This window comes from Talpa occidentalis, unplaced genomic scaffold, assembly GCF_014898055.3.
Source record: "Talpa occidentalis isolate TD23 unplaced genomic scaffold, MPIMG_talOcc4v2.1 talOcc4.5, whole genome shotgun sequence".
Lineage (NCBI taxonomy): Eukaryota > Metazoa > Chordata > Mammalia > Eulipotyphla > Talpidae > Talpa > Talpa occidentalis.
The window spans coordinates 30,840,792-30,912,880 of NW_023604861.1; positions in this window are offsets into that span (position 1 = coordinate 30,840,792).

Below are 72,089 nucleotides of genomic sequence, written 5' to 3' on the forward strand. Positions count from 1 at the left end.
TGCATGTGTTTATCTTTTTTGAATGCTGAGTAATATTCCATGGTGTATATGTACCACATCTTCTTGATCCAGTCATCTATTTTTGGGCATTTGGGCTATTTCCAAAGCTTAGCTATTGTAAACAGTGCTGCTATAAACATAGGGTGCAGGTGTTCCTTGGAATTGATGTTTCTGTGTCCTTTGGGTAAATACCTAGGAGTGGAATTGCTGGATCATATGGAAGCTCTATGTTTAGTAGGTCCAGAATCTCCACACAGCTCTCCATAGTGGTTGGACCAGTTTGCACTCCCACCAACAGTGCAGGAGAGTTCCTTTTTCTCCACACTCTCACCAACATTTGTTGTTGCTAGTTTTTTTAATATGTGCCATTCTCACTGGTGTAAGATGGTATCTCATGGTAGTTTTGATTTGCATTTCCCTGATTACAAGTGATGTTGAACATTTTTTCATATGCCTGTTGGCCATTTGCATTTCCTCTTCAGAGAAGTTTCTTTTTAGCTCTTCTGCCCATTTTTTGACTGGATTATTTTCTTTGTTGTTGTTGAGTCTCATCAGCTCTTTGCAGATTTTTGTGATCAGTCCTTTATCCTTAGTGTTGGGTGCAAAAAATGTTCTCGCAGTTGGTGGGGTTTCTCTTTGTTTTTGTTACTGTCTCTTTTGCTGTGCAGAAGCTCTTTAATTTTATGTAGTCCCAGCTGTTTATCTTTGCCTTCACTATCACTGCTTTGGGTGATGTGTCAAGATGATATTTAAACATTTGTAGGGCATTTGATATAGAAGGACATTAAGGCCCTGTCCAATCACCCTATTAAATATATTATTAATTATAACATGAACACAGTTTCACAGTTTCAACAAACAATAAGGGGAAAATAATATGGCATACATAAAAATAGAAACAAAAAACATGAGTTTTATAAAATATCTACTGAAATTGCATTGGAAGTATTGTGAAGAAAAAACTTGCCTTAAATTATAAATTTAAAATCTGTTTTAATGGATCTAGTAAATCATATATTCACATTTTATTTTAATACTTCAATGATAAAACTGATTACTTGCACAGTTTCACTTTTAGTAAATATTTACTACAATTCAAACATATATTTTCCTTTCTTAACAAATCTATAATAAAATTCATATTATATAACACATTTCTGTGCTACAGCAATTCAATAGCAAACCATGGCACTTTATATTTTCTCTACCATCTGATTATTTATGAACTTCTTTTGCAGTTATATACTTTCTGTATATTTATGAAAAAAGACTGATATGTGTCATAATTTTATGTTCAAGAAGGTATCTTCAAATAATATTTCATAATAATATTTTATATTCATTTTTAAAAATTACATTTCACATATTATTTAAGGAGATGTATATTCTATATAATAAAGAAATTATTCTATGAAATTATTTGTATAAAATTCATGTACATAAATGCACAGATTACATCTAGCTTCAGGAAACTTCTTTTTTGTTGCTTTTTCATACCACATTCTTCTTGAAGACAGCTTATAGAAACTTTACTCTGCCATCTGTCTACTTCAGTATCCTACACTTTATGTCATTTTTGCCTCAGTGATGATAAATTTTATCTCATAGTTCACTGGGTAAAATTTTCATAAAAATTCATATGAGCAGTCACATCTTGGGCCTGTTTCACAGAGCTTAGAGGTGACTACTGAAATCTATTCAAAGTTCAAAGTAAGATGTATACTAAATAGCAACCCACAAAGTTGAGAAGTAAAATCAATGAATTTTTCAAAAAGGTAATTGTAGAAAAATTTGGATTTATAAATATTTGCATTTGTACTTATATTTTTTTCTATAAATGTCATTACCTCAATTAATATTTTTGTAAATTTCATCTAAAAAATGAAATGTACATAAGTGCATAAAATTAAAATGAAATACCTGTTATAAAGAATCTGCAACCTAATCAACATACTTGATAGACTTTAAATTATGTATCTTAATTAGCAGAAAAGGATTTATAGTCTTCATCAAATTACTAAAGAAATGTATTATTAAGAATAAAATTTGTTCAATAATGTTAGTAATATGCTAATAAAATAAAAAGGCTAATAAAGGGGAAGAAGTAAAACATTTTAAGACCTATTTTTTTAAATGAGAAAACAGTGAATCTTGTAGTGAAGCAGATAACTAACATTAAACTGAAAGGATTTGTTTAAAATGAATTTGTTCATAGTCGTTTAAAAATGAAAGTAAAAAGTTTGGCTTTTTATAGCTGCAGGTAGGCAGAAGCAATCATTAGTATTGTAGAAGGAATCATTATGGAAGAACAAAAGAAGTCAATAACATCAACCTAAACTAACTATCTTTTTAAAATTTAAATATGAATTAACATCAACTATACCAGTTAGAAGAAAAAAATTGGAAGACTAAAAGATAAAAATTAATGTTCAATAACAACCTATTGGAACAAAACTAAGTAGATGGGAAAGGAGAATAAGATATCTTAGGGAGAGAAGTTTTGAAAGTAACTGCTGAGATGTAAACAGGAAAAGAAGAAAAGTAAGGGGAAGAGGTAGGAAGGAGTAGGATTCGAATATGGGGAGAGGTAGAGGAAAAGAAAGGAGAAACATTTAATGAAAATAAAATTGTAATTTCTACAATGAGAAATTCAATGGAAGGGCTAGAATGTAACCTACATAAATTTCTCAGAAAATAAAGCAGAATGACACATATTTGGAAGAAAAAAATCAAATAAGCAAATGAAATATAATATTCAAATAGAGACCCTAGGATTGAAAAAAATATATTGAAGGTATGAAGAGGAAGTAAATTGCCATGGAAATAAAAGTGAAAAAAATATGAGGACTTTGGAATGAAAAGAACTATGCTGTACTGACAATGGTGTGCTAACCTACACTGCCGATGAATCACTTCGAAGAAAAAATAAACAGCAGTGGATCTAGGAGGGAAGTGGAATCTGTTTGGCATCAGCTTTCTGATGAGAAATCCTGGATGCCATAGGAGACCACAGAAAAATCTTTATATTATACAGAGAAAATTATTCTAAAGTTGCACATCATTACTTGAACAAATTATGAGCTAAATGAAGATCACTGTCAGCTATGAATGAACTACCAAAGATCAAATCTATCTTTACTCAGGAAATCTGTGCATGTTCAGAAAAAAAAAAAAAAAGTTGGAAATATTAAAGAAAGAATGGAGATTTAAGGTTGTTCTGGGTGGATTTATGCATAATGTATAATGTGATAGATTATAATGGTGAGGAAACTATGGTGACTGTACCTGAGGGGAAATATACTAAATTGTGAAAAAGTAAACAAGGGGATTATTTTAAATAATGGGAATGAAAAGATTCTGTGATAGCATTTGTAAGCAAGCATTTTCTTCTAGGATAAATAGAGTAAAATGATAGCTAGAATCTATGACAGGGTGCACTACATAGGCAAATCATTACTTGACAGAATAAAGGAAGGCAATTAATTCACCAGAAATATCAGCTGTTTTGTGATCTATGCGATTTAAATCTGAAACAGATTCAAATATTGCACATATTTTAATTTATTAATAGAACAAAGAAAAAGTTCATTACTCTTTGACACTATATTCTCATACACACAGCACAGGTAATTTTATATTTGCTCTGCCTTGACAAGTACTACATAATCAATATACTGTAAAGATTATTTTATTTTCATTTCAATATATAGGATCCACCCATAGACAGTATAAATACATGTTTACATAAGATTATACTGCAAAGTATATAAATATATTGCATTTTCTGGGGTTGTGGGGTGGGGGGAGCTATGTTGGTGAAAAGGTATAGACGTTCTTCTCTTTTCTAGTAATTGATGTATATTGACGAACACTGCTAGGAATTCAAATAAAGGCTGATAATAATGTGAGAATAGAATGGAACTAGTCAGTAAAAAATGTTATTTGCTTTAAAATAGTGGAAAATGTGTGAGAAGAAACGTTCTAAAAAAGATTACATAATTTTTGATAATAAATTTAAACTCTATACCTCTCTATCTATACAAAATTCTCAATAGTTTTATTGTCCATTGCTTAACTTTCCTGAGTTGAGCTCTAAATTATTTTTCCTTTTAAGGAAAAATGAAAATGCAACTTTTTTTGTTGTTGTTAATTTTACTAAGGAACTTCAGCCAGGGTCTACACTTTCCATACTTCTCAGTTAAGAGCTTGGTCTATACTTATTGTTCACAATCATGTAGGAGTTAACCAACCATATTCATTATGAACTTATGGTTTCAGGTTTAACTAGTGCTTATTCCATGAAGAGGAGACATTTTTATGTCTTTTTTCTCAGCCACCATCTGTTTCTCCTCTCTTCTAAATGCCACTTGCTTTACTGCCAGGAAGAGACACTTTCACCCTCCTCTGAGGCACTTTTTCGCACCAAGTAATCCTGATACTCTCTTTTCTATGACATTTCCTTCCATGCAATTGGCATGCAAGTGCTTGCAATTTCAAGTCCAGGAATGGAAGGGGTAAATTACAAAATGAGCACCACTTATCACTGTACTGAAAAATGGGAAAGAAAAATAAGTATAATGGAGAAAGTTTGAAGATAAAATGTTATGATCATTCTTTATGGTCATAATCTTCTCCACAAATTAAGTGGAAAGGAGAGAAGAAGACTTAGAATTATGGGAATGAAAAACTATACTTCGGAATACCTTAGAGGTTTAGAGAAAAAAAAATAGGTAGGTAATAGAGTGACACCTGCATTTAGAGATGAGAAAATAAAAATTTAGTGGTCTACTTGTAAAGGGATTAAATAAAACATATTGGGTGACAAGTAAAACAGATGTGGTGGGTTCTAATAATGAAAAGGTAACATTATATTGATAATTTACAGTTATAGCAAAGATAACATTTAAATTCTCTAGGGCCTCCCTGGTGGCACAGACAGTTGAGCGCAGCACTGTGAAGCTGTCTTCAGCCTCTCCAGTGGTGGTTCGATCCCCGCTGGCCACGGAGCAACCCACATGGTGGGGCAGACCTCTCCTGTCTTGCCCGCTGCTCCCCTCAGCAGTGTATTTAAGTCAGTCTGCCTGTTCTGCTCCCCACGCTGTCTCTAGTGAATCCTCTCACATTCCCACACCTCTTGCCTGTACCCCGGTTCTTGTAGAAATAAATAAATCTAAAAAAAAATTTAATTCTCTGATGATCTAAGTACACATGATATACAAGATAACAGAAAATGTACAATGATGAAAACATAAAAATTATAATCTAACTGTGGTCACTGATTTTGTTAAAGCCATACAATTGCATATATATATATATATTTAAATAAATGTATATACATATGTGTGTATTTGTATTTCATGTATTTCAACAGTTATTCAGGAAAATTTTAACAGTATTTTTTAAACTGTTTTAATAGTAGTCCCTGACTGACATTTTTAGGTTTGAACAATCAAAGTGCACCATGACATGGTTTTGACAGAGCAAGTCTGCTAAGGGATGATTACAATTTCAAAATAAGAAATATGAAACGCAGATATGTGAAAGCATATCCTATAAATGTATGTAACTTGCATTTTGCATTCAACTCAAAAAGCATTGCTTATTTACTATTTTAAGCTTACTCAAAGTATTATTGAAAAATCTGAGGAAAAGTTAAATCCATATAGATCCTAAATGGACAGTTACAAAGTGACAGTCAGTTTTGTTATTCTCACATGTGATTATATATTCCCTCTATTTTCCTAATAGGTTAGAACTGAAATACCTTTACTCAAAAAAATATAACCATATTTTAAATACACATCTAGTTCAGTACTCTTTAGGAAAAATTCACTACTGCTTTTCAACAAAAGCAACAAAAAAATATTTTAATCCTCTAGCTTTACATAATCACTGAGACACCTTAAGGTATTGCTGATAAAGGAAGGTCCAAGAGCAACTTATTTATGGTTTGACAACATAAAGGGTGCATCACCAAGTCCCTGAAAAGATCAACTGAGATGTCTGAAATTTAAAATTTGACAGATGTGCTTTCTTGTGCTGAAAGATTTGTCTTTTGAAAAATCAGATTGAATGAACACTATTTTTTTGAAAGTCAAGGGGCATGATAAACACATGAAAATAAACAACACACACACACACACCAAATTAACCGAACATGTGCCAAGAAGGAAATCTGTCACTATTAGCTGCAAAAATTCCTTTATCTTTCCAACAGTAAGTGCAGCATCACATATGCATACTAAAGATATTATTACATAGCTGTTTCTTTAAAAAAGTTTGTTGCTGCTTATAATAACCAGATTTCTGAGATTTCAGGGCATTATTACACTGCTGGTGGGAATTTAAATTGGTGTAGCTATTTTGGAAAGCTATTTGGATTTTCCTTTAAAAACTGAAAATGAAAGTAATATATGATGCAGCAATCAAACTTTTGGGCATAGAGACATTAACCCAAAAATTTATATGCTCCACAATGTTTAATTCAGCGTTATTTATAGGACATGAAAGCAACCTAAATGCCCACTGATAGAGGACTGGATCAAGAAGATGTTGTAAGCCTACTCAACTGAGTTCTATTCAATTATTAGAAAGGACAAAAAAAAAATAATAACCACTACAGCAAAATGAAAGGAGTTTGAAGGAATTATCTATTGTAAAGCAGGACAGAATGACAAAGACAGATAATGGAAGTTTGCATAATGGATGATTAGACAAAGCAAAATACTTAAACATCTTGAGGACACTAATTAAAGACATTTCTGAGGTTAAGAGGGAAAGAAGAGGGAAAAATGGTTCAAGTGTATTTTTTTTAAATATTTATTCTGAAATAATTTACATGTTTACAAGATACATTGTTTTGACCCTCTTATTTGATGCTTGAAGTTCATCTTGTATGTTTTCTGTGCAATCCCAGAATAAGCCCTGTTGCCCATTACTTTGATGGAGAATATTATTAGAAACAACTAGGGGGTTATTAGAAACAACTAGGGGTGTTTACTGCTACTAGGATGCCACTGCTTCCAGCACTTTGTGAATAAATGAGTAAAAATATATATATATATTAATTTTCTTAAAGATTTATTTATTTATTTATTTATTTGTTTGTTTGTTTGTTTATTTATTTATTTATTTATTTATACAAGCACTGGGTACAGTCAGAAGCACGGGAGGGTGACAGAATTTACCAGAGCCAGAGTGGAAAGCAGAACAGGCAGACTGACAAAATACAGTGCTGAGGGGAGCAGCGGGCGGCAGGAGAGGTCTATGCGCCATGTGGGACCCTCGCCAGGCCACCGGGGATCGAACAGGCGCTTCAGAGGCTGCGGGCAGGTTCGCAGCCCAATGCTCAACTGCTGCGCCACCGGGGAGGCCCTCAAGTAATTTTTTTTTTTAAATATTTACCTGGACACATGACTGAGCAGAATAATGCCAACATGTTCCAGTTTCATTTGTAAAGTAGTGGTCAAGTGACAGTATTACTTAGGGTTCTACAGCACAACAAAATCTCTCAGCTACACACACACACACACACACACACACACACACACACAAACTGAAATAGAAACTGGTGATTTAAGCTTATAGAAGTTATCACTGAAATCATTTATCATTATATTTATATCTAAAGAGGCATGATTTAAAATATGAATTTCAGGTTGCGAGAAACTATATTTCATATATTTAACTGTCTTTTACTTGTTTTTCTTAATTTCCATTTTTTCTTTCTCCTGTCTCCCATCCTGTTATTCTAAATATTGCTTATACTTGAAACCACAAATTATTTACTCGATTCTATCAGTTCTACTTTTAATTATTTTAAGTTATATTTGCATTTTTAACTTTTTTTAAATATTTATTCATTTATATAAGCACTGGGTACAGTCAGAAGTGTGGGAGAGTCAGAGAGTTCACCAGAGCCAGAGTGGGAAACAGAACAGTCAGACTGACGAAATAACCACTGAGGGGAGCTGCGGACGAGGCAGGAGAGGTCTGCCTGCCATTGTGGGACCCTCACTCGGCGGCAGGGTATCGAACCGGTGCTGCAGAGGCTGCGGGCAGCTTCGCAGCCCAGCGCTCAACCTCTGTGCCACCAGGGTTGGCCCTGCATTTTTAACTTTCTGATGGTAAAATTATACATAAATTGCATTTTCTGAAATAAGCATTTTACTTTTTTGCAGAAATAGTAAGAAGAAATGGTAACAGCATGTGTTAGTTGAACAAAAAATAAGCTTTGAAGTAATACCTATTGCCAAGCAATGATTTACCAATGTCACTTGCCTTAATCTTCAAACTTTATTGGATATAATTTATAAAGCAAAGGACCTTTTCATTATGATAGAGGACTGATGATATTAAATACAAAGCATATATAATATCGTGCCTGTGCTAAACAGAGTCAATATGCTAAAATTAATTGTATCCTATCACACATTAAAACAAGCTTAGGGCCTGGTGGCACAGTGGTTGAGCGCTGGGCTATGAAGCGGTCTGCAGCCTCTGTAGCACGGGTTCGATGCCCGGCCACCCATGAGGGTCCCACATGGCGCGTAGACCCCTCCTGCTGCGCGCGCTGCTCCCCTCAGCAGTGTATTTTGTCAGTCTGCTTGCTCTGCTCCCTGCTCTGGCTTTGGTGAATTCTCTCACCCTCCAGCACTTCTGACTGAACCCAGTGTTTGTATAAATGAATAAACAAATCTTTAAAAAAATAAAAATAAAATAAAAGAAGCTTAGCACAGAATAATAATTTCAAAAGTATTAGAATACATCAAAACTAGTAAGTGATCTTAATATACAACTAAGCAGTGAGATAGTAAATGAAATGTGTTATAGTTACTCATGTGAGAATTCCTTTTCAAAACCTAATTTTAAGGGAATAAATTGTTATTTCAGACTTTCAGTATGTTTGTTAAATACTCAGCAAAATGGGCTCAACAACATATAAATTTATTTGACTGTAATTTGATTCCAAACTATTAAATAGCTTTTAATTTAATTTTAGCCTATTATACTGACCATGTACTGTAAAATAACTCGAAGGGCATTCTAGTTATCTATTGTATTACGTTTGGGACAAAGGGATATCATTTGGCAGAGCTGAATAGCATCCTTTGGTTCATTTAATAAAATTTTTACTCAAATGAAAAAAATATAAACTAATTTCCAGGAAGTATATGCTATATTGTGTTAGTAATTTGCAAAACCAATTTCTGCTTTCAAAACAGGAAACATTTTTTAAACAAGAAACACCATATTAAAATTGTGTACCTTCTCAAAGAAATAAAATAATTGACAGCAATACACAAACATCTGGCATTAAGCCCATGTGTCACACATTTTTTCCTTAGGCTGCACATCAGGTGTAATTATAAGGTGTGAGTAAAATGTATATGCTGGGACTTGAAATCACTGTGGCACTTAATAATTAATTGGTGTTGACAAAATATTGTCAGAAAAACAAAAAACAGAACAAATATCTTTTGTTCAAATCCCAGTCCCATTAAATCTTTCAGACAGAACTTCCTTTGTGAAAAATTTATAAATCCCATGTTTCCCTTTAAAACAGTAGGTGTCCCTTATAAGAGCTATAAGTCTTACATAATTGGGTGTTCTAGGATTCTTTCCAAATTTTCTACAACAGACATAATTTTTCAAGTACACATCTGCCATAAGTGAAAAAAACTCCCAGAACAATTATCCACGAGGACTAAATCATGTGATTTATGCAGTGAAAATAATTTCTCTCCAGAATCCTTGCCTCATGTGTGTGTATGTATGTACAAGAAGTATATAATTTTGCAGTTTTCATCCTTCTTTGAAAATAACAATGTAGGGCAATTTCTATGAGTTTTTACTCATTTATTCACCCCAAATTATTGTGACGGTATACTGAGTTCTGAATTTGAATTCTAAACATTATAAAGTATGTTCTTTAGATAGTTTAAAACAATAATTCTCTAAAATCACAATTTTACATAAAGCATTAATGTAAACTCCAGTTTCAATGACAAGTAACACTGAAGATAATTACATAGTTCACTTTTCCATTACACTCCATCATTATTATGTTGTTATAATCATTTTCTATGGATCTGATTTATCCAACAAAAGTGTGGTTACAAGAAAGAAAAAATAATTTTATTGCAAGATACTGTTTGGAAATTAAGCAACGTATACATCAAATATCAAATGTTTGAAAGAAACAGACATTAATTCATTTATATCCTCATTCATTCACACATTATATTGTATTAAACTGCTGCTAGAGAACATTTATAGAAGAGTCAGATATAGTCACTATGTTTTAAATAATGAGATGATTACAGAATAAGTGTCAGAGGGTTTTGACTGCAAAATCCCATTAGCTATGTTAAGAACAGTATGGGCAATATCATTTCATATTACTCAAAGGACTTTGTTTATTACATATTTCACGCAAAGGTGTGTTTCTCTAACATAATAGTATTGAAGGATTTTTCAAATTGAGAATGACAAATTAATAATTCTTCTTTACAAGAGAAAACACTAAGTAGATTTTAACAAAGAAATTTCCAAATAACCAGAAGAGTTAAAACCTTTCACTAAAATATATGTAAGACTTGTGACTTAAATATTTAAATGAAGTATTAAAATGAGTATTTACATGAGTTACATGGAAGTTCTAATTTTATCTCATTATTTTCGCAGTTAGTATACTTTAGAGATAACTGGTAATATAATGATTTTAAATCTGATTTAGAACTTGGTGGCATAAGGGGTTAAGACACAACCTATGAAGCAATCCAAAGCCTCTGCAGCATGAGTCCGATCCCCAGCCAGGGAGCTACCCACATGGCACAGCAGACCTCTCCTGACTCACCCGCTGCTCCCCTTAGCAGTGTATTGCGGTCAGTCTGCTTGTTCAGTTCCCCACTCTGCCTCTGGTGAATCCTCTTACTCCCCACAACTCTGACTTGTAACCCAGTTCTTGTATGCATAAATAAATAAATCTTTAAAAACATAGAACCTAAAGATGTCAAAAACAGCTACTGACAATACTAATTTTCTCACATTTTAAAATAAAGTCAGTAATCAGAAAAATGTAATTTACTAAAATAGAGACTATTTTAATAATTCTGAGAAATCTTATATCTGCTAAAGTACTTACAAAAGAATGAAGTCAAAAGGCTTGTTTGCAATGAAGGCATCAATTCTGCCAATTACCAAGTGTCAAAGTTACTTCTTTTACATTTTCTGAGATACATTATTATAACCATTAGCATGTATTTAAATTTTCACATTCTGAATTCCGACATTCTGAAAAGAATTATAAAGGACTAATTTCCATACTATGGTTAAATTTGAAGATTTTTTTTAAATATACCATTTAGACTTGAAAATTCTCAAACTTATGATATAGATATGCATATGTGCATATATATGTAATATGCTTTTTAATTACCAGTGGATGTGTCAAATGAGCACATTTACATACTAAAATCAATAAAGGCTTATTCACATGTTGAGCTAATATATGCATCAGCATAATTTCCCCTTTTATTTGGTATCAAATGCAACAACAAAGAATCAAACACAATAAAAACTTTCCTGGAGAGAATATTCCCTCTCCTTATTGCTTAGTATAAAGGAGAAGGTAGGACTGCTTCACATTTCCAAATTTAAGTTTACTTTTCCCATGAATATTTTAAACTTTGGTAAGGTTAGAACTAAAGGATTAGTGTTTATTTTTCAAAATCATAAAAAAACACAAGCATAATTTATGTTCACCAAAAGTGGTTACTATAAAATTCCTCCATAGAAATAATTCTCAAAAAGAAAATCTATACATTTTAATGTAATCACATTTTTTATTTATTTTCCTGGGTATGTGATTGCGTAATCTTACTCCCTTAGTCAATTTTTACTATTTCATAATCCTATCATGTGTATTATGTGTTTTAACTGTTTTAACTGTTAAGAGCTACTTTATATTGTCACTTCTTTAAATATTTAATCATTTATGAATACAAACCAAGAAAATCTCTAAGAAAAGCAATAAAACTTAAACTATTTGACTATTTAAATAATTTTCCAAGCCATTCACTTCCATATTTTCCAAATCAGTGAATGAATCTGGATTTAAAATTATTATTCCTTCCTGAACAATTAGAAGACATACACTAAAATAAATAAATAAATAAACACAAATTCAGGAGTATAAGATTGAATGCTATTTTTTTTATTTAAACTTGTCATGCATTATTTGTGTGTGTGTGTGTGTGTGTGTTTGTGTGTGTGTTTCAAAATGTACTGAATCTTTTGGGACCAAATAAGTTAACTGAATGCATAAGATGTCTCCCCAAGTTGTAAGTATACTCCAAATCAACTTTTCTCAAGCCTAGAATTGCATAACAAACTTGAGTAGATATCTGATATCTGTAATCTGTCAATAAATACAGCAGGAATAAATCTTGTACTTAGTGAAAGAACTTAATGGTTACCAGAGAAAAGAGGGAGAGGGAAGAGAATATTGGGGAAGGAGAAAGTGGGGTTTTGGCACTGGTGGTTTGGTGGAGGTTGAGTGGAACATGTGCACATAAGGAAGAGCAAAAATGTAAATAAATAATAATAATAAAGTAGCAACTGTAACTGACACAAGCCCAAACACAATTTAACCTGATAGGGTTACATACCTTGATACTTTTAAGCTATGTGAATTCTGCAAATAACCTAGCATTTCTATATCTCAGTTTTTCATCTGTAAAACAAGGATTAAATAAATAGCACCTGCTTCATTAGTGATTACAAAGATAAAACAAGTGTTCATATGTAAAATGTTAAGCAAGGGTTTAGTTTTGTCATTTCTATTCATGAATAATATTAAAATGATAAAATATAGAGTGAAAACATGAATGAAATTATATTTCTTAAATTTTACAAACACTAATATTTTATGAATCATATATTATTGTAAACATCTGAAACTATTTCCATTTTCTCTTCTTTGTCAGTATTAAATGATAGCACAGACATTCTAAAAACCATGGTTATTTTCATGAAATACATATACTTTTATATATATCTCATATTGAGTAGATGTATAATATAAAAACCTTTAATTATGATGCTATTGTAGAAAACAATGGAAAACTACAGTTTGAATTTACTGTTTCAAATATTCTCATGTTTCAAATTTTCCTATCTCAAAACAATTTTTTTATTTTTAATTTTTATATTTATTTTCTTGCACTATTTTTCATTGTGCACAGTATCTCATTGGTCCTCTATACTACAGGTGTAGTCCCTGTAGTTCCACCACCACCACAGCATCCCTGATTCATCACCATATTCCCTTGTGCTCTTCACTCCCCATTTTGAACCTTATCCCTGCCCCTATTTTAAGAGAAAACAATTTTAATAAACAATTTCTTAAAATATTTTAAGAAATGAATTGTAAAGTTAATGTGCATGTCAATCAAAGTAGCATTTGCAATTTTGCAAATCTTACTCTTGCCATCTCAATGATATCCTGAAATAAAACAAATGATCACACTAATCTTTGAAGTTTATTGTCACAAAAACAAGAAGGATAATTTATGCACTTAGCAGTATTTAAACATAAGTCATCTATAAAAAGTTAGCTTTGAGATCACATACTAATATATCAAGATTACTGTATATTATTTTCTAAATTGATTTGATGTATCTTTTTCCTGTAATATTTAAACATTATCTTCCTCCCAAGCAAATACCAAATTCTGTAGTGAAATCAGATAAAATTGGTACATTATTCTTTCACCATAGCATCTTTCCAGATAAAATCTATAAATCTAAATGAATTGATACTTCTAACTATCTTTATACAGATTTTTACATGATTTTCACAGTCAAGAAAAACAGTATTATTTAACATTGATATATATAGTGTAATTATTAAGAGGAAACAATTAAAATAATAAGAAACAGTGTAAGACAACCAATTGAGTTCCACAAGGTATTAAATATGTTTGAAATTCTTTTTGATTTTGTCAGTCACTGAGGCTCTGGTTTCTGATCCTCTCTTTGTTGAAGTCATATTTATAAGCTCTTTTCCACTATCAACTACTAAACTAAAATCTTCTGAAACAAGGAGGTATGATAATTTATCTACCTACCTATATAATTTTATAATTATAATTACAAATGTACTTTCACAATTCATTTCCTTTATTACTTGTTTTTTCCATCGTCCATTTTCTAATAAAACTTGTGTTATCATTTTCTTTTTCCTGAAAACCTCTAAAATTATTAATCAGACTCAGGTCAAATAATACTTGCTGACTACAACTTCCCCTATTTATCAAAGAAAAATAATCTTATCATCTATGATCCTGAAACACCCAAATGATATCTTTTTGCTTACTATGCTATACTATAATATCTCTCTGCAGCTATCCTCTCTAATAGTTCCTTCTTTTCCTAGTTCCTTATCAGTGTTGTAAAATACAAGTTCTTTTAAGTTGGGTCATCATAGCATTTTAGTTTTTATTACCAGGATTCAGAAGTGTTTATGATAACTATAAGACATTGAACAAACCCAGGTAAAATGAAATACTAAGAAATCCTGAGAAGTTTTCATTTCATTTTTCATTCAATAGGAGTTAACTATTCCACAAAAGGAGACTATACTAATCAATTAACCTTACTTGCATACTTCTTATTTATCATTATCTCAAAAATTAGTGAATTGCATTACCTGTAATTACCCAGAGAGAAAATAATCCTGCTTAGAGGTGCCCTGTTGATTATGAATTCTGTATTCTAAAGAATCATTATTCACATGTGGTATTTTTAGAAAATGCAAAAATATTCTGAAATTTTCATATTACCTCACATCACAGGATTTTTTTTTTCCTACTCACTTCATCAATAGCTTTACCAGAAGAAACAATTCCCTTCTGTTTAGTACTTTCAGTTAATTAAGTTCTGAATGTGTGTAAAGAATAAAATTCCAAACACTATCAATGACTTTCAAACATTTTTTCCCATTAAATACATAATATGCTTATTCATCTTGCACATTTAGGCAGTCCCAGGCATTTGCAGAAACAGATGTTCCTGGAGTATATGAGCAGACAGACAACAATGTTATGCTTATTTCATATATGGAGCCCTACTTCCTAAGCTAGTACTTAAATCAGCATCACAGAATGTTTCAGTGATTTATATAGTCCTTCATGTCACTAAACCAGGAATTGCTTCTCAAAAGCAGCCAGCCATATAACAGACCTAGAGGTTCAGAAAAGCTACCAATGGATTTGCCAAAGAACCAGATGCTGTCTTTGGAAGAAAATCTCCCAGCTTGGCATCAGGAGCTCAGAATGTCATCCAAATAATTCCTCCACACTTTGGAAGACAATATTTTCAAACAACCTAAGCACACAAAACCCCAATTTAATAGCACTAAAACTAAAGTATAATTAGTCTCTGGGGACTAGATTAAGGTGAACATAGTACACCTTAAAAATTGCCTTTTTTAAATTTAAATTTGAAAAATAGCAAGAATGTTTTACAAGGAGTATAAAGGAGATTACAATAGGGGTATGTGTTCAGTAAAATGAAATATGTGTTAATAACAACCTTCACATCATGTTTAGTTACTTTACAAGATTGTTACAATTGTAGGGAAAAACAAAATCTACTCAAAAGTAGATTTACTGGGTTACTCTGAACAAACCTGGGATGTGTGTTTTTTTTTTATGTTTTGTATTATTTGTTTTATGATTATTATTTTAAAAATCTAATAAGAGTAAAACCAGTTTACTAAAGAAATTGGAACTGTAAAAAGAATGACTGGCACAAAAGAATATGCGGGACTGAGTTGAGTGAGGTTTATATTTACTTTGAATACAAATTATTTTGGTAGCAGTTAAATATTTCCAGGCAAAATATTTTTCCTGAACTTAGACAATCAGTAATATTGACATGATATTTCTCATCCTGTTCAGTGTTGAGAACGTCTGATAAATATTTTAACATTGCACACTCAAGAAATATTTATTAATTTGTATTCATTAAAATACTAACTGGAACACATACTCATGAAATATGAACATAACATCTGTATTTATCTGTATATGTAAATGTATTTAAACACACATTTTACTTTAATGATAATAAGCTGGATTTCATATCATCGCATCAAAAGAATTGCATCAGTGTTCAGGGTTTGTTGCAAATTTTGGAATGCATTTCCTGTCTCCAAAAGTTATATGGTTTTTCAAATAATGGTGACATAAATCCTTTCAAATATAGTCGCCTGGCACTTGGCTATTCAATTAATAGTTTATGAATTAATTAATCTCCTAGTACTGAAAAAATTGATTTCTAGTCATTTGTTTTTGAAGCAATGTGAAAAGGATCATCTAGAGACACAGATAATTGATTAGAGATGATCTTTGTGAAGGTAATTTCTTACTTCTGCAAGGATATTTTAGAAGATTTTGTTTAGGGAAACTTTCATTAAGTGGGGGCAAATATCTGTGGACAGTTCACTCTAGGGAACAAAAATAAAAGTTTCACAGTATCAGGACTTTTCACTAGTTTATGAGAAGTAGATTTCCTCAGCAGATCACCATATCCCAATACACAGATATGATCACATCAAACAGTAAAGTCAACAGACCTAACAGACGCTTCCAAACATCAAACTAAGAAAGTAGCCAAGAACTTTGTACACAATGTTAATGTTAATGCTAAAAAATGTATTTCATACCTTGGCATCTATGTTTTTTATCTGTCAAATATTGCCTTTGTGTGGCTCAGCTGCTAGCTCTGTAAAGGGACAGAAAGTGAGGTGAATGTGGGAAAACACTGAGTTGTACTGATTCTTTTCTGTAAAAATCTGCCAGAGTTTGTTAATTTTATAATCTATCTTGTTAAATAAAGGGGAACAGAGGTATTTCATAATTTATATTGCATATAAATTAGAGGATTTTGGTATTGAAGGCAAATTCTGATTTTTGCAGAATATATAAACAAATCAATTCAAAGATGAACATTTCTGATATCATTAAAATACACTCAGAAATACTAATTACAACCAGCTTTCAAAGAGCAATAAATGGGGAAAAAGAACATCACATTTAAACACTTGAAACTTGTTCTTCAAAAATAATTATAAACATGTTTCTAAAAATTCTTATAAAGTATGTATGATTTATATACTTAGAGCAAAAAATTATTTAATGTAATTTAAGTAGCTTACTTTTTTTTACTAATATAATGATATTTACTTCATTTTCAATTATTTTTCAAATCCCACTACTTCTAATGTCACCTTTCTTGGATTTAATGCTCCTTACTCATTGCCAGAGCCATCATGTCATCCCTCTTCTTAATAAAAAAACAATAAACAATGAATAAACACTCTTTCAGAAGTAATAATTTTACATTAATATAACACAGAAGCAACTCATTCTTAATTATGGTAATTTATAACCGGAGGGTTATAAAGTGGACAAAACTATTAACAGGAATCAAAATGAACCAGACATATTCTTCCTCCTCTAAGCAATGATCATCTGCACAGAAGTAAATTGTCATCATGGTTGATATAAAAATGACATTTTAGAAGTTAACACATGTGAATATTAGCCATCATATATAGTGTCCTATTCTTTTAACTTCTTCACTTTGTTTACATTTTGTCTTCATGCATTACTAGAATAGAAAATCAAAATAAGGCAGCCAGACTGAGCATGAGAAGAAGAGGATACATGAGTAAAATAATTATATTTGATTTAGCACTTTGCAGCAGACACTAACCTAAGTGTTTTATAGATATTAATGACTGACTCTTTGGAAGAGCCTAGTGAGTTTAGTATTTTATTCACTTTTCTTTATGGTAAAATTAAATATTTTTTTGAAAAGAAAAAAAAATAGAAATGTTGAGGCAAAAAGTCTTAAAAGGAGTGAACTGTTAGACATGAGCAAACATTCTGCTGTGATTTCTTCCCCCTTCTGGAGATGTTTTGTTTGTGAGGAAAAAAAAAAATGTTAAGAAATTAGGTAAAGTGTCATACAGAGAGAGGAACAATCCCAAAATGTAGACAAAAGAGAAGCTATTGATAGGCTTACAGAACTAACATGATAAACAAATAGTAGAGAAGAGACAATTGCATAGATGGATAGAGACACAGATGGATAAACAGATGGAGACAGATGATAGATATAAAAATGATGATGATAAATAGATAAACATGAATACAAAAATCTTGATGAGAAAAAGGAGTCAGATAAAGGGCAGAGAAAGTTAATGCTGTTATATCTCCAATGACAAGTTTTCCAAATTCTGAGGCTTTTAGGATAGAAGTCTAAAAATTAACGCTTAAGGTATATGCTTGATTGTCAAATAATAAAAAAAGACACGAAAGTTCTCAACAGACTCTTAGTTGTAACCCTTAAAGACATAGCACTGAAAGAAGTGATAGACTAGAATCAAAAATCACTGCAGTGATCAACTTTGATTATCATTATGTCACCATTTATCTGATGTTTCCAATGAGGTCTGCTATAATGATTAGTAGAAACTAAACTGCATATTGAATAAGATAAAAAGTTGGCTATATATGTGTTGGCAAACACATATTCTATTGCCTTTATTTGAATGGACTTTCAAATGCCTTCATGTTACTTTATTGCCATAATTTGATAAGAATTCCAAATGTTTCACTTTTTAGACAATTTTAAGCTAATGTTTTAATAAACACTGAATTGAAAGCCATTTCATTAACATGAGTTCAGCTCAAAATTTAGAATTTACCTTATTAAAGAATTACCTTTTATTTACTTAATCCTAGGAAATATTTTAGAATACTTAGCCATGGGAATATAACACATTTAAACTGTTTTATTTATAATTTTCAGTGATTTTAAATTTATGAATGCTATCATATTAAATAGTTGTTATATAATTTAGCCATTTGATAAATCTACTTTAAAGGATACTGGTGACCTGCTCCCACATATACTAAAGATACCATATTCTAACACTGCACAATGAAACATGATGGACCTCTATACTTTCAAAGGTACTTTATCACATATGTTGACAATGATGTGCAATAAAATAGTATGGCAAACAATGACTTGGAATTCATAGATGCTTATCACTCTAAGCAGCTTTTATGACAATAGACCCCTTAGAAGTCAGTGAAAGTCATTTGAACTTCAGAACATATTTAAACAATTTACATATTTGCAATCACTTCATGAGATAGTAATCATGAGGAAAATAATTCATAAGGCAACTCTTATAAGGAATGACACTGCTTCTGCTGATGTATATATATTTTAGAAGACATAATTTTATCAGGAATGAGTGTGATAGACAAAATTCTCCATTACTTCTACATTGCATGACCAAAACTTCTCCTAACCTCTAAGACGTATCAAAATAAAGCATACATTTTCCACAGACTGCATAACCTTCTGGATATACCAGCAATTTTTCTTGTTTCTGAACATCCTATTTTTTAATTATGTTTTTAAAACTAAATTCAGTTATTCTTGATCAACTGCTGCTTCCCCAGAGGTGAGCTGGTACCATTCTATTGTATAGAAATGAATTTTCACCTCAGTGAGGACTCACACCTGGTTAGGTAGTCAGGCTAGGTTAGATAGATTTTTGCCCCAGGGAAGAGAAGAGAGTTATACCCTGCTGAATCTGTTCCCACTGTTTGAATCTGAATCTGAATCAGGGAACTAATAAGGGACAAGTGGGAATGTCCAAGAAATAACCTACTTAAATCATTGTATATAACAACAAAATGATTTAAGCAGGTTATTCCTTGGACATTACCACTAATGTGTGTGTGTGTGTGTGTGTATGTATATGTATATGTATGTATATATATATGTGTGTGTATATATATATATATGTATATATAAATGTGAATGTGGATAATGTGAATTTGGAGGGCCTGGCTCTGGCCTTGTCTTGACTAAACAAGGGGCAGGATAGGATACATCCACCAGTTCTATATATAAAACAAGTTTATCTTTCCTTCTCTCTGTGCATTGTAAGTTAACAATGCAACAGCTTATGTGTAACTTTATAGATATAAACCCTGTTGAAGTGCAAAGGGAAGTCAACACATATCTGTCTACTGTCTTAGACATTGGCACATAATCAAACAAGCATCAGACAAACTGATAAGAAAAAAAGAAAAAAAGATGTTTAGTAATAATATGAATACATGTCAGCTAAGAAAAAAGATATTGGGAGTGGGGACAGAGAGAAAGGCAGAGGTCAGTTATGGGCAGTGAACCCAGAAAGGCACAGTAAACAAGGGTATGACTGCCATAAAGATTAAAGTTCTTCCTTTTCCACTGAAAAAGAATGAAGAAATTAGATCTTTGGTACAGTGAGGGAGATGCCCTTAAATAGGTCACTCTTCCTTTCACATACAAATTTCTTTCCCAAAAGGGCAACTCCGCCTAGCCTTCAGAGTCCTTCCTATAAAATAGACATTTTTGCCTAAAAGACATATTTAGAGAATGGCATATTTTTGCTGCCCTACACACTTGTGAGTTCTACCTGCTTTTTCTACATGAAATAAAACAAATACAGTCTAAGGTAAGGAAAAGATTTACTTGAAGTGATTCTAACTAAAATGGGAGGGAGTTTAGTCTCATAAGGAAGAAAGGCTATTGCAACAGGGAAAACCCTCCTATGATGAGATATGCAATCATCTTAAAGGTCAGGATAAAACAGAGTATTCTTTTATATGGAGCATAAACAAGACTAAAAGAACTAAGGTCAGACAATTGATTAGCAGGTATTTTTCTTTATGTCAAGAAGAGGTCAAGAAGGACAGATTGCTGCACATTCTTTTCTTGTTCCAACTGAGCAAGTTCAAGGTCAAAGTAGAAGAAACTGAAGAAATACATTCTAACAAAAATTTGGTCAAGTTATATCAGAAGATTTTTTTTTTCTGATGACTAAGTGAAGACAAACAGTTGAGATAATAATATATAAGAAAAGAATGTTAGCTTGTAAGGCCTGAGCTGGCAACATCACAGGTAAACAAATGGTAGGACAAGGGACATCCATTAGTCTTCATTAAGTACATGGAAAATGGTGCATGGAGCAATCATTTGCCTTACAACGATTTCCTCTCTCACAATACATTCCTGAGAAAAGATGCCACTTTCCAAAAACTTTCAAGGCCTTTTCTGGAGAGTTGAACAAGACTTATAGTTCTCTTCTATTCCCACATGACACTTTGATATACACTATCATTTAAACAATTATCATCTTGCATTGTGGGATTTTTAACAAATTGTAAGCAACTTAATGTCAGAAGCTCAATCCCCTTCTTTATATCTGTAGCCTAAGAGAATTGTCACTACATAACTTAAAATCAAATAGTATGTTTATTATTTTAAAAAAGATGCATATAAGCCTTTCTTCAAACAGTCAAAATTTTAGGCCATCCAATACAAATGCATGTTTTATACCAGAAAATTACCAGAAATAGATATTTTAGGCCTTCCCCAAATATAACATTTTATAATGTAAAAACCAAAATAATATTCTAATTATGTTCAACCAAATCATTTCTTCTCACTTCACCATAGTTCACTTACATGAAAATGGAGAATGGGGACAGAGAATGTCCACTTTTACAACAAAATACAACACTTTAATCTGAGGGTTTTTTGTTTTGTTTTGCTTTTTTTGTTGTTGTTGTTTTTATTCTGTGCTAACTTCTATTTTTCATCCTTCACAATTTTATTGAATGCTACTTTAACGTTAGGGTGTTCATATGCTCGAGTCATATTTGTTCTTTTATTCATTCATTTATTTTTTTATTGGGGCAACATGATGACAAATTTGATTGAGTTTCAGAGGTACTGGACTCTGCCCACTTTTGTTGGATTGGAATATTTATTTTTAGAGCTTGGGTATCAGCCCCTTGTCAGGTGTGCAAATATGTCTCCCATACAGTAGGCTGCCTTTTTGTTTTAGTGATAGTTTCTTTCATTGTGCAGAAGCATTTCATTTTGATGTAGTGCCAAGGATGGTTTCGCATCCAAAACTAATTCACAATAGAAAAATATCTTCTACATATCACATTTGTCATATATTGATGTTGGGTATGCATGGCCAATATGATATTTGAATTTCCTTCTAGGCTTTTGATAATAAATGTAAAATATGAATATAAAATTAGGCAAATTTCATAGCATAAGTATTTCCTTTATACAGTTTGGAACTGGTTTAACATATGTTCATAGTAAGACCTTAGGAATGAATAAAACAGCATTTGATATAATGGATGTTGTTACTAGGATATATTGGATCTATACATAATACACAAGTATTATTTATAGCAAATTTCTTTTTTTATAGCAAATTTTAAGTATTTTAGTAAGATTGTTATTTTATAGGGGAAACTTGAAACCAATATTTAAGCTTTAAATGATAGTAATATTAGAATAAGAAAGGTTTACTTTATCAATTTCTAATGTTCAGTATAATTTCATGTAGCACAGGTATGTACTTTTTATGGAAATGGAATTATCCTGTTTCTAACTCCATCACCTGTTAGCTATGCATCATCTCATTTTGTAAATAAAAATACACCTTAAAATATGAAAAAGATAAAATATGTGCATAATAAATAATAAGTTATTTAGGAAGATGCATTGTATTTTCAGAAACAATAACAATTTGATATTATAAAGTGATATAATCTTTATAATAGGAAAAGAAAACTTGTCAAAATTACTACAAAATTTCATACTTGCAGTGCCATTTATTTTGTAATTACTTTCAACACAGATTGGCCAGTATTATCCCATAAGATCAAATTTAAAACCACAGGTGTATTAAAATACTAGCTATAAACTTTCTTTAAAAATAGCAATGTATGTGATATATACAAAAGATAAGAATAAATCAAAAAAGTAAACTATCCATCCTATTACATATTCAGCATGCATTTATTGTGAGCTCTCCATATTCTGAGTACTATTGTGGACAGCAGGCCTAAAGTTGAATAATGCAGAGAATTATGCACAGGAGTTGTTATGGTAACATAAAATAAATATGCTATCCTACTGAGAGGTCAGAGAAAAGTACACAGAAACAGTTTTTTTTCTTTTTTGTACTCAGTTATGAAGTACTATAAGGAAACAGTTATATAGAGATAGGATACAAAACTATTCAGAGTAAAGAGAACAGAATATACAAAAAGTTGATCATATGAACTATCCTGAAGTAGGTTAGGAATTCTGCAGATTGCAATCACTGAGGTGCAGTGGAGAGGAACAGGGCAAAATATAAGTAAGGACCAAAATGTGGTAAACATTGATTGCTAAGGTAAGGTATTCCAAATTTATTCCTAATTTTTTTTAGGGCATTTTAAGCACAAGAATCTCATGTCCAGATTAATAGTTTAGGAAAACCATATGACATTGTCTAGAAGATAGACTTGAGAGAATAAATTGGAACTAGGGAGATAATAATGGAAGCTATTACAATAATATGCCTGAGATATAATATGCACAATGAATAACTGCTATCCATGAGAAGAAAAAGGGGTAAGGGCCACCCCTGGTGGCACAGCAGTGGAGGGCTGGGTTGCGAAGCTGCCCGCAGCCTCTGCAGCACTGGTTTGATCGCAGGCCACTGGGCGAGGGTCCCACATGGCACGCAGACCTCTCCTGCCGCCCGCCTCTCCTCTCAGCAGTGTATTTTGTCAGTCTGCCTGTTCTGTTCCCCCCTCTGGTTCTGGTGAATTCTCTCACCATCCCACACTTCTGACTGTGCCCAGTGCTTGTATAAATAAATAAATCTTTAAAAAAAGGGGGGGGGGTAAGAAGGAGGGAGGTTATAGAAGATATTAAATTAGAAGAAACTATTGTACTTGACTGGTTAGGGGATGTATGAGTAAGAGAGAAATTATATTCAGATTGGCTTATATTTTTCCAAAGTTGCTCATGGAGCAACTGGAGCTATTATTCACAAGGGCACAGAACAAAGAAAGGTAAATAGGACTTGGGAAACATGCTTTTGAAATGGAAACACTTGAGTGCTATCCAGATAAAAATTACTCTTGGTCATACATATATCTACTATGTACTCAGTAGAGTTGATGGGTGATGGTAGATGGTAGATGCTACTCTACTAGGTAGAGTGATGGGTTGCATATTAATTCATTTTGAATTTAAGATGTAAAAAATACACATTCATGGTAACATTATTTTTTATTGAGGTAACATTGGTTTATAACCCTGTGCTTTAGAGGGATTGCTACCATTTTTAGATAAACACTGCTTGAAACAAAATTTCAAGCATTTAAAAATTTTCAAATAAATGAATTTCATTGACATTGCCCATGAGGGAGAACAGAAACAAATAAAGGTCAAATTTTAGACTAAAAGACGTTAACACAAACTAAAGAATTTTAACCCAGTCATTATAATTAGCAGCACTAAACATGCACATTTCCAATTAAATTTGGGGAAATGAGAGGTAATTATTACCTTTCATATGACCTAGAAAACCATAATTATTTTGAATCAAAAGATCCATGGGGTATAATTTACCCATTATGCTGGTCAGTTGGTGCTTGAACTAAGCACTGAAAATATATCTGAAAAAAAAGTTACTTCTTTGATGCTTCTAAATCCCAGTTATGGATGCTACTTGGAAAATTGGAAAAAATGCCTAATGCTATTAACATTTTTGGAGAAGAAAAGAAGCCAGTGACTCAATTGACTTCAGTCAGTAAGTTTATAAATAACTTAAATATTTGTGGCTTAAATAATAAGTACAGATATATTTCATTTAATAAAAGAGTGATAATTAGGCAACTTCTCAGTATCTTGACTTTTGTGCTCAGATTTATCGTCCTGAAATTAAGATGTCACACATTCAAGTTGTATAATCCCAAAGACATGAAGGACAGCTTTCTTCTCTTCTTTCTAACAGGTCCCTCCCTTTATATCAAATAAGATAAAACATTTTTTTTGAAACTCCCACAGATCATCATCCTGTGCTATTTTCCAGACTTGTTTCACACACGTACGATTGAACTCATTTCTATCAAAGAGGAGTAGGCTTTGCATTAGGGATGGTACTGGCTTTCACTTAGAACATCAAACATGAACAAATCCTATCTCTGTTATTAAAGAAACAGGTAGAAATGATTAGTTGGCAACTCAATGTGTTTACTACAAAATCCTATATTGAGAACCTCCCCTGGTGGCGCAGCAATTGAGAGCTGGGCTGCGAAGCTGCCTGCAGCCTCTGCAGTGACGGTTCAATCCCTGGCCACCAGTAAGCGTCCCACATGGGGCGCAGACCTCTCCTGCCACCCGCTGCTCCCCTCAGCAGTGTGTTTTGTCAGTCTGCCTGTTCTGTTCCCCGCTCTGGCTCTGGTGAATTCTCTCACCCTCCCGCTCTTCTGACTGTACCCAGTGCTTGGATGAATAAATAAATAAATAAATAAATAAATAAATAAATAAATAAATATTTAAAAAAAATCCTATATTGAATTATTTTTTAGATGTGGATACTGATAACTACAAAATATTGCTTGGACAAAGTTTTTGCTAATACACTAGAAATTCCTAAAGGGAATAACTTCATTTCCATGGTTTTAGCTTTTCCAGAAACTAGCATAAGTGCTAGCTCATAAGAGGTATACTAAGAACGTTTTGATAGATTAAGTGAATCTATTCCTCAATTTCCTTTTCAGTGAAGTATGAATATTTTTCATAAACTTTCATTTTCTACTCTGTGTACTAACAACAAAACACCCAGAAAATCTTCACTGAAAATAATCAGCTGATTGCAAACATACCACTGTCAAACCTCAATATCTTTAAGCTGAACATCTACTGTTAAAAAAAATATATATTTCTTCCTCTTATTAGATAAAATAATAGGTACTGAATTTACTCTTTTATGAGAAGTACTAAAAGGTTAGAAATTCTATGAAAAATAGTAAGTTTTAAAGATACTGAACATTATGCCGCAAAGGAAAATGATCAAGAGATGAACCGCAAATTAAGTGGCCTTTATTATTGATTCAAATAACTGAGAAATATCTCTGATACCTTAATATTTTGGGGTTTTGTTCAATTTTTCACTTCTCTACATATTCAGAAAGAACTCCACAGACTGACAGTTTTATAATTCCTTCGTAGATATCTTCAGTTTTCTTTCCCTTCTCCACTTTGACATTTAACGATATAACTTTTCTCATCTCTCTAGATGAGACTCCAGAAATAAACCCATATTTAGGTGAACAATTGATCTAAGGGGAAAAAACACCAAGAGTATACACAGGGGTAAAGAAAGACTTTTCAATAAAAAGTGTTGGGAAAACTGAATTTGGGTAACGACATGCAAAAGAATAAAACTGGACCATTATCTTGTGTCATATACAAAAATTAATTTAAATGCATTACAGACACATAGAAGAAAACATAAGCAAAAACATTTCACAGCATTGGCTTCTGTAACATCACTGGAATTTGTTTCCAACAACAGGAGAAACAAAAAAGAATATAAACAAGTGGGCTACATCAAACTAAAAAGTTTCTGCAGAGTAGAAAAAAAAAAAATCATTATTATCTCACTGAATGGGGGCCTTCCTGGTGGCTCAGGATGTTGAGCGCAGCGCTGTGAAGTTATCCCCAGCCTCAGCACAGGTTCAATCCCAGCCGGCTGATGAGGGTCCCACATGGCACAGCAGAACTCTCCTGTCTTGCCCGCTGCTCCCCTCAGCAGTGTATTTCATCAGTCTGCCTGTTCTGTTCCCTGCTCTGTCTCTGGTGAATTCTCTCACCCTCCTGCACATCTGCCTGTGCCCCAGTTGTTGTATACATGAATAAATAAATTAACAAAAATTAAAAAAATTAATTCCCTTAAAAAAATATTACTGAATGGAAGAAATTATCTGTCAATGAACTGATATCCAAGCATTACAAAATACTCATTCAAATCAACAATAAGAAAACAATTCAATCCAAAATATGGGCAGAAGAGGTAACTAGGCACTTCACAGAAGACATACAGATGGCCAAAAGGCATATGATAAAAAGCTCATCATCACTTTTGGGGGGTGGGGGAGATGAAAATCAAAAGTACAGTGAGAAAATATTCCACACCAGTGAGAATAGTCCACATCAAATATATATAAGTGTTGCTAACAAGTACTAGCAAGAATGTGAACAAAAAATAACCCTCATACACTACTAGTAGGAATGTAGACTAGTCCAGTCTGTATGGAAAACATGTGGAGGTTTCTCACAAGGTTAAAAATAGATGACCCAGCAATTCCTTCCCTAGGCATCTACTACTACTACAAAAAAAAAAAAAAAAAAAACACTAATTCAAAGAGAAATAAAAGCTCTCTTGTGTTCATTGCACTATTTTATGATAGTCACGCTATGGAAATAACCTAATTGCCCCAGAACTGATGAGTGTATTAGGAAGATGTGGCATATGTACACGATAGATTATTCAGCTACTAAAAATAAATGAATCTTGTCATTCATGGCAACATGGAGAGAACTGGAAATTATGCTATGCAAAACACATCAGAAGGGAAAAAAAAAAAAGACAAATACCAGATGATTTCACTCAAATCTGGAACATGAGAAACAAAAAACAGTATCATATAAAGTCAAACCAACCCAATGACAAACCCTAGAAATCTGACTATAAAACTGAGGCTGGCAAACATGGAGAAAAAGAGAGTAAGAAAGTGTGGAAAATATTTAATGGACTATTGTGGAGGATTCTGTGTGCCTTGGTGGTGGGTATGATGTGCTAATGTACTCTGAAAGGGTGTGATCCTATGCTTCTGAATCATACAGGGTGTTGCAAACAATTGTTACCTCGATAAAAATACATAGAGTAGAATGGATGTTATAAGAGCTAGTAAACTCGTTAAGATTAAGAAAAAAATAATTAAGTAGCAATATGCAAATATATGACTATTGCCAATGACAAGAATATTATTAAAACTATAAAACAGTCAGTAATATGAATTGTGTCCAATAATTTAGTCAATAAAATTATCATACATCCAAATAAATTCAATAAATTTTCAAAGTAAGATAATAAATTGAACTTATATATACTTCCAAAATTCTGAAGCATTTTGGACTTAGCTAATATTTGATTACTCAAATTAGATATTATAAGAAATAATTAATTTTTACCAAGCTATATTGAAGAGTATATTTAACAGGATTCAAAGTACAGCATCAACCATCACAATATAAATTAAGCTTCAAAAATGTCACATCATTAAAAAGAGACTTATGTAATTAAATGTTATTTCTAATAGATATTAAAATTAGTAAAAAACAAAGAATTATGTCTAACATACTCTGGAGTAAATTTTCCTCATCATTCAAGTACAAGGCATTGAAGAAAAGTTTAGTAATACATGTTATCACTTTCTTACCTATCACTTTCTTACCTAATTTACATTTATTTCATATTCACTCCTAACTGGGTTATCTTATCTTACAATCCTCCCAAACCATTATTTTTTTCTCTTTCTTCCATTACAGAAGAAATACAAGTTAGTCTGAGATGGGTGTATTTCTGTAAAATATAATGTTTTTTATATTTTGAACTGAAGTTTATAACATACATTTTATTAGTTTCACCTTAATGATGAAAATACTTTCAAACTAAAACTAAATCAGCAAATCATTTTAAATACATTACTTTTACTTTGCTTCTAACTTTGAGATTTTATTACCTATTCACACTCACAATGAACAAATATTATTGAATTTGGAAGTGATTAGAATTTCTTCAAATTCTGGTAGGAAATATAATTGTTCTCATTTCTAGTTAAGATTTGAATATAATAATAATATTTACAAATTAAACCAGTAGTTTTTTTAGATACAAAAAAAATTGTATTTTAGTTTTCTGTTGAATGAATAGCCAATTTGAATTTTTAAAATTCAATGCTGTATATAAAAATAAGTTATTTTTATAATTATATATATGCATATAAATATATATACAATACTATAAAGAAAAAACATTTACTTTTGGTAAGCATAACAACATAAGGAAAGTGATATGAAAATACTTATAAATAAAACTTGCAGAAATTAGGAATGTTCTTTTATAAATCTCATGGTAACATAACTCATTTCATTTTAATGGGAACATAACAATTTAATTTATTTTAATGAAATGTTAGAGAATAAATTAAGCAAAATCAGACTCATAATGAGTGAATTTAGGAGGGAACATGTACAACATTGTGATGAATTTCTAAATGCTTGGAAAGTAATTATTGAAATTACTGGATAATAGATCTAAATTTCAATACAAAAACTAGAGATATTACAAAGAACAAAAACAACTTCTGAAAGTTTGCTCATTAATCACCCAAAATACGTCATTCAGTATCAACAGAACGTTGCTTCCACATTATGTGTGTCCTCCTTTCTCTCCCAATCTAAGCTCAACCTCTTTTCCTCAGATGCAGGTATTCTGTTCCATCAATCTCCTACTTGCTGATTGTCAGAGTCTGACAGACTAGATATAAACCAATGCACTTCAATTACCAAAAAAACAAAAACAAACAAACAAACAAAAAAAAAACAACCTACATTGATTTCAGATTATTTAACACATTATAAAATGCATGAACATAACAGGCACAACACAATAACAGCAGAAGCATTTGTCCAGCTCATTCTGTTCTGCTTGTAGAATTAATGTGTACTGTCTCTTCCACCAAACATCACAAAGCTTATTTATTATCTTACTCAGTAGAACAACAAAATATGTGAAGAATAAAGATGAATTCAAATGTTGAAGCAAAAAAATCAGTGCCTTTGAGAATTGAAAATACTGCTAACAATTATTTTGAAGAATTATGAAAAGAGGGAGAATAGATTAGCTTGGCTAGCAGATATTTCTTCTTATACTATGTTCACCATATGAATTCAAACAAACACAAAAATTCTAAAATTAGTAATCTATATATAAAAATCTGTATAGTATATATTATCTGATATATTTGCTGAAGCATTATAAAGGAGACTATAGATGTGCCACAGGTCATCATTCAAAATTGTTTAGGCATAAGTAACTAATGAGGCAGCAAATATTTTAAGTAATTCAGATGATTCACAAAGGTAAAGATCACAAATCTTTTCTTTTTTTTTTTTTTAAAGATTTATTTATTTATTTATACAAGCACTGGGTACAGTCAGAAGCGCAGGAGGGTGAGAGAATTCACCAGAGCCAGAGCGGGAGGAGAGCAGGCAGAAGGACCGAAGGACACTGCTGAGGGGAGCAGCGGGTGGCAGGAGAGGTCTGCGCGCCATGCGGGACCCTCCTCCAGTGGCCGGGTAGCAGCCGGGGATCGAACCGGCGCTGCAGAGGGTGCGGGCAGCTTCGCAACCCAGCGCTCAACCGCTGCGCCACCAGGGGAGGCCCTACAAATCTTTTCAATTGTGTTTCTTTAGCTCTGGTCATCATGTACACTATACAGTGAACATACAGTGACAACTCTATAAATACATGAATGAGTGAATTTTCTAAACCACTGGGTCAGGACCCAATGTAAGGAAGTGAAGTGATGAGATGAAATGATTTATTAGCATAGCTATAGGCAAATGCAAGAATTTTTACTTTATTGCTAAAATATAAAGAATTTTTGTATTTTTATATATACACACTGACCAAAATACCTCTTACTTTTCAGTCAAACAAATACCTCTTATTTTTTTACCATTCACTTGCTTATGAACATACTGATGTTTATTTTATTTAAAAACTTCTCAATTAAAAAAAATCTGCACAATCACCAATGAATGTTAAATAAAAACTTTTAAAGGTATTTATCAATTACTACCTTCACCCCAAAAATTTTATCTATATATTCTATCCCTCTATTCCCTTTGTAGGAAATATTATTTTACACATTTATTAAATATTATTGTTCAACAATATTTAATCTAAACTTCTCTCTTTCCATACATTGTTTTATCTAGTACATTTCCAAAGATTCAACAATGATATATATTTTGATATCTTCCAAATACTAACCTTCTTCCTAAAACAGCTTCTTTAACTTTGGACAAATATCATTATACCAAGACAGAAATATGTGTAAAACTTTTATACATGTATAAAACATGTGTAAAACTTTACATAAGTAAATCTGAGATTGAATATTTTGGAAAAAGCAGTTTTCATTTATTTGATTCTCCTTTTAGAAAAATTAAATATTCATGTCTAATTTGTTACTTCTTACACTTCAAATTAAACAGTAAAGTCTTATAAAAACTTCATTATGACTCTTATTGTAACTACCTGCCAATTACCAGCAGCACTTAGCTGTTAAATCCTTACATCATCTTCTGGTGCTTGGACTGATCCTATAATTTCCACCTAAATCATAGTTACTGACTGATCTTCAAAGGGAAATTTTGTAATCTGCCAAAGACAATATGAGTGTTAGCAAGCTAGTATCTTTTAGAGAAATTAAAAATAGTAGCACTGTGCAAATTTAAACCTTCTTCAAGTGACAAAACTAATACTGAAACTTTAATCAGAAAAATATGATTTCCTGGAATAATAACTAGGAATATATATATGGCTAAGAAACAGGCATTAAAACAAAACAAATAATATATGATAAATATTTTAAGTTTTGCTGATCAGGAAGTATAACAGAGTATGTCAGTACAGACACGTCTCAAGATTTGTAGTAGTCATATTTAGTGTTTACATTTAGTCTATATTTAGTGTTTACAAACACTGAATTAGCAAACACTGAACCATTGTATCTAATGGAAATACACGGTATCAATCATTTAATACATAAGCATGTTTTCTGTATAAAGACACCGTATTTGCTATATATTTTTGATTCACTATCATTGAACTCATAGTCAACATCATTATAATTCATGAATAAAGAGATCTTATCTAAAACACATTTTTTTTTTCTATAAAGCACATTCTAACCTACTTGCACTTTGGAACACTAAACAACACATTAGCACTACTCTTGGGGCCATTTTAAATAGCAGAATCACCAAGAAAATGCATAAAAATGTAAAAAAAAGACATAAATTGACATCAGAAAACTTGTTTACAGTCTGAAAGCTGAAACAAGAAAGCATGGCCTTGCTTAGCAGCAGCTGGGAACACACTCATGGAACTACTCAAATCTGCATCTTTGTATAGGTGCACATATGCTAAATAGCAGTTATAGAGACTTGAGATTGATTTTGCAGTTACAAATGCACAGTAGTAAATAGTGAATATGAAAATACAGAATCCATGAAAAATGAGGATCAACCATACTAATTTAACAGCATTTAAAATATAAAAATAATTATTAGTACGCAGGTTTTGCAAAAACTATCTGTATTCTGTATTTGGTTGGATGTGTATCACTTCGATGTCTATGGTCCGACTGAACAGAATTTGTAGTCAGATAAGTACACACCTGTCTGCAACACAAAATAACTTATGTCTTTATTTATTCAAATTCTTCCAAAAGATTTCCAGCATTTTTATAATGAAATACAAACTTTATAATGTGCCCCACAAATTACCTACACATCTTCAGATTTAAGCCACTTGCTCACACTAATCCTGTCAAACCAAAAATCTCTCTCTCTCTCTCTCTCTCTCTCTCTCTCTCTTTCTCTCTTTTTCTCTCTCTTTCTCTGTGCTTTACAACATAAGTGTGTGTGTGATTTATAATATAAGTTTCAGGTATGCTGCAATTGGACTTTTAGGGTGAGCTTAATATATTATAGTATAGACTGACTCTCTTGGTATTCTTCGTGTATATCACACTTGAATCTAGCCCAAACTCTGTGCATGCTTTGTCTAGGGTATGGAATAATTGTATTTCAGATCTTTGCAAGTTTCCTTATGAGAAAAGTCTGTTCTCTAAAATGGCTACTACACTACTTTCTCTTGGTTTTATGTTGAATTTTCTTTTGTATCATTTACAGTACAGTAAAAATTCACTTCTTGTTTATTGCTTTCATCTACTGTTTCCCTATTGTACTTGTTCAATATATATCTAGACATCTTAGCACTTAGTAGACAAATTTCTCAATTAATGGATGTCAAAAGATTATACTCTGCTATTATGCCATTCTACTTATTGCATAGTGAGAACAATTATACAAATTATGAGAAATAGAAAGTGCTCCATTTTTATTGACCTTTATCCAGATATTTCTTTTTGCATTTTATATCCCTCCTAGAATTATATAGTAAATGCTCGATTTCTATAAACATTCAAAGCAATTCTGTGTGAATTAGTCTCTGCAGCAGTAAGCTAAATAAACTGATTTCTGTCTGATCATTTGTTATTTTCTGTTGACCACTGTCTATTGTCAGTGACATTATCAAGTTACATAGTGTCTTTTAGATTATATTTTCATTTCTCCATGAAATATTAATATTCTTCATCTTTCAACTTTTAATGATCAGAATTTAATGGCATCTACTACCGTGCTACAAAATTGCATTCCACAGAGATTTAGCATTAACATTGTGATAGAATAGAAATGTGGAATTGCAGTCCATATCCCAGAAATACCAAATCAGAATCTCATTTTTATATAATCCCAGAATGATTTATATCCTTATTAAATTTGAGAAGCATTGAAAGTAGACTCAGTAGATGACCTATTAATCTGAAAACTAATAGCATGTCTCTTAAGTGTTTTCTGAATCCAATTGGAGAGCTGAGTAAAAATTTTGAAGTGGCTATTATTATAGAAATATCAGGGTGTACTACTCTTTGATAATTCTGGAGGACCACAAGACAAGTCCTTTCCAGAGAAGTAAAAAAAAAAAAAAAGAGAGAGAGAGAGAGATCATGATCTCTTACAATCTGAGTTCAGGCTTGAAGAAGAGAATGAAAATAATGTTAATAGACATTTGCTACATGATAAAGATGCTAGTCTACTTAAAGGCAGGAGTCAGATAATATTCAGATTTTATTCCCAATAATAAATATTTATTGACTGAATCAATAAATGAATAGGGGGATATATTTTGTACTTAATGCTTTTCTCTACCATTAAATCTTTGCTATGCCACTACCAAAAATGTGAAGAAATAACTCCATTATCAATACACATCACATATGTGGGATGAAAAATAATTTTCTTTATCCACAAATAATTCCTTGACTTCCAGGATAATTAATTTCTTATATGAAATGTTATTTCCTCAAAGTTAGTATGATAAAATAAAACTTTAGAATATTGGTCAATTGCAATATAAATATTAATCTGTAGCCTTTGTTGGCCTAACCAGCTCCAAGTTGTAGTTTTACTAGTGCCTTTGAACTTATAATGGATGATGGAAAACATACATAATTTAATATTTTATTATACAACCTAGACTTGCATAAAACAGGAAAATAAAACACTGCCAAATTAAGGTGAGATGGACATATCTACACTATCTACTTATGATGTCCTAAATTTTTCAACTGTAGACTTGTTGTAATTTTTAAAATCTCTCAGTATCTCAGAAAATCTCATTTGTTTTTTTCCCATCAGTTGCTTTGATCTTTTAAGATAATTTTTATTAAGATAACATTGGTTTACAACACTGTATATGATTCATACACAGAGGTTCCCGCCTCTATTTTTTTCAAGATTTATTTTTATTTATTTATGCATATAAGAACTGAAATCTAGGCCAGAGGTGCTGGGGGTAAGAGGATTTACCAGAGACATAGTGGGGAGCAGAACAGGCACTAAAGAGCACTGCTGAGGGGAGCAGCAGGCAAGACAGGAGAGGTCTGCTGGGCCACGTGGGTCAGTTCTTGGCTGGGGATCGAACTCATGCCATAGTGATAGCTTGACAGTGCTAAGACTCTAATCCCTATGCCACCAGGGAGCCAGGCTCCCACCTCCTTAGATGACTACTACTACACCACATCCCCCATGGAGGCAACCATTGCCTTCTCCACAGTTCTGAGACATGTGTATCACAACTATTACTCATTTTAATTTAAATAAATAAAATTCCTCTTTTTATTTGTCTTACAAAATTATTTGCAGTATAAAAAAGATTTTTATACTATATATATTGTCAACTATATATGTCTGCTGTCAACTATATATATATATATGTCTGTATATAATACACACACACATATATTAATTCAATAGAAAATAGTGGAGGCTATGAAAAGAATAGCTGCATTTGTTACTGAAATATCTCTCTATTAAAATACACAGTATCTCAATAATTTCATTACAACATTGCTTTAAAATTGGATTCAATGTCTCCTTAACATATTGAGTATACTGGCTACCTAAAGCATCTAAAATTAGGAAAAACTGCCTTTAAGAATTACAATAATATACTGATTTACAGTGACTTCATGTTTGTGAATTAACTTCAGCATATAAATACTTTGTGAAATAAATTGAACTGATTTTAATAAATTTTATGTGGCAAAGTTTAACTACTTGTCCGCATATAACAGAGTTCCAGGCATGTTTTAAAAATCTTTCTATGTCAAATATAACAATGAACAGGAGTCAAAGTTACTTACTTCATTAATCATATTAAATCACTTTAGCAAATGAGAACTAACTCGTTCACTTAGAAATGCATACTTGTACTACATTTGGGGAAAAAAAATCTCAACCTATAAGCAATAATCCTCACCAATATTTCAAAATCAATACTTATTAGAGAAAAGGGCTTATAACAACTAGAATGTCACCATTTTTATTGGGTTTTCCTTGCACTATAATCAGGCCTGCAAGTAACAACTTCGGCTTCAGACCATATTTGAGGAGAGATTTTGATATATACTCATGTCAAATATAGGGTTGCAGTTTATATTTTTCATCTAGAAAATAAATTGCTATTTCAGAAATTGCTTTCTTTCCCCTAATACGTCTATTGCTTCTCTTCTACTTTAAATTAGAGTTATCTAGATTTATGGATGCCATCACAAATGCTTTACCTGTAATAAGTTATAACATAAAATGTATAATGGTATTAATAGTATAATCAGATATTATAAAGTCTTAAAAGCATATGTGCGGCTTTGTAATATTTTATGTGTTTTCTTTTATCTAATTGATTCATTTACTTTTCATATCAATGAGTGTATTTTGAATGATTAAGGCATGTTTTCTCTATTTCCTGAGACTTACATATGCATAACAAGCATATTTTATTACCAGTTGACATTTAAAACACAATTTTGTCTATTTTTTTTTTCTGCTTAGGGAAATTGTTAGTTAATATAACAATTTTTTTCAATCTCAACCTTACTGAGTTTCATTGCATATATACAGAAACTGTCAAAAATGAAAGTAAGAAAAATAGCACTCAGCAGATTGTAGGAGAAATGGTGAGAAATGAGTTTGGGGATGAGATTAAATATTTTTAAATACTATTGGTTTAAAAATTATTAATCCTTGGGCCTCCCTGGTGACACAAGGGGTTAATATGCAACCTATGAAGCTATCCTCAGCCTCTGAAGCATGAGTTCAATCCCTGGCCAGCCAGGGAGCAAGCCACATGGCGCAGTAGACCTTTCCTGACTCACCCACTGCTCCCCTCCGCAGTGTATTTCACTCAATCTGCCTGTTCTGCTCCCCACTCTGTCTCTGGTGAATCTTCTCACCTCCCCCCCATACCTTTGGCCTGTACCCTAGTTCTTGTATGAATAAATAAATATTAAAAAAAAGTATTAATCCTTGGCATCTTAATTATGTGATTCTCAAAATAGTTTAAAGTTTCAATTATAGACGGATTATATCAACTCTGCTGAAATTATTCTATATTTCAACCATGGCTTTCAAGTAAAAATGAGTAAATATATTTAAAAAAAAAGCATGTATATGCAATTACTCATCTTTAAGAAATAAAATCTAAGGTATTGGAAAATGGAAGCTTTAATTGCATTTATCGATTATAGAGTGAGAAAAACATGAAAAACTTTTGGTGTTAATAACAGAAGCTATAAATAACAGGTAATATTGAATTGACTTACTTGAAAAATGAAGATATTAATAGTTTTATATACAGGATTGTTCAAAATTTTTATAAATTTTATACAGAAAATAGATTGGATTGGCAATCTGTATATTGACTACCAGGTTGGGAACTGGGGGATCTGAAATGTGAATTAAGAAAAATCAAAGTTAGATTTCACTGGAAACAAAATAAACCATTAGATGACATAATGAAAAGGCAGTATTCTTATTATCCTAGAGATCCATACAAGCTTTTAAAACTCTAAGATTTGTTCTCAAAAAGGTGGCTTATTGCAGAAAGGTCACAGAGCTTTGTTCTTGGCAATATGAACATATAGAATTTTTTTTTCATTTAGTGTCATAAAAGAAAAAAAAAACACCAGCTACTTTTGTTTTTATTCCATTTACTTGTCTTCATAGAAAAACTATATTTTTTCTACTTTAATACATGACAATTGATAAAATTTTCTCTCATTAAAGTTAGCAGGATAGGGTTTCCCCTGCACCATGTTGGTTTCTCCCAAGCTGGCCAGGAGAGAACCCACGCTACAGAGGCCGTGGACAGCTTCACAGTGTGGTGCTCAAGCGCCTGCACCACCAGGGAGGCCCTATATTGTTACTTTATTATTGGAATTCTGTAAACACCTAGTCTCTTATCTGAGTGCCCAGGTTAGTAAAAGTCTCTTCTACTGGTTAAATGTCTGCCTTTCCCCCAAAAGTATCATAGTTCCAGCAATAACTTACATGGAATACTCTGCTCATAGAGCCCCCAGGCCATAGCTTATCTAGAATCTGTTGCATTACTGGCCCTCCTGGAGTACTCCAGACTGGCTCTTGAGGATCCCTGCCCATCCAACAAAGGGAATCAATCTTGTACTGGTTTTCTCTGCCATTAATGAACAAAGTACTAGATTTTACTTGATCTAATTAATCAATGCTATCAGAAAAAAAAAATGAATGCTTTAAAAAAAAGAACAAAAGAAGGATTGTTTTGTTGTTTGGGGTGAACAGGAAGAAAAAGTTAAAGTAGTAACAGCAATTCCAGCCTTCTTTTTCTACAATCCTTACTGTTTCAAAGCTATGGCTGAAACATTCAGGGCTTAACTAGAGGCTCAAATGAGTTGCTTTTATTTATTTATTTTTAAACCTGACACAATATACTTTGATCATTTTAATTTCTAGTAACAAGAAAATGGAAGAAATTACAGATGTTATATTTTCAATTTTCTCATTTCCAAAGGGAGGCTTTCTTTGTTGTTGTTTTTTTTTTAAGCTCTCTTTCTTTCCTTCCTCCATTATGCCTCCTCCTTTTACCTTCTGAAGTGTTACAAATAATCAGAAAAACTGCTAAGCTCAAGTTGATGTGATGAATTATAATGATTAATTCAATTTTTACCTTTATTTCAATATCTTCTCCAATTTGGAGCACTCCAAATAATTTGCATTGCTTTTTCCTTCATATTGACAGACATAAACTTGTATTATTATAATTCTGAGAGAAGTTTCCAAAACATAAACAGACTGAACAACTGTTTTATGCCAGAAAAGTCAGAGTGGTTAAAGACAAAGAAGATTATACTTGCTATTAAGATACCTTGATAGGAGACTCAGCTCTATAATGCATTTACAAAGAAACATTCTTCCACATATGACTTAGATGAGACTCACAAACACGTTCCTCATTTTCAATAGACAAAGTTAGATACCAACTTTCCAAATTATCATCCTGTACTTCACAAATGATTAGTGGTTTGTTCCCAGTGACCAATCTGCTAAATTGACTTTATCAAACTTTAGTTGATTCTTTCCTTCCCCTTAATGGAGATTCAGATTTCTTGGAATCTCCACTTAATCTCTACTTAATGGTCCCTTCCAAGATCTGATAATTAAAGGAAAGATATCTCTATTCAACTGTCCTATCAGGACAATTTTCACCCTACTATCTGGTACCCATTACTTACCATCTTGTTTATCCCTCACTATAATAGAAAATCCTCACATGCAGTTAAAAAGGTAAGGAATATTAATATCAAATAACTCCATAAGGCCATGCAAAACTTATAGGCACCCAGTAATAAAATAATTAATTAATTAAAATTCTGGCAATTCCATCAAAGATGGCATCAGAAGAAGTATTTTGCTTTGACTTTGAGAAAATATTCTGAAAGTTACCCCACACCAACACTGCACCCAAAAGAATCCATGGCTTGTCATGAAATTGGAAAACCTCTTGGCACTCCAGAAGAGAGACTAAAAAAATTCATGCTTTGTTAAGCAAGAGGTAGTTATATCAGGAGGCTGTGATCCCAAGCTGGGGGCTACCTTGCAAACGATGGCTATGTTGTATGGCCAGTAGCCTTGGGGGAATGCTCAGAGTGTGAAGGTCCATGCCATTTACTGAGGGGAGATATATGCATAGGAGGTAGGGTGCTCCCTGTCAGCAGGGTCACCAGTGAATGGAACAGGCACAGTGCCCTAGACTCCGTACCTTATCTTCTAGATCTCAGAACTGGCAATGACCTCGTGGAGCAAATTAAGAGTACACAGTTTGCAGGTAAAGAAATGGTTTAAAAAGGGGTGTGTGTGCAATGGAAAACTACTCAGCTATAATGAAAGATGAATTCTTGCCATTTGCACAACTGGATGAAACTAGAGAATAAAATGCTATAAGTGAAATGTCGAGAGAGACAAATATATGATGGTTTCACTTATATGTAGAATATAATAAAATAAAACAAAGGATCAGTCAAAAACAAACGCTAGAAATCTGACTGTAAAATTGAGGTTATGATGTCAAATCAAAGTAATGCTAAAAATGAGTACTATAATACTATAATACAAACTAATACTAAATTGGATCAAATCAAAGCAATACTATAAGAGAGTGAGGAAGATTATGGAGAGGAGAGTGGGGCCAACCACAAGCGTGCATAACAAATATCTGAAGAGATGTGATACTGTACCCATGAATCATATATGGCATTGCAAAGCAATGCTACTTCAGCAACAATAAAACATCTGAACAAAACCGGGGCATACAGCATACGTTTGTACTCTGTTCTGAGAGCCAGTCAAGTGTGTAGTATAATTTGGATATTACTTGAGGCACAGTATTTCAGAAACTTTCTAATACTAAATTGTCAATATCAACTCATAAACCTATTATTTATTTATTTTTTAATAAAATGAACAAAGTACACAATCAAAATTACATGTGCCTTGATTTGTTTTCAGACAATTAATCCCAACCACTAACACTAAACTGTAATCACCGATTTTCTGTGACAATTTTGCATTTAAAATTGCAACCAGTGGACTACAGTGATGAACATGTAAGTGTACTAAACCTATACATATATTTTTAATGTGTAGGTTTGGTGGTTTTTTTTTTCATATTTTCACTTTTTTTTTAATTAACACCGGTTCATCTTTCTTTTTTAAAAAATAGCTAAGTAGTATTCCACTGTGTATATAGACCATATCTTCATAATCCACTCATCTGTCCTTGAATACTTAAGATGTTTCCATAACTTGGCTATTGTAAATAATGATGCAATGAATATAAAGGTGCATCTATGCCTTAAAATTAGTGTTTTTGCTTTCTCTGGGTAGTCTTTACTATAAAATTGCATTTGGTGATACTATTAAGTCACCTTTGTCTCTTCTAAAGTAGTGCCAGTTTGCTCATACTAGAGTTGTAAAACCCTAAACCTTAATTTCAGTTAGTATATAGATAGATTTTTTTTTGATTTTTCATTATGTAAATTGTTATATCCTCAAAAATGTGTCACATGTTCACTAAAAGTTAATTACAATAATAGTATATTTAATGTAAACATAGCCATTAATTGACATTCTTAAAATAAATACATAGGCATTCTAATCATTAAAAAAGATTAGTTGCTCCATATGAGAGCCTTATACTCTAAAACAGATTTATGACAAAAACTCAAAATGTCTTCGTTGATAATCATTGAAATATTGAATGTGATGAAGGAGCTCAATCAGACCATTCCAAGATACTCATAGGTCTTCTCAGATGCCAGCTTTGGCAGATTTTGAGGTGAGAACAATGAAGGTCCTAGAGGATAACAAATAGTTCTTACCTTTCACCTAATCCTTTTGCCCTACTCCTGATTGAGACAGTGATCTTTGCTCCCTCTAGGGACCTATAAGAATGCAGTTTGGGTGTGGGGGGCATCATCCAGGTGTTGGTTTATCAGTAAGCAATCCTTTCTGAGAAACTCATTTTCCTTTTCAAAGTAAAAATGAATTCCTTCCTCATCATGTGGAGTCCCCTCTCTCCCTAATTCCCTAGGCTCCATTACCTCATCTCTTTACAGAAAGAGAGGTTCAGAATTTAAACCTATTTCTCCTAGACTAAAATTGAAACCAGCATAATGATTGTAGCTCCTCCTTCTTTTCTGTCTGATGGTGTTTTGATTATTCAATCAACCTGAGAAGAATGCAGAGGGGTGGGAGAGGAAAATCTCCCTGTGCCCTGACAGTTTCAGCCATCAATTTTGATCAAGTCTTATGGATCCCAGAATGTTTTTTACATTTGTATTCACAACAGGATTTGCAAAAATCTATCAATTTGTCCATGCACATTCAGTGAAGTTTAATGATTATAACTTATAAAATAGTTTGGTATAGTACTATTTTTAATAAAATAGGTTTGATGTGTTTTATTATTCTAATTCTCCTATAGTATCTGTAAGGCCAGTCTTCAAATGTTTCATCAAAATCCATAATCTTCCCTTCATTCTTCCCATTGGAATATTTCAAATTAGTGGTAAATAAACCAAAATGAAATCTAAATGCTCTGTTATATTTATTTATGAATTTAAACTCAACTTTCACACTTTCCAGCTTCAAGTTTTCATAGAATGAGATTGAGAACATAGAAAAGACCCCAGTGGATTTGACAGACCCACAGGACAGGACTAATAAATGTACTTGCCTTAATCTCATCTTTTCTACAAAATAAACACTTTTCTCATGCTCTTTTTTAATTTGTAGGTTCTACTTAAAACACAGTGTCTCTCTTTCTAGTTAGCATACATTTGCCAGTCTATATACTGTTCTCATCAGTTTGTTTGGAAAGTGTTTTCCTATTTTAATTAAGTTTAATATTTCAATCATTCTAACAATTTCATTTCTGTGGAGGATCTATAACTCTTCCTCTGTCTAAACCTTCATTCTTTTCTTATATATATCAGGATACTGAGTAGGGCTAACTATCACATAAAGACAATAGGTCAAATTATATGAAATAACATTCTTAAATATAAAAGGGGATCAAAGTAATACTGTAAGCATTAAAAAGTTATATAATTAGTAATATATGTAATTAATTTATAACACTGCATACTCCTATATCAAACACTCCAAGAAGATAGCACAACCTTAATCAAGCTTTTGAAATATGTTCAAGATATGAAATGTGCCATAAGTACTTATATATCTCATATTTTAGGCCACTACATTGAAAAATAGTGTATGATTGTTAAATTCACATTCTTTCTAGAATAAAGCAGGGTATATATACAAAAAAAAAAACCTAAATGGACTAAGGACCCTTCAAATTATGTAGCGATAAGCTTATCTTCTTTACAATTTAAGTCAATTTATAACAGGAATGCATTACAGTGATCATAACTCCTAAGGAAAAAAAGCTAAAAAGAAAGATTGTTAGTCAAAATTAATGAAGCTTTGAGATGAGGTGTAATATGTATGACTTTGTGAATATGCACAAATAGTTTCCCTTCCCCCTTTAAAGGACTGGGATTGAGAAAACTATAATGATTTCCTTAATCTATTATACTAAGCCACTCTTAAAGTTTACCAGGTGCTAAATGGTGATCATTATTTAGTAAATACAAGATTGGTGCATTATACAAGCTAATATAGTATAATAACTTTTGAAAAAAATTACTTTGATATAATGATTATGATACTTCATAGTAATTTCTTTTGTGCCACTTTGGTAAATTGGCACCAATGAGGAATGGAGAAATAATAAGTAAAACTGTGTGGTCTTAAGGTAGGTATTTAGAAAATGAAAAAAAAAATTGGAAACAGAAAACTGACATTCATGTGCTAATAGATTTCATGAAGAAATCCTGGAATTCATATATAATCACAATACCAACAAAAAAAATTGATGGGTCAAGTGCATACATATATCTGACTTTAATATTTTACTGTTTCCTTATAGTAAAACTATGTGACTTCGTATTTATTATGATAGATATATGTAATAATCACTGCTTAACCCTTCGGTATCCCCCTATATTAATGAAATTTTGAATAATATCCAATTTAAAATGTCTAATTCATAAACATTTAATTGAATGTTTACTCCAGAAAAGTAAAAGTCAACAACATACTCTTTCCAATTTAAGATAATTTTATTATTTTTAACACACATTGCAATATTCCACATCTACATATTGTTATTATTTCCTAGTATAATTCTTGAACTAACATATCTCTATATATTGGTCATTGGATGATGAAAGGAATGTGATGTGTTTTTCAAAATCATTGTTGTGATATTTTACCAGAGGAAGTGACATATAATTTGTGTTTCTGTGGTTTCTTATGCTATTAACATAATTTGAGGGAAAAGAAAATATCTTGTGCAGAGGAGAAAAAATATTAAAGTAGAACAAATGGTTAGATAAGTATCACATATAAGACATATTTGAAATTGATCATACTATACAGTTCACTCAATCCAGTGATCATAAATTGGGTGATTTTTCTAAGCTCCTGGCTCTACAAACTACTTAGTTGACAAGCTTTAAAACTTTTTGTTTTCTGTTTATTGATTTCCAATAGAATTGCCAACAAAATTGATGAATGTGTACCTATACTAAGGAAAGATGATTTTCGTTTGTTTCCTCCTGTCCAAGGTGAGTCTAATAATAGAAATTTTTCCTCCAAAAACAAGGTCAAGGTAAAAGAGGAGGAAACAGTCTTTATACAAAATAAATTCAGTAATATGAACAATGTAACCAAATAAATTGGTGGCTGATTATGACAACAGCAAAATGAACTAAGGTCATTATTTCATTTTCATGGCAAATTCTTCTTTCATATAACTTTACAATTCATATAGGTATCTAGGAAAATCTGTATCTATATTTACCTATCAAATATGCTTATTTTAAAATTGCTTTACTAATACACCAACTATTGCACATATTAAAAAGGAAAATATTTCCTAAGGAAGTAGCTCTGAGGACCCATTAGTGTAGGAAATAACAACTTTAATCTAGCAAATTCCTATAATTCAAAATTTCATTCTGCATCACTTATAGGATTCTACCATTTCAAAATCATGTAGTGGGATAAAAAAAAAGATTGAAAGAAAAAAGTAGAACAGAAAGTTCAGAAGTATCCATCAAGTCACAAAATATTTTATTATCCTGGAAATATAGAAAAAATGTAGTCCTACCCTAAAAATCACTGAGTTTAAAAAACAAATAGAATGTTTCACTCACATTGGTTTCCCTCAAATCCCCTGAGAGTTAAATCAGATATAAATTTTATGTAAAATTCACCATTTTAATTTTCACAATAGTTTACAATCCCTTAAATTTATTTTCCGAGAAATATTTTTCAAATCTTCTATATGTCTATATAAGAAAGAAAATAATTGAAAGATAAAATTTTATGACACAAACATTTATCTAAGCAATTTGGAATCATGGAAATTTGAAGGATGCTTCAAATTAGATTAAATATACTTTAATTTTGATTAGACCACCTGCAGGAATGACTTCAGGAGTACGATAGCTGTTCAGTTGTACAGGGTTCCATATGTTGAATGGCACTGCTCTTGATTTAATGCTCTACTGTAACCTTAGAATTGTTAATAATGTTATTTCTGAAATTTTGTATTATAAGTCTCAGAGGACAAGAGAACCCGTTTAAAAGCATAGGAAATACAATGTATATCTCTCTTGCTAGTCCTTCAGTCTCCCAGGCAGCATGCCCAATGTCTCATGAGCACAGACTTGTCATCAACTCATGATGTATGTGGGTTCTCTGAGATGAAAGGTAGTTTGTTACAACTGTGATTAATTAACCAGAAGCACTTAATAGTTTTCAAGTGCAAGAAAAACTCATGTTCTAAGAAATATGAAAACTCAAAAAACAATATCAAATTATTACTTAAATTACTCCATGTACCACATAACCTCTTGAACAGAAAATAATATAGAAGAAAAGGGAAATATCGGGCAGCTCTTGTTTCCTTTTCCATTATGTCATTCCTAAATTCAGCAAGCCAAATGTAGAGTATTGGGAGGATGTGCATGTGTTAGTAAAACAGCTGACTTGGTTTTGTCAGTTTCAATTTTTCTGTTAAGAGTGAAATACTAATGCACAGATACAATACAAAATACAAACTGTTTATTTTGGTAAGTTCATACATGAGTTAAATGCTGTTATTTACAATTTAAACTGATATTGCATATCATATAGATGAATGGTAAAATTCATGGTAAATCATTTAATTATTTGTTAAAATTAGAACATTAAACAACAAATAAAACCTATCATTTCCATGTGTGAAAGAGAGATGTAAAAGAAATAAAGAAAATAAATTAGTATCTTTAACAGTATTTTATTCTGTTTTTATTTAATAAGAGGTTCCACACCTTAATTTCACATTGGATCCTGTGAACTATGTAGGGAGCACTGAACACCTGTCTAGCCTCCAATGTCAGGAGTCAAGTGGGATTTCTCATGCTGAGAACAAAAGACAAATCTTCCCTCAACCTCCATGCGTTTTTTTTTTTTTTTAATTAAAGGAGATACAAATGGGGTCTACAAGTAAGGTGTATGTTATGTCTCCAAAATGAGTCTTTATGGACACTCATAACTTTTCCTTCTTGAATGACTGCCACTCTTCCCTATGTTTCTAGTAAGATTCCCACTTTCTAACAAATTACCCAACACTCTGAACACTAAGAGTAATTTATTTTGGTCACAATTCACGTTTAATGCTTTTTAGGACTCTTTTTTTGTATCCCCAAAATTCTAATCCCTATAATTGGTCTGTAGTGTTCTTTCCTAATCCCACCTAAACTTCCCCTTAACTGGTAGAACTGTACATTGAACTATATGTTCAGTCACTGAAAATTTCAACCCTTTCTCCTATTTTTCTCTAAATATTCCATTCTATTTATTATCCTAAATTTTTGGTCTTTTTTGAGGATAATACTTTTCATGAATCACTATAAGTGGTGGCCCCTTTTGCCTCCATAATCTTTTGTACCAATAAGCCTAAAAATGTGGTAGCTTTAGACCATTCTGCATCTTCCCCACTGATCTAACACAATTATACTGGAGTTGCTACTGTCCATTTACTTTCCAGTAATTTAGTGATCTTATTCCTCTCTGTATTTTGAATATTTCACTTTCTCTAACACAATACACCTACCCTAGTTGTTGGTAACTTCGTACATGTTGTCAACAAGTGTACTAATAGACTTGTTCATCCACTCATTGTCCCCATGATCATATATTAGGCATTGTCCTTACAAGTAATTTGAATTCCTATCAATTCAAAGCATTTCACTGGAAAACACTGCTCACATACTTATTATAAAAATGCTTTCAATAATCCTGGGTCTCCACTAGGATTTATAACCAACCGATCTAATCAGCTTTTCTTTCTCAACTATCTCTTTATAAACAGTCAAAATTCCATAGTTAATTATTACTGACTCCCTTGCATAATTCTTGAACACACATGCTCCACATATAACATTAAGGAGATATTAATTCATTTCATTTTAAATCAATAAATGTATACACTCAAATAATTTTCAACACAAATTTGATTATTTAAAAACACAAATTATGCTTAGTATTTTTAAGAGTTGTAAAGAATATAAGAAGCCCTGGAAAATAAGTAGCCCTAAAAAGAATCATGCCATATCTGGTTATGAATTAATGCATTTAATCACTTTATTCAATTAATATTCAAATTATATCAATGGGAGATTTTAATAGATAAAATCAATTAAACTAAACCATATTTAAAGATAAATTATGGAGCAAGTGCACATGTTCAACGATAAGACTGCCATTTGGAATTCTTTGGTAATTTAGCAAAATTCATATATTTCACTTTCCAATTAAGTGGCATACATACAGACAAGCCCAAGGCCATGATCCCCTTAGCAGCTCATTCCTCTCAGAGCAGCAAGAAAACAGACAGGATGTTCATTCTCCTCCTGTCTCTTGTACAGACCCAAGCAGCTGCTGCTGTGACAGGCTGTCTGTCTTGTCATTTCCTTATGCATTCAGTTTCACAGCTGCAAACAGAACCTATTCTTGTAAGAATTTGCATAGAACTTCATCTTAATAAAGTAGGTCTCAAATATTTAGAGGTGTACAAATATTGATACAAAGTTTTTATATATTACTTTCCTTTCGGAGTGTTTTGTTTTTAGAAGTTAATTATTTTATATAGTAATAACATCCTGAGCAAGTTATGGAAACTTATCCATTATAAAATGTTTATAAATATTAACTGAAGAAGAGAAGCCCTCAAGGATTAGATAATATTTTTAAATATATATATTAAAAATATTGAATGTAATAAATAAGAAGAACAATTACAATCATACTGAAAGACCATTGAAAATGGCACAGGTCAAAAATTTAAAAAAAAATAATGCTTTTGATATCAGTAAGAAAAATTAAAGGTTCAGTAACTGTATTAAGGTGCTCTAACCCTCAAAAAACTATTTCTATTAGCACTTGATACAAATTTCATGTAATACACTATTAAGCCACTTGATTACAGCTGAAATCAATAATAAGTAGATACTGATCACTTCCCCCCTTTCTAGTGGTGCAATGGGAGAACAAATTTTTTCTAAACAACTTGGGGAGGAGATTTTCCATAATTTTCTTAAAAGAAAAATAAATCTTCACAAAATGCATGTGAAAGCAAAATGCTGCTATGACTATGATATGTTATTTGAATGCATTCAGGTCTGCAAACTGCATCTTTATTTGACAAGTTAAACCTGCCAAGAGTAGTGCAATCTAATCAACAGAGAGCTGGATTTCAAGTGACTGGATTTCATTATGTATTATGATAATACATAAATGTTGGTCCTAAAAATTCCCTTCTGTAAAAATTAAATAATTTTATGATGTTTTGCCATCATTTTTAAGATGATATATATATTTTTTAATTTCTTATTTTTTTAAAGATTTATTTATTCATGCATACAAGAACCAGGGCACAGGCTAGATGTGCGAGAGTGTGAGAGGATTCACCAGAGACAGAGCGGGGAACAGAACAGGCAGACTGACTGAAATACAGTGCTGAAGGGAACAGTGGGCGAGACAGGAGAGGTCTGTCACACCATGTGGTTATCTCCAAGGCTGGTTGGGATCGAACCTGTACTGCAGAGCCTGTGTACAGCTCCACAGCACTGCGCTAAACCATCTGCACCACCTCGGAGGCCCTAAAATGGTATATTTTTAATGTTATATTTTGTTCTTTATTATGCATCATTCAGTTTTAGAACTGGAAGAAAGTATCTGGGACATATTAATTCCTTTATTTTAATCTGAAGAAATCTTTTAAAACTATTCTTCATAATAAACTGTCAACTTATGGAAGTGCTAGGATTTCATTATAAAAATGAAATGCTGATAAACAAAGATATGTGCAAACACATGTGTTCTAGTCAGTGATTCAGATATTAGTTGAGACTACTTTGACATATTTAACATAGAACGTCAATGTAAAATTTAAAGTTTAAAATGCTATTTCTGTTTTGACAATTACCATCATTACTAACAGTCACAAAGAACTCACCTCTAAATATAGGTAATTTTAGTCAAAAAAAATGATAAGTTAGCCAATCATAACAGAAGAAAATTTTGGGACAGGGTCTGAGACAACTGGTTGTATCTTAAATCAAGATAAGGATATTTTTAAACTAAGAACTATATGCCCATACATATACACAGTAGAATAGTTTCAGAAATATACTACTAGTCTATTGTGTTCTATTCAATCTATGTAAATTTACAAATACATAACAAAGAATAATGAGAATCAACTCTATATATCAGCGATGCATGTGTTATATGCATATACTAGTTAACAACTCAAATTGCATAGAAATACACATATATGTAAGCATGCAAAACATATGCAAATGTGTACATATAAGTAAATAAATAATATTTGTAGTGATTTCTGATCCATTAATGACTATTATATATACATACTTTGAAAATATTAATTTATATTTCTTTTTTCATCCTGGACGCATAATAAATCACCTAAGAACTTCTTAAACAATATCAGTCCCACTTCAGAACATCAAATCAAAACCTCTAGGCTCTTGGCTACTGGTCACACCCCATGTAACTGATGCTGTATGATTATTCTATCACTACAAAGGCCAAGATCTGCTCATTCAGCAGCATCCTGCATTGCGCAGCCTGCTCCACGACTCCATTTACCAGTGTGGTGTTGCTCACACAACAATCCATTAACATATTCTTTAATTATTACTATCTCTATAAGTTACTCTCTGCAACTAACAACACAAAGATGGGAGAGATTGATGTAAGATGCCACATGTGTGGGGTATCTTATATTCCATACATCAATGAGAAGGCCTATATCAAGAAGCAAGGAAGATGTCAAATAAACAATGTAATTTTACACCTTAAAGAATAAGGACAAGAAAAAATTGAACTAAAACTCAGTAGAAGGAAGAGAATGTTAAAAATTAGGCGGAGTAAGTGAAATCAAAAAGAGTACAAAAGATTCATAAAATCAAAAGCTAATTCCTTGAAAAAATAGACAAAATAGATAAGACTGTAGCGAGACTAAGGAAAAAAAGAGGGAAATCTATTAAAAATAATTTGAAATGAGAGAAGTACCACTGACATCAAAAAATGTAATGATCATAAAAGACTACTGTGAATGTCTTTTGCCAATAAAGTGAGTAAATGGGCAAATTCTCATAAGCACACAACTTCCCAAGACTAGATCAAAAGAACAGAAAATATGAGCAGAATTTTACCTACACACAAGGAAATTGAAGCAGTAACCAAAAGTCTCCAAAAGTAAAAGGCCAGGGCTTCCCTTGAGCACCGCCCTATAAAGCTGTCCGCAGCCCCTGCAGCACAGGTTCGATCCCGGCTGGCCAGCAAGGGTCCCACATGGCGCGGCAGACCTCTCCTATCTCACCCACTGCTCCCCTCAGCAGTGTATTAGGTCAGTCTGCCTGTTCTGTTCCCCACTCTGTATCTGGTGAATCCTGTCACCCTCCTACACATCTGGCCTGTACCCCGGTTCTTGTATAAAATAAATAAATAAATCTTAAAAAAAAAAAAAGTAAAAGACCAGGCCACAATGGTTTCACTAGTGAGTTCTAGCAAACCTTCAAAGATGAACTAATATATATCTTTGTCAAACTCTTCCAAAAACTTGAGTAAGGGAGAATATTCCCAAACACTTTAAAAAGATAAAAATACTATGTTAGCAAAAGAAACAAGGACAAAAAGAGCAAAAACTACAGTAAAAGTATAATATACCATTAATACACAATGACCAAGTGGGATTTATTCAAGAGATACAAGGATGGCTCAAAATGCAAAAAATAAGTAAAATAATTCACACGTCAACAAAAGCAAAATTTAAAATCATATTATCATGTTCATGGATATTGAGGAGGTATTTGACAAGAATCAACATCTATTTATAACAAAATCTTTCAACAAAATGTGGTTAGAAGAAACAAAAATCAACAATACAGTCCATATCTAACAAAACTACAGCTAAAATTATAACCAGTGGTCTAAAAGGTAAAGTTTTTCGTCTATTATTAGGTATAGAAGATTGCCCATTGCTACCACTATTATTCAATATAGTACTAGAAGTCTTGAATAAAACAATTAGGCAAGAGAAAAATTAAAGAACACCAAATTGGAAAAGAGGACATATAATTATCACTATTTTCAAATGACATAATAATATACATAGAAAATCCAAAAGACTCCACTAAAGAACACATAAAAACAATAAATTATTACAGTGAAGTAGCAGGCAACAAAGCCAATATAAAAAAGTTTGCTGATGTCCTAGATGAAAGCAATGAACTAGGAGAGAAATAAATCAAGAAACCAATCCCATTTATAATCACATCAAGTGGAATTAAATACCCTGGAATTAACAAAGGAGGTAAAATACTGATTGATCAGATAATATTTTTTCTCCTTTTTAATTTTTCAGTAAGTTTTAATTTGGTAATATATATATGAATATAAATGCCTTCAACTATATCTTTACTGAATCATTTTTCCACCAAAGATAATGAATTAGATGACTGATCATTTGACCAGTGTCTCCAAACATCTATTAGCTTATGAGACTTGGGTTTCTCCCATCAGTTCCTACTTATTTCCCTAACTTTCTGGCTTCATTTTAAGCATCCATTAATTTTGTAGCCTTCTCATTCATCTACCACACACACACTTTGTTAAAACCCTTCACACAGTACATCATTCTTTGATCCTGCCCCCAAGCTCTTGGGACTCTTTGTAGAAAACTGCAAAACTGATCTGATTAGTGCCAAAGCATGCATTGATTCAAAGTACAAATTCGTGGGAACTTCAACCCTACTTACCAATTGTATCATTTATCTAAACTCAGAATTCTTTTAGCGCAGTATTTGCTATAAAAGGCTTTAATCTCATTCTCTTTAACCTAACTGTCCAAAGTTCAATAGGTATCAGGCTTCATAAAGAACAAAGAGTATTAAAGCAATCCTGGCAGTTTTCTTTACATCTCTAAAGTGCCCTGGATGATCTTCCTGAATGTTAAATTACCATTTATTTATTACCCATTCCTGTATTTCACACAAATTTTAAATTTATTCCTTTCATCATTAAATTCTCCCTTCCCCTCATATGTTTACCTTACGGTTTTTCATTTCCTTTATCATCAAACATTGTGAAAGAATAGTCTACGTTCACAGCAAATATTTTCTGAAATTCTGTCATGATTCAACCTATGAAAAGTAGATTAAACTCTATTAAAAAAGTATTCCTAAACAGTAATCAAGACCTGCTCTAACTAGCATTCATTTGATAATCTTGTATCAGATGCTCATGGAATTGTAATAGTATATCATTTTTATAATTTAAGTGAAACATTTTATCATTCCACATTTTATTACACATTGATTATAATCTTACATTCCTAAAACAACTCATCCTGGCAGATTTCATTTCCTTTCTCACAAAAGAAAAATGAGGTTCAAGCCCAGTCCAACTGTTCCCCAAACCAGAATGGCTTGCACTATACTGCATTGTCTCTATGTTTCTATTACCTAGTCGTTTTCAGTATGACAGCTGAAAGAAGATGGCAGAGAATTGCTTTTATTGATCCCAGCTGCAGATGTGCACCATGTGTGACACAATTTTTTTCTACTCTGCATATATCTGTGACTATCCACAAAAACACAGCAAATTTAATTTGGAGGTAGCAAATAAATTTTAGCCAGTATGTAAATTTACAAATACATAACAAAGAATAATGAGAATCAACTCTATATATCAGCGATGCATGTGTTATATGCATATACTAGTTAACAACTCAAATTGCATAGAAATACACATAGATGTAAGCATGCAAAACATATGCAAATGTGTACATATAAGTAAAAATATGTGCATTTGAAAAATGTACATTCCAAATCAGAAATCAGTAGAGCAGTCATTCTTTTCAAAACTCTCATTCTGCTCTCATTGTAAATCCCTCCTATCATCCAGGTGCTGCTTCTAACATCACAGAGTTGCCATATATCTTTGGCCATACAGGAAAAAAAATAGAGAAATCTGATAACATTCATGGTTAGGCAGATGTTATTGGAACATGCAGTGTGTCATCTCTTTTTTGCTCAGGACAGAAAATGAAACCCATTGGACCCATTGCTTATCTAACCCATGACTATCATCTTTACATGGACAGGAATCAACATCAGCTCTTGTGGTAAGGAATACACTTGTTCTGTGTATGTAGTCCACTGTGCCCTTCCTTGTAGGACCCCATAAAGTAAAATAGCTTTTCCCATCTCTTCCAGATACAGATCCATACCATACGGTTTCTGTTGAGAGATGGTGTGTTAGCAGGGGCATGGAAAATGGTTAATTTTCAGGGGAGGGTTCTCGTAAGGGCAAGCAAGCTACCACTTGTCATTTTCACCATAAGTGAATTCTTCATGGCCACAAAAACCATTTGGAATTTTTCGCCACCAAGCACGGCTAGAATGTGAAACTTAGTACAATAGTTTAGCTTCCTATTTCACTATCATGCTTCACTTTTCTCTATTACCTTTCACGAGACAGAGAAAATCGGGCCATACTTGTGGACTCTGCCTCTTAATAAATTTCCCACAGAGGCTAAGTGTCATTCTTTTCCCTAATCTCCCCATAAACAAGCACACAAATAATTTAATCCACTTTGCCTCATTTTTGGTCACTGCCCTAATTCAGCCTCACACTTTATCATATAATCCACTGAAATGATTTTCTGACTGATATTTGTCTGATTTTTCAATTCATATTTCACACTGCTGTCAGAATTATGTTTCAAAATAAATATTTAAGATTATAATGTAGTGATTTAAAAGTTTTAATAATGATTATAATCATACATCTCACATTTTTAGCACTTACAAAGTGACAGCCCATGTTTTAAGTGTCACTGAGTTTGTCATCTTCCATTTTTATGACATTATCTAAAATTTGTAGAATGGCAATAAACACAGTTTATGATGTTTTCCTATTTAAAATTTCTCCCTGACAGGGTCTCTCCTGGTGGTGCAGTGGTTGAGCGCTGGGCTACGAAGCTGTCCGCAGCTTCTGCAGCGCCGGTTTGATCCCTGGCCACCCGAGATGGTCCCACATGGCGCGACAGATCTCTCCTGCCATGCCCACTGCTCCCCTCAGCAGTGTACTTCAGTCCTTCTGCCTGCTCTGCTCCCGGCTCTGGCTCTGGTGAATTCTCTCACCATTCCGTGCTTCTGACTGTACCCAGTGCTTGTAAAAATAAATAAATAAATCTTTACTAAATAAATAAATAATTAAATAAATAGATAAAATTTCTCCCTGGCAAGTTTTGAATTTCCCACAAAATTAAATTCCAGTTACCTATATTTATTTGTTCTTCTGAGAGAATGTTACAGTCTTTGTAGCATACCTTTTGCTGTGTAAAATATACTTTTCACATGTGCTTGAAAACTACTTTTTTTTCCCAATATATTTGCAATATATCATTCTCTGAAACTTTTCATAACCCACTAGGAACCATTAGTTGCATTTTTCTCTTATGATATAAACGGGACATTGTACTTAAGGAGAAAAAAGTATACTGTTGATTTAATGGCTAATAGGATAGTTTTAATGTTCGATTCTGTCATATTGGGGGATTTTTCTCAGGTTTTTTCTTGATCCATCAATTGAACTGAGTTTCTTTCTCATTTTGTTCAATGCTCTGTGGTTACAGCTATGAACACATGAGGGAGGAGTGGGCACTTTTTGGAACTGCCAAGTTAGGAGCCAGCAGAGTCAAGTGCGTGATCTCAGTGTCCACCCTGTGGGTGTCAGTCAGTGAAGCTGGCCTAGATACAGTGGGCTAGTAGCCAAGGGAAATTCTTGGAGTCCAGGTGGGTGCCAATGCCAGTTTCTGATATCATTCCTTGTGGAGCCATTTCTCAGGCTTTATTATCCTCCTTTTTCCAGTTATATTTTCTTACTTATAGGGAGGCCAATTATTAATTCATTTCTCTTTGAAGCATAGTTGCCCCCTCACTGATGCACATCCATTGTGTTCATTCAGGAAGAGGGATCCCCAAGCTGCTGCCAATCTATCATCTTAGATCATAAAAAATGTAACTGCTTTTTTTCATTAATTCTTCAAAGGTTTATGCATGTCATACCAGGTGTCAGCGTATCATTTTTTGTGTTGCCAAATACTACATTATAGGAATAACATTTTATTCAACCATTCATCAATTAATGGATGTTTTGATTGTTTCCCTTTTCTACCTATGATGCAGAGTTATTATGAACATCCCATTACAAGGTTTTTTAAATGTGGATATATATTTATACTATTCTTTATAATATACCTGAAAGTGGAAATGCTGGGTCATATCATATTACTGTGTTTAACATTTTGAGTATCAACCACAGTTTTTCAAAAAGCAATTACAGCATCTTACAATCTCACTAACTATATATATAAGTATTCTAATTTCTCTACTTCTTCATCAACTTCTCTACTTCTTCTATTTCTCTTCATCAACTTCTCTACTTCTTCATCAACATTCTGTGTTTGTGGTTTTGTGTGGCTAACCTGGGCCCTTCATTACAGTGATAAACACATGGCCTGGCCGAGGAATCACAGAAGCTAAAAGAGGTCAGAGGAATATGGAGTAGCTAGGCCTAATTGTGCCATTGAAATGAGATAAATCACAACACGTGTCATCTACAACAGCCGATAGTAACCATATAACAAACTTTCAAGTGTAAAACAATATAACTGATGCTTCACTTTCACTGTCCAAAAATCATACAAAATATTTCTGTGAATTGATTACAAAATAGTTTTATTTTATAATGCTGAAACTAATATTAAGCATGCATATTTTTGACAAATGCTAATAGATAGATTTTAGAACTGGTGGAGATTTTATCTATTTCAGTTTTCCCATAGCTTATGTTTAACTCAAGAATCTCTGATTTAACAGATTTAATTGCTGTTAACACCTTCCTTTTATCTTTTCAGAACATGTGCTATCATACTAAATTTATGAGGTTTATAGGCTAACTAATGACATCAAGGTGCATGTGTTCAATTTTCGATTTGGTATAATTTTGCTCATAGAAATGATAATTTTTTTCAAATTTTACAGTCACTTGTTTTTGATATACCATTTGAAAATTTCATGCAATGTCAAAAAGTTATGCCCTTAATTATATTTATTATATATAATTATATACCAGTGTATCATTTTATGATATTTACATTTTATAAATTTTATAATGATATTTATAATATTTATATTTATTAAATATAATTACCAACAAATAACTGTTGGGTACAAATGGAAATCATATGTATACTATAGACAGAATTATGATGGAGTCACCATCAATTGCAAATTTTACTTTATTATGTAAAACTTACTTTACATTTTCCTAGTTTTAAGCAACATGCTCAAAAAAAGAACATACTTCAGTGTGTTTGGGTAGAAAATGTGCACTTATTTTTAATTATATCTGAGCAAAACTAACTAGCTTGTACTTTACCAAGGTCACTTTTAGGAGAAAAAAGTGTACTGCGGTAATATAGCAAAGTTATTGAAAATTCATACCTGCATGGAGTAGGGATAGCACTTTAAAACTTTACTGAAATCAAACTGAAATATTTCTTCCATTTTGATAAAAAATAATTTTCTCCCGGTAGGGAAGTTACAGGATAAATCTGTTCAATGTGCCAGGAAGGGATTCATGACCTGGCTTCTATTAACAGAAATGGGGTGTCTTGCAGCTATATCTCCATAAGTTGCACTGAAAAATACTTCTGTAAGTAAAGATTCAACCCAAGGGTTAGTTTTTACTGCAAATTATAAACTTCAAGAAACTGGGTATATAATGGAAGTGCTGACACAAACTTAAAGATAGCTGCTTGAACGGAGCAACTATAATACACAAACTCCTTTATTTCAGAAAGTGTGAGTGTTTATGTTGCCACTGGATAAAAGAATTGATGTGGAAATTACTCATGCTTGGTGAATTGCATGGTAATAAAAGAAAGTCTTGCTAAATAGAGCTTTGGGTAAAATGGAATACGGACTCAATTTTCCCTACAAAATCATTTTTACAAGTTTTATGTTTTACTATTAATGTTCTACAAATCCTGCACATCGTATCATTTGTCAGTTCCACATTTCATTTGCAACCTCTTCACAGATGAAATAATTTATATAACAATAATGAGAAAGCCCACCTTGAATTTTCAGGAAGCAAATACAATGACAGGGAAAATAGTTTTTCAGATGCCTTTATGAACATTTAACTTTAAATAGTAGTTTGACTATGTAGTTATCCATAAGACTTTCTAATGTTATTCTAAATGCCAGTTAATAACTTTTAGAGTAAAAAAAAATAACTTTTAGAAAAGCAGAAGTATATATTTTTTAATATTTTATTTTATAATTCTTACATCATTTTTCACTTTTGTACAATGTATGCATTTTCATTTTGGTTATATTCCACATACAATTGCACCCCCCAATCCGATTTTTTTTAACATAATAAATTTTATTTTTATATTCCCCCATGCAATTTCAACCCCCCCATTCTGACCCAATCCCTCCCCTCCCGCCCCCCACCCCCAAAAAGTGTCTCTGGTTCATAGTTTTTTGTTGATTTTGATTTTCACTTTCTTATAGTTATTCATTTTCCTGGTCCCTTATTTAAGTTTTCTAGATTCCTGCTATGAGTGAGACCATCCGGTATTTTTCTTTTTCTTTTTGGCTTATTTCGCTGAGCATGATCCCTTCCAGCGCCATCCATGTTGCTGCAAATTGTATGTGTTTATCTTTTTTGAATGCTGAGTAATATTCCATGGTATATATGTACCACATCTTCTTGATCCAGTCATCTAATTTTGGGCATTTGGGTTGTTTCCAAAGCTTAGCTATTGTAAATAGTGCTGCTATAAACATAGGGGTGCAAGTGTTCTTTGGAATTGATGTTTCTGTGTCCTTTGGGTAAATACCTAGGAGTGGAATTGCTGGATCATATGGAAGCTCTATGTTTAGTAGGTCCAGAAATCTCCACACAGCTCTCCATAGTGGTTGGACCAGTTTGCACTCCCACCAACAGTGTAGAAGAGTTCCTTTTTCTCCACACCCTCGCCAACATTTGTTGTTGCTAGTTTTTTTTAATATGTGCCATTCTCACTGGTGTAAGATGGTATCTCATGGTAGTTTTGATTTGCATTTCCCTAATGACAAGTGATGTTGAACATTTTTTCATATGTCTGTTGGCCATTTGCATTTCCTCTTCAGAGAAGTTTCTTTTTAGCTCTTCTGCCCATTTTTTGACTGGATTATTTTCTTTGTTGTTGTTGAGTCTCATCAGCTCTTTGCAGATTTTTGTGATCAGTCCTTTATCATTAGTGTTGTGTGCAAAAATGTTCTCCCAGTTGGCCCCACCCCGATTTTGACCCTAATCCTTCCTTTTCCCACCCCGTAGTGTGTCTCTGGTTTATAGTTGCTTGTTGATTTTGATTTTCACTTTGTATTAATTAGTCTTTTTCCTGGTCCCATATTTAGGTTTTCTAAATTCCTGCTATGAGTGAGAAACCATCTGGTATATTTCTTTTTCTTTCTTGCTTATTTCACTGAACATGATCCCTTCTAGCTCCATCCATGTTGCTGCAAACTGCATGTGTTTATCTTTTTTGATTGATGAGTAATATTCCATTGTGTATATGTACCACATCTTCTTGATCCAGTCATCTAATTTTGGGGCATTTGGGTTGTTTCTATAGCTTAGCTATTGTAAATAGTGCTGCTATAAACATAGGGATGCCGGTGCCCTTTGGAATTAATGTTAAAAGCACAAGTATGTATTTCAACAAATATCGCATATAAGACATTAAAAATTATACAACTTTGTCTCCAATAATTATATTAAGTACACAAGTAAACCTTGTTAATAAGGCTTATTTCCAGGTTTATGTGTATGTGTGTACAAAGTTTTTCACATTAGTGTTTACCACTGGAAGTGAATTATTTCCTTTTATATCATCATACATTTTTTGCACAGCCAATATGCAAGATTGAGACAATAATAATGATATAACATTTGTCTCAGGGACTTTAATGGGGAACATGAAAAAATATAAAAGAATGTGATATGGTCTTTTGTAAGTATATACATGGAATAAAACAAAGAATAACAATATTGGGGTCCTGGAAACAAAAGAGGTCACAAAGATGACGGGATATTTTTCGTGAAGCTTGAGTGATAAGTAGCAAATTAGATAGATGGAAAGAACATTTGGAGGGGGAGAAAGTGGAGAAGCTAAATGAGCAAACACCAGCACTCCATGAAATATATACATCATGAAGCATGAAAGCACATGACTATTGCTAAATATATCCATGTTTATGGCTACGCTGTTTATTTATAATACTGAGAAGAAAATTAGAAGAATACAACTGTTCTATCCTAAAAACTTCCAAGTTTTTTTAAATCATTTTGTGCATTTTTCTATATGAAATAAGAATAATGGGGAAAAAATGAAAGCAGAAAGAAAAAACAGCTAGAGGCTATCTACATTTTTAAATGATACTGAACCACAAACACATTGAGTGAAACAGAATAACATAGAAGGGGCTCAAGACCAGACATAGCCTTAATACATGGTTTCAAAGAGGACAAATAGAAGATGGACTGGGTATCTTTCTCTGAAGATTGTTTTTTATATCTCCTAAAATTACATTGAACCCTTAAGTTTTTGGAAAAAAATATGTCAAGATAATGAAATTTTAAATTGTGATAATTGTGGATTAGAATTCTCTGTTGAAATTTATTAATTTATGAGCCTGGTTTCCTTCACCAATTAACAGCTATATTAAGAAATTTTGCATTAATTAAGAGGGAAGCATATGTAAAATGCTTGACTGTTAAGAACTCATTAAATGAGGCTCTGTTTTTTATTTAATATAAACACCCACAGTGTTATCTCCTTTCCCTTTATCTTTTAAGTCCACTTGACAGTGGAGCAATTACCTTTTTGAAGTGCCTGTCCTAGATGTTGCATTGAGGGATGACAGATGGAAGCTCAGTAGCAGTCATGCAGAACATTTGCCAAATAGGACAGCCATCTGAAGAAGATGGCAGTTATAGAGTTCTTCACTGCAGGACCCAAAGACCTACTGCCATTCACTGATGACTGCAGAAAGTTCCTGGTGATTCTGTGTCCACAACAATACCAGTAGATATTAGACAATCTTTACTAAGATACTAAGAAAAGAGAGATTGACCTTCAAGTTGTGAGTTAGAATTTAATTCATATTCTCTCTCACACACACACCTCTACCCACACCCACACACACACACACCCCCACACACACACGCACACACACTCTCTCGCTCTCTCTCTCACAAATAAACACAAAATAAGGAAAACTGAGAAAGTTTAGCAGAGGAAATATTTCAGAAGAGCTATAAGGAGTGCATTCTCAACTACTTCAGAAATAAAAGTGTTCAAAAAAAAATCACAGATCATCTGTGATTTAATATTGAGATAATGCAAAACTAACAACTATCCATCCTTTACACTTGAGATCACTAATATTCTCTTTACTTTGTTTCTCCTTCTTGCTTCCCACCTCTGTCCTTCTTTCATGCCTCCTTCTTCATCTTATCTCACTTTTTCTGTTTCTCTGTTCTACCCTCTTTCAGTTTTCCTCTGCAGCAGTCTTTTAAAAAAATATGTTCTTTTTTCTCTACTTTATCTTGACTAGAAACTTTTTGTTACCCTGTCTTTGAAATTATTCTGCTACTTTCTTAGGCTGACAGGATTTCCTGTTGATCAAATACTCAGTTATTAAAACCGGTGGCTCAAGTAAATCCTAACTTCATGTCTCAAAGCTTTAATTTAATATTTGATATTTGAACTTCTTTCTGTAACAGTAGGATTCAAGTCAGGAAAGAAAATAAAAAGATCTGGGTAGCACTTTAGGATAGGAGATTCAGGATATTTATGTTTGTTTCCTTGGTTTTTTTTTTTTTTTTTTTCATTTTTGTTTGTTGCAAAAATCTAGGTGAAATCCCTACTCAAATATATAGGAATTACAATAAACCAAGGATACCTATCATATGTTGACTATTTGCTATATATTAGGCACACTGCCTACCATTTTATGGGCATAATACAATCCATATAATTATTTCATTTTTTTAAGAGCATTCATCACCACTTTTTTACAGATGATAAACATTTTTGGAGTAACTAATGTCCAATGATTATTTAGTTGTTCTAGAACCCATGCTTTTAATAACACAGTATGTAATCTACTTGAATATTGAATAAAAGCTTAAGATAGATTATGAGTCAGGGTACAATGTTTATTAATTTCCCCTTTTTGGTATAAACAATGATTTGACAGCTATATTCTTCCTTCAGAACTGAAATGTATCTTCCCTTTGCTTCAGAAAGTTATGATTACTGTCACAACTGAGATCCTTTCTTGGAAAGAGTCATTTATTAATGGGCATGGTCTCACTTAAAGTTGTGCAGATGTCAATGCGTATAGGTCCAACTGCATTTAAACACCCCTTTGCCAAAGTATAGTACAACTCTGAAGGACCATCCTAGGTCCAAATGTCCCTAAAGAATAAGCTGAAGACTCTGCTGCAACTTGATCCTTATTGAATTTACCTCTTTGCTCATTACTGTTTTCCTAACTTCCAGAAAGATGGCATTCCTATGTTACTGCACTAAAGTCCCTACATACAAATATCCACCTCAGGATCTATTCCCATGCAATCCAACTTAAAACATTTGATCCTAAAATGGTTCCTGAAGGCATATTTTAAATGGGGATTTTGTGGTTACATCACTTGCCAGCCTTCCAACTAAGCATGTAATCATTGTAAGAGGTGGATTTTCTCTATATTCCATCTGTAAGTTAAACCACCCAATATTTTTCTTTTCCCTTCTGATAGAGGAACCAAATAAGACACCAGGGGAAAAAATAATAACAATACAAAACACAACAAAACCAAACAGACAATTATAAACCAGAAGACACCCTGCAGAGGAGGATGAGGGAGAGGGATCGAGGGAGGGAGGGACGAGCACAAGGGACTGTGGTGATGGTGTACGGGTTCATTGGGGAAGGAAATTCTATGGGGACTATACCTGTTTAAAAAAAGAACAATGATGTAATATATATATATATATATATATATATATGGATTTTCGATAGTCCTTGGAATTATGTTACAATGTAATTATTAAAAGTTTCACTGGTGTTGAACTTGAAGGAGATATTCATACTTGAGAATGAACTCACCATCGCAATATTTTATGCAACTGAGGGGAAAGAAGAAAGTAATAATTATATGTACTACACAATCATAAGGATAGTGTAAGGTGCTATCTATACAAAATTAAAAGTTAAAGGCTGACTTAATGTGAAATGTGAAAAATCAAGAGGATTCCTTGGCAACTATAAAACTAATCTTTATCTCTTACAATGAGGGCCTAAGAACTATCAATACCAGACTTACACCTTAAACATGAGCAGCAGAACTCCAGAGATATTTGAATTCTCAGTCCAATCAATTCTCTTACAAAATAAGATCAGGTAAGCAATGGGGGTGCAATTGTATGGGGAATATAACCAAAATGAAAATGCATACATTGTGCAAAGATGAAAAAAGATGTAAGAATTATATAAAATCCCAGATCTTTGTGAACTTCTCTGAAGTGCTAGAGTGGCACACTCTTCCCTGCTAAAGACTAGAATGATCCTGGCCCTTGCTCCAACATTGTACAAAGTCACCTTCTCTGAAAAGATGCATGAAACTCCCTGAATCCAATTCCATTTTTCCTCCTGGCCATAAGATAAATAACATTGCAGTCAAGTTAGAGAAGTTCTGGTTCTGCTAAGGAAGTAAGGATCTAGATGCCAGGGAATAAAAAAAATAAAAGAAAACCCATGTATCAGTTGAAGCCAGAATTGCATGCATAGAAATAAAACCTGAGGATGGCAGATCAAGGAAGCCAAAATAAAAAGTTATATACAGGAGAGTATATCATTATAGGACACTCTCTTGGATATATGATTACCCTAGTGAAGAAATAGTGATCAAATTGAAGTTGAAACTTTGGAAAAAAACAATGGCCTACTCTAAGTGATGTATATATTTCAGAATAGAAAGCATGGATAGAAAGCAATTCCAGAATAGAAAGCGTAATTGTACAGAGAATTTCCATGTTAGAATATTTTACTGTAACATAAGAAATCCTATTATGAGGCTTCTTTCTGTGGGAAGACCCTGATATAGCACTTAACCTGAGTATCAAGTAATTTTTTGGTAAGATAGGCATCAGCATAGCTAAAAAGCTCAGTGCTAAATATTATTACAAGACAGGGCTGATAACAATGGATACTATTTACAGAATTAAGCTCATATAAAAGGGATAACATCTTGAAATTATTAAAGCCATATGACATCTTTTAAACTTCAGAATCCATGTTGCAGCAATTTCATAATGAAAATTAAGACCACTGTGGAAACTTGAGTAAAATAAACCAATAAATCCATTGGAACATAGACTTATTTAGCAAAAGGTAAATCAGTAGTTTCTTTTTAAAAAAGAAAAGAAAAACATTATGTACAAAATCAAAATGGATGATCAGGTAGATGAGGGAAATTGGGTCAATAAGTCATTATCTCCTACTCTGAAAAAACTGGGCCAGATTTCAACCTAAGAAAGAAGTAATTGTCCTCAAGAGGAAGGACACTTCAGCACTGAAATGAATGCTTATAGTAAAATTATCCAGATTTCCTCCAACTTGCCACTTACTAAGGTAAATTTACCCAGGGGGAAAAAAAACTGTGGGGGGAAATACTCATACATTTTGAGATTCAATGAATGCTGGGTCTAATTTAAAATAATATTTGAAGACTAAAGCATCATTATAGCCACCTTTTAAAATTAGATCCTCAATTTAATATTAACATTAGGTCTACAGTGTCCAAGGAGCCACTTGCTAGTAATTTTTTCTAATGGCAAATTAGATTTTTATAGTATAACTTAGTATTTTGAGATAATTTTCTAAAGTGTCATATTTCTACATATCTTTAGAGCAGAAATACTGGCTGTTTTTTTTTTCTGGATTATCATTTTAAGAATAATTGTAAAGTAAATAGCTTTGACTGAATGCTATATTTTGAAGCAAAGAACATACTTGTTTATTGTCCAGAATAACAACAAAAGAAGTTTCCATCCAGGGTTACACAGAGGCATGTTTATTTTCCATTATCAAAATCTTGTGTCCTTTAAACTTGACAAATCCATTATATGTTCCTTTCACCTGTATTACTCTGTAGCTCCCCTTTAGAACTTAGAGAACATGGGAAGTCACATAAAAGTACCATGCATGCTGCTTGTTTTATTTGTAATAAAGCTATTTTCCTTTAACTCAAGAGTCTTATGTCTTCTGTGGCAGGTTAACTTGTTACCTTATAAGCATCGTGAAAAATCAAGACTTCTCATAATTTTTGACAGGCAGTTGACAGAAGCTTTAGTTTATTTTCCTGTGAGAAAATAACTATAATAGTGGGGAAGATCAAAAGAAAACCTCTAAATCTATTCCGTTCTACCCTACAGGAGAAAAAAATGCAAATATATTCCATAGAAAATGGTAGAGAGTAGTACCATCCTTAAAGACAAAGATGCCAAGATGCAAAATGTTGATAACAATTAGATTGCAATGGATCTTAGGAACAAGAGTTTATTATCACAAACTCACCCAAATACTAGCTTCAATTTCAGGTACCATGACATATATGTGTTTTGCTAGATAACACTAATATATATATATATATATATATATATATATACACATATGTATATATGTGTATATATATGCATATATACACACATACACACATGTATATTACACATGTGTGTGTACACACACACATCATTGATCTAAAAAATGCATTCTTTAGTCTTAAATTATCTGAACATTTTTCATAACCACAAACTGATTTATCATGGTGGCAACATTTTGTTTATTAGAGACCAACCAATCACTTGATGGCAGGTTTATTACACTGGACCCCCTCATATCCTGAATGAATTAAAATGCACTGTACATGTCGCATGTCTTTGATGAATATTTTGGCTTGCATTTCCTGCCAACCAGGCTGACTAGTACCATTCTCACAGTGGTGGATCCTTTATACCATTGCCCCCTACCAGATAAAAAAATTACCACAGAGGTATACCAATGGACATATGAGGATGGGATCCACTATTCCTATCAAATACTGCCACCTCAGCAGTCACTGAACTGGTAAATCTGTGTAATGGCCTCTTAAAGTGTCAATACGGATGTAAGTTCAGAGTTGATGACCTAGGAGGATAAGGAACCATCCCCTAGGATATATTATACACCAGAAGCATGAACCTTTAGATACTTTTTTTTCCATAAAAAAGTATAGTACTTGTATAGTACTTGAGTTTGCAAGACTAAAGAGGGAAAATAGGTGCAGTGCTGTTTTCCATCCTTCCAGTGAGTTGCAGTACTTCCCACCCCTACAACTTAGGCACAAGAAGTCCTAAATTCTAGATAGTGGAGGTGATTTTTCTACAGGATACGATAAAAGTTCCATTGAACTTCAAGTAGTGACCAGCATTTGGTTATTCCATTTTCCTTGTGCCCAGAGAAATGCAAGTGAAGGGACTGAGTTACTGGCATGATAAACAACCCAAGTTGAGAAGCTACAGGTGAGAAGAAAATCTAGAAAGGATATCGAAAATTAAAAATATGAGTATCATTTAAAGCCCTCAGACTAACTGCAGAGGGGACAAAAGAGAGCACAAATCAACCCAACAACTGGAATACTATGCATTTCTCCAGATGAGATAAAAGGGGATCCTGGATTATCTAAAAAAAATAGGGTACTTTTACCATTAAAATCAAGTGAGCCAAAATGCTACACAAAGTGAGGATTGTGACCAGTATTGTGTACTCCCTCAAGATGGACTCATGCTCATAGCTGTAATGAGTGTTGGCTCCTCACAACTCAAAACTGGGTCTTTCTCCTAAAATTGACCTTGCCTAAAGGACAGCCTGTTTTCCAAGAATAATTGTTGCTAGGGGTGGCAAAAGCCTCCTACTGACATCAAGGTAGACAGCTTACCCCTGGAATCAGCTGACACTTTTCATCAGTTTACTTCAGCCTCTGCTCAGTTTTCTTTCCCTCACTTACTTAAATTTTTCCCCAAGTACGTACCCATAAGTCTCTTGTGTTCAAATTCATAATTTAGAATCCCCCCCAGGTAACCTCAGTTTAAAATACCCTCCAAATCAGAATCTACTATAGAATTATATACAAACGTTCATGTAGAGAGCAAGCATGACTAAAGGCAAGCCATGTACTTTATGAAATATTGTGTTGATATATATCTTTCTAATTCCTGAATGAACAGGAAAAAGAATGGTAAAATGAAGTTCATGCAAAATACTACAGAGATGGAAATTAAAAAGCATCCAAAGATTCAGAAGATAATACTAGTAAAATTATTTACAATCAAAACCACAGGAAATTTTAGAAAGTTGCTTGCTTATTACAGGGAATATTGGGTTTAAATTTGAAAGGAAAATACAATAAAGTATACAAATAAAAGACCAAAGAAATATTTTTTTCATCTCCTATGACTTGCAAAAATAATATCACTTCTATAGAAACCAGCAGCACAAAGCTGGTTATATCTCAATAATCTCATCTATTTTCAAAACTTCAGCACATTCTTACCTTCATGAATACTAAAATAGTTTATTGCCCACACCTCCACTTGAGCTTCAAACTTTGATACACAACTCTCTATATTTCTACCTGTACATCCAATAGGCATCACAATATCAATAGTGACAAAATTAATTATTTATTCATCATTACTACTGCCTCCTCATTCCTACTCAACTGCAATTCTTCTCTTCATATTTAGAATGTTTGATAACAAAATATACAACTGTTGCAAAAATGCGTATCTTGTTCTTGATTGTGGACTCTTTTCCACCTTTTTATCTTATTATTTTCCAGTTCCATTCAATTTACATTCATTATTGTTCCTCCTTCCTTATCTCATTCATACAAAAGGTTATTGGAGCCTCTTATCTATAAACTGAACTACTATGACATCATCTTTAGTTCGTTCTTGCTTTGACTTCTTTATCCACCATAAATCCTTTTTATTGCATACCACTAGCATGAGTTCTCACCTTGAAAAAAATTGTTTGATTTCAAAATTTTATATTCTCTGTTTCCATTTAACAGTACAAGTTCCTTTTATCATCTCATCCCATCTCCATTTTTCTTACCAACTTCTTCATATAGATTTATTTACTGTTCAGTTTTGAATCATACAACTATTTTTTGGTATGGCTTCAAGATTCAATTTCTCTTTTAGAAAAGTTTTTCTAATCAACTAGATATAAAATCTGTAAACTTACCAAAAATCTGTATTTCTATCTGTTTTTCTCCTTCATTCTTATAACATCGGAGCCTGTCCTACTCCATTAAACCCCAACATTGTTATGTTGCATGAATATCATCCATTCTTAAAATAATTTACTTAAATATGGACAGAAACTATAACTCTACATTATTTCAAAGTGTCTTAACTAACAGAAAGTCAGCCTTCCACAAGTGTCTGGGTATTCCTTTTTTAATCAAATTATTTTCTGACTTCAAGATACAAAATCATAGATGTTCTACTGCAATTGATGCATTTATTTTTTAAGTTAAAAGTAAACCTATGGGAAACCAAATAAGACATCTGTGGAAAAAAATAACAATACAAAGCACAACAAAACAAAAACAAACAGACAATAATTATAAACTAGAGACATCCTGCAGGGGAGGAGGAGGGAGAGGGATCAGAGGGAGGGAGGGAGGAGCACAGGGGACTGAGGTGATGGTGCACGGGTGCATTGGGGAAGGAAACTCTATGGGGACAACACCTGAGGGGGTGGGGGGAAGCAACTCTTGTTTAAAAATGAACAATGATATAAAAAAAAATTAATTAATTAAAATGATGGCATCCTGGCCTATGTCTGGTTAATGAGGGACCTACTGGGTTCTGATGATGTTATTCATTGTGACTTGCACATTGAAATCCCCTAACTGATTTGTAAATGATTGATGCATGTCTAATCATGTGATATTGAATGGAGTATTACCTAAAACTCAAACCATGCAATTTAAATAGTTTTATAAACTCCATCAGAACATGTTTGCAAGATGACTCAAGCTAATGCATTAAAAATGTTATTTCTTGGGGGCCTCCCTGGTGGTACAGGGATTAAAGTCACAGTGCTATCAAGCTATCCCCAGCCACTGCAACATGAGTTTGATCCCTGGCCTAAAGAACATGTTATATACAGAATTATAATCTGTTATGTATCTAGTGTTTTATTTTTTGTTTTCCAAGTTTATATATTTCTAAGTTTGCATTGGCCATGTTCACTGCTACTGTGTACTAATGCTTAGCACAGAACATGTGAAAAAATTTCTTCTTGCTCAATGACATTTTTGAAAGAAAAGTGAAACAGGAAAATAAATTTACTTTTACTCTAAATTTTCCATATTTAGAGTATTTAGAAAAAATATTTTCAAAAAATGTTTTGAATATTTCAAAAACATATTTTCTTACTGTTGTATATGACATAACTTTGCTTCAAAAATTGACCATTTGGGGAGGGGAATTCCTTTTTTTAAAAAAATGATTTATTTATTTATGCATACAAGAGCTGGGGTACAGGCCAGAGGTGTGGGGGGTGAGAGGATTCACCAGAGACAGAGTGGGGAACAGAACAGGCAAAATGACTGAAGTACACTGCTGAGGGGAGCAGCGGGCGAATCAGGAGAGGTCTGCTGCACCATGTGGGTAGCTCCCTGGCCCGCGGGGGATCGAACTGGTGCTGCAGTGGCTGCGGACAGCTTCATAGATTGCATCTTAACCCCTACGCCATCAGGGCGGCCCAAAATTTGACCATTTTAACTTCTGATAATGCTAATCACCTTATCTGGAATATTTAAAATGTAAAACTATAAAGAAAATGACATATATCTATATAGTGTGAAAAGTGTAGAATAATTTAGCTAAATTTAAAGTGTTTTTAAATTTGTAGAAATAGAAATGCATTATAAATATGCATTTATAGCACTTTTTTTTAAGATTTATCTGTTTATTTATACAAGAACTGAGGTACAGGCCAAATGCCCGGGAGGGTGAGAGGATTTACCAGAGACAGAGCGGGGAACAGGACAAGCAGACTGATGAGATACACTGCTGAGGGGAGCAGCAGGAGAGACAGGAGAGGTCTGCCAGCACTGTGGGTTTCTCCCTGGACAGCCGGTATGGAACCAGCACTGCAGAGGCTGCAAACAGCCTCACAGTGCTGCACTCAACTGCCTGCACCACCAGGGGAGGCCCATATAGCACTCAATGTTTTTAAATTAAAAAAAAAAAAAAAACTTTATATGTTCAGGTGGGTAGTAAGGATTAATAATACATATAGTCTTTCTTGACTTTCTAGAATTTCTCTGAGGAAAGTAAATTATATTTTCTTAATGTCGCAATGCATCCTAAGAAATTTATTTTGGAGGCAATTTCATTCACGTATTTACTAGGGATCAGAATGTCTGATTTGCATGTAGGATATCAGCACTTGCACTCATGATGCAAGGGTCTGTGTAATGGGGTTTTGTTCTGTCAACATGGTATATGACTCTGCACTTCCACAGAATATAAAAAACATTTCTCTACCATGTGCTACTATCTATCCACAAAATGAACATTCTGCATTCAGCTGTGAAAAGTTATCAATATTTAAACAAAATTGACAGGACACTTGAAAACCAACTGAACCAAGACTTATCACGGTGACGCTGAAGGTCTTCTTTACATGACATACACACCATAATAACTAGTGATCTCTACAACTTTAATGCATTTGGGTCACTCAAACAAATGGGAATGAAGTTTTGGCTTTCATGGGTAGAAATATTGCTTTAACTCAGGGAGCTTGAACCAGAAAAGAAGTTAATTGCATTCAAAAAAGAGACAGGATTATATTCTCCAATGACCTTGTGGATTTGCACAATGAGGCACAATTTTCAGAGTTCAGTACCACACAGGATATCTGAAGACTGCTCTAAGTAGTAAGTTTAAAATTATGTAAAAGTAAAATCTCACCGTTCCAATAAGCAGAAAGGTCCAGGAAAATAAAAACATCATATGAGTGACTAGGGTAGAGAAATGGATATAGGAAACGCACCAAAGGAAACAAAAACTTACATAGTGGGCATTAGTTTTTAAAAAGGAACAAAATCAACCTACAGAAAACTTTTAAGTTTAAGTAGGTAATTGAGAAGCAAGGACCAGATGCTACTAATTGACCTGACGCTTAAGATGAGCTACAAAAACCTTTCCTATTTACTTTTAACTTTTTTTTTATTCTTTTCCTTCAATCCCCTCTTTTTATTTATTAAGACAGATAAGGCTCCTGCCACTTGAAATTTTCTCATGCTCTTAACTCTCTGTTGAATTGCACCTGCAAACTTTGACTTTGATAGTTGCTTCCAGACGTACCATTCAGCAATAACTTAACTTCTTAGTTGATCAACTGGATTTTGCCTTAATCCTCCACTCCTGGCACAGTTTGTCCTTTGTTAACTGATTTCAGTTTAACAAAAACAATAAAACAAAAATAGCCCTCATCACTGTAGTGCTAGCTCCAGTTGCAGAGACCTAACTTATGTCACTCTTCCCCAACACGGGAGGTTTTTCTGCATGAAATACTGAGCACTAATTGTACAAAGCAGTACAGTTTCTATTCATTCTAGCTATAAGTTAATGTTAGTTATTAGTCTTGGCATAAATGTATTTCCAGATTGAAAATAACTGATAAACTATAGTTATCATGCTGTGCATTAAGTCTCCATAATTTATTCAGCACGTGCTTAAAATCTGTACCATTTGACCAAAATCTCCCATTTTCCCAGTCCCAGGTCCTTGCAACCACCACTCTACTCTGTTACTGTGAGATTGACTTTTTTGCATTTCCACATGTGAGAGCCTACAGTATTTGTCTTTCTTGTCTAGCTTGTTTTACTCAGCATAATTTCCTCCAGATTCATCCATGTTGTCACAATTGGCAAGATTTTCTTTTTTGTAAAGCTGAATAATAGATATCATCCAGCTGTCAAAAGAGGACAATATGCATGTGAAAAAATGCAGATAGACTTCATTAGCCCATATTCTGGTTTCCTTACTGCTTATCTTAACCTTAGGCTCTCCAATCAGTTAACATAGTAATATGTGCTTCTCTCCTTCTCTTTAATGTGCTTATCTGCTTGACCCTAACATCCTTTCCAACTGTAAGAGATAAGACCAGACATTTAATAAAAAAAATATTAAGTCTTAGGAGATAACGAAAGAGTAAAAATGAGAAAGGATAATATCCATATGGGCTACAACCTGACATATGTGGCAAATAAATGTGATGTCTTTAAACATGCCTGGACATTAGCAAAAAAATGCACAAGCCTCATCGTCCTAGTTTCATCATCCCCTCTTAAAATCCATCTCTTTGCTGGATGAATTATAGCCTTCTCTGGGAAAAGCATATACTGCTCAAAAACCAGTGTGCTTCACTACAATATGATGGATTCAACATTCAACCTAGAGAAACATCTCTGCTATACTACAGGGTAACTTTAAAATATCAGGTTTTTCTGGACACCACGTGGGAATGAATAAAACTAGGCAACTGCATAACATCATGCAAAAAATTAATTCAAAATGGATTAAAGACATGCAAGTACGATCTGAACCCATGAAATACATAGAAGAAATATAGATGATACACTCCTTAACAATAGCCTTAGAGAGGTCTTTGGGGATCTGACTCCAAAGCAGGATGGAACAAAAATAAACAAATAAATAACTACATCAAACTAAAAAGGTTTGCAGAGAAAAACTTGCTGCAAAACCAAAAGACATCCATCTACATGGAAGAAGATATTTGTGCACCATAAGTCTGATATGAGGTTAATATACAAAAAATATAAAGAACTCATAAAAATTGACAACAAAAAACAAAGAAACTGATTAAAAAATGGGCAGAGGATCTCAAGAGACTGACACTGTTCCAAAGAAGATACAA